This window comes from Cajanus cajan, chromosome 1 (genome assembly GCF_000230855.2).
Source record: "Cajanus cajan strain Asha chromosome 1, NIPB_CcT2T_4, whole genome shotgun sequence".
Lineage (NCBI taxonomy): Eukaryota > Viridiplantae > Streptophyta > Magnoliopsida > Fabales > Fabaceae > Cajanus > Cajanus cajan.
This window is the reverse complement of record NC_138517.1, coordinates 31,028,948-31,083,250: the sequence shown is the minus strand read 5'-3', so window position 1 is coordinate 31,083,250 and position 54,303 is coordinate 31,028,948. Positions and strand designations below refer to the sequence as shown.

The 54,303-nt window shown below is 32.3% G+C and overlaps 2 protein-coding genes and 2 long non-coding RNA genes across 5 annotated transcripts; 3 read left to right on the top strand and 1 right to left on the bottom strand.

Moving 5' to 3' along the window:
- The first annotated feature begins 11,932 nt into the window (after nt 1–11,932).
- On the top strand, nt 11,933–15,173 carry LOC145954205 (uncharacterized). Its single transcript, XM_083068021.1, has 5 exons — nt 11,933–11,959; nt 13,306–13,331; nt 13,781–13,991; nt 14,103–14,808; nt 14,911–15,173. Exons 1-5 carry the CDS (start codon nt 11,933–11,935, stop codon nt 15,171–15,173), a joined length of 1,233 nt encoding a protein of 410 aa, XP_082924147.1.
- Nucleotides 15,174–17,170: 1,997 nt separating this feature from the next.
- On the top strand, nt 17,171–18,463 carry LOC145953934 (uncharacterized). Its single transcript, XM_083067691.1, has one exon. The coding sequence runs from the start codon at nt 17,526–17,528 to the stop codon at nt 18,189–18,191; it is 666 nt and encodes a 221-aa protein (XP_082923817.1). The 5' UTR covers nt 17,171–17,525; the 3' UTR covers nt 18,192–18,463.
- A 327-nt stretch (nt 18,464–18,790) lies between these two features.
- Nucleotides 18,791–24,545, bottom strand: LOC114916314 (uncharacterized). Its single transcript, XR_014434916.1, has 4 exons — nt 22,300–24,545; nt 21,829–22,053; nt 20,036–20,229; nt 18,791–19,814 (listed from the first exon to the last, which is right to left on the bottom strand). It is a non-coding gene; the product is annotated as an uncharacterized LOC114916314 (long non-coding RNA).
- A 3,144-nt stretch (nt 24,546–27,689) lies between these two features.
- LOC114915657 (uncharacterized) lies at nt 27,690–30,093 on the top strand. 2 transcript variants are annotated; one of them, XR_014431151.1, is made up of 4 exons: nt 27,700–28,709; nt 28,779–28,906; nt 29,371–29,427; nt 29,782–30,093. It is a non-coding gene; the product is annotated as an uncharacterized LOC114915657 (long non-coding RNA). The 2 variants fall into 2 exon arrangements; XR_003803746.2 differs by having other exon boundaries at nt 27,690–28,906.
- The last annotated feature ends 24,210 nt before the right edge of the window (nt 30,094–54,303 follow it).

The following is a 54,303-nucleotide window of genomic DNA, read 5'->3' as shown; positions in this document are numbered from 1 at the left end:
TTTCATATATTATAAATTAAAGTAATTCTTCGATGATTGTATGTATCCATTTTTTGTAGTAAAAAATTTGCCACAACAAGCCAACAACCCTTACTTTATTCAAGTAAAGATGAATCTGTGAACTAAAAGTCAAAATCAAATTAATACGAAATCCATGTGTTTCTCATTAAAATTTCATTAATACCTTCAATTTAACATCTTAAAGAGAAAATAAATGATATAATTACCATTTGATTACAAACTATCATTTATCATAAGTCGTTGATTTTTATAATAAATATGTAAAAAGTCATACCAACAGTGATATGTAACTAATTAATTCATAATGTAATCTATTTCATTAATTCAAATAAATGTGTAATGACTTGATAAATCGCTACATTATTTTACTCTACTCAATAACTTTTAGTCTAAATCTATTTAGACTTATCTCACTCAATAACTTATTTTCTTTTTATCAAATTTTAAAAATCTAACTATTACATTAAAAGTTCATAATGTATAGATTAAGTTGCAAATTTTAAAAAATTGAAAACTATTTGATACTTTGTTTCATTAATTAAGATCAATATATAAAATATTTTTATGATTATCCATCAACTTGAATTGATGAAATAGAGTACCAAATAGTTTTCAATTTTTTTAAAATAATTTGCAGACTCAATCTATGCATTAAATTTTTTTAATTTAATGGTTCGATTGTTAAAATTTAATGTAAAACATAAGTTATTAAGTAGAATATAAGTCTAAGTAGATTTATTCTTAGAGTAAGTGAATCCCTTCTTGTACACACACATACAATAATCTTGTTTTGAAAGTATAAACCTAGGTTGTCGATCAAGCAACACTACAAATACTAGTACAAAAGAGGTAATTTATGTCAGTTATTTTAAGCTTTTTACGTCAGAAAAAAGTCCAACGTTAAAGCGGGAGACGTAAATTTACGTCGGTTGTGAAATCTAACGTAAATTTACGTTGGACATTGCTAAGATCCAACGTAAAAAAGTTGTAAACAAAAAAAAAACATAACGAGTACAAGCAGAATAGGCCGTTCTGCTTGGAGAACGGGTCGTTCTGTTTGATAGAATAACCTAGAAGAAAAGGCCAACAACACAAACAAATAGAACAACATAAAGACTGAATAGAACAAATAGCCACAATAGCAATGTGAAGCAAAAAGGTGTTAGCGATTCATACTTGAGCTGCAACAATGTGCGAACGAGTAACGAAGAATTCACCCCACTCTGCAGAAGATAGAAAAAATGATTTAGCAACAAAGGAGAGGGAGAAGGTTTATACAGAGAAGAATCTAGAAAAGTGATGAGATCCGAGTGAGTGCGTGCGTGCGTGTGCCTCCCATGCACTCTTTTTATTTGCTTTCGCTACTTTTTTTACGTCGGACCTGGTAGGGTCCGACGTAAAATTTAAAATCTATGTCGATTGTATATTGTGTCTGACATAGATTTTACATTTTATGTCAGTCCCTGTCAGGTCCGACGTAAAAAATTCGCAAAAATAACAAAAATGTCACCGCATCTTTTTTACGTCGGGTTTTGTTAAGTCCGATGAGAAAGAGGTGACGTAAAAGCCTTGTTTTCCACTAGTGAAAATAAGCATTACACCAAGGGTAGCTGAAAAAACATTGTCATCCACAAGCATGGGTCTCAAAAGAACTCTTCCTCCAACCTTTCCTTGTTTGCTCTCATATCAAGTATGATCATCTAGTCCAACCATAAGGAAACATGCAAGGGTAAACTTACTGAAAATAACATCAAGTATAAAAGCAAAATGCAACTATACTATCAACATCAACATATAAACCACACAACATAACTCCTCATAGTTTCACTACAAAAAAAAAAGTCAATTTAGCAACCGAATTTAGCAATCGATTTTTTTTGTCGCTAATAGTGACATAATTGGTTGCAATTTTATTTAGCAACCGAATATTTTCAGTAGTAATTTTGGGTCGCTAATTTCGTCTCTATTCATTTTGTAAATTACATATCCTTTAGCGACCGAATAACAACTGAATTGTATGTAAATTTGTGACCGAATTGGTTTCGGTGGCTAAATTAGCTACGATAAAATTTTGGTCGCTAAAAACAAAACAAAATTATTATTTATAATAATGGTAGTGACCAAATAAAAATCGGTCGCTAAATGTAAATTTTTAAAAAAAATTTAAGAATATATTTTTTAAAAAGAAAGCAAATATAAAAATATATAATATTATTTTTTATAATAATAAAAAATTAGTAATAAGAAATAAAAATCATGACTCTTCCAATAAAATTATTTAATTTTTTAAAATAATACATATTATATAATTTAAGATAGACAACATATCATAATGAATTAAAAAATAAGAAACATAATGCTATAAAAGACATTTAAATATAAAAAAAATTAATTGAATCTTTTAAAAAATTTGGACTAATTTGAATAATAATTTATTTATCAAATTTATTTATTTTTCTCTTGAGAAATTTATTTCTCTTTTATCATACTTAATATTTTATTTTATTAGATAATATGAAAACACACAATTTATTGTGCTTTTCAATTTTGTTATGGTAAAAAAAACTTCTTTTTAATTTGTAAATCTTATTTTATTTCAATTATTGTTTTAAAAATTAGACTTAAACATCTAGTTCAGTGAATTTTTTTTGGATTAAATACAGGGCTAAAAAACAGCCAAACTAAACTAAAATCCACGAGGGAAAATTACATTAGAAGAATCAGCAAATAAAGGAGCCATCACCCAAGGGGGGGGTGAGCTAAAAATTTGAATCCCATCCAAAATATCTATACCCCTCTTAGCTAAACAATCTGCTACCTGATTGGCCTCACAAAAAATATGGTTGCAATCCACAGCTAGATTATCGCCTGTCATATTAACTATGAGATTGACCAGAGAATAACATGGATTTTCTCTTGAACAACCTTCATTGAGGAACTTCACTGCTAGAGCGGAGTCCGATTCAATTATAATCGGGTCAAAAATTCCTTTCTCATTAATGATCTGCAATCCATGAAAAATTGCCCATAACTCAGCTTGGACCACAGAACATGTCCCCAACATACCTACGAAGGCAAAAACAAAATTACCCGAACTATCCTGTAACACTCCTCCGCAAGCTGCTATAGAGTTTACATTAACTGCACCATCACAATTCAGCTTCAATATGCCTTCTGGAGGAAACTTCCAACCAACCGAAACAAGAGCACTTTGCCTTCTATCACATATACAACCTCTTTTAGAAAAACTTTTGTCATTTCATCAACCCTTCCTTTAATCTCACCCACTAGTCGAGTTCTGTGAAAATTTCCTTGTTGGAAAACAATAGAATTTCGTGCTCGCCATAAAGAATCCATCACAATCACTAACATAAGACACCATCAGGGATCTACATGGGTTAAATTTTCCTGAAGCCAAGTCACTAGTGGAAGATTAAAAAACTCGTTGAGAAAGCCTTCCGTACCCACTGCACGCCATATTTCTTTTGACTCATTACAATCACGTAATATGTGCATAATGGTTTCACTATGATTGTTGCACACAGGACAATTTCCATTTAGAGTGAGACATTTATGCGCTCGCCATTCATTTGTACATAAACTTGAATGTGCCACCCTCCAAAGAAAGCATCGAAGTTGTTCTGGCCCCTTCTACTTCCAGATAACCTGGAAGAGAGGAACAGGACTCGTAGCAGCCCGGAGAGAGTGGAAGGCCGACTTTAAGGAGAACCGACCATTTGATACTACACCCCAAACCAATATATCTTCATCGGGAACCAGAGAAGGCGGAGCATACGCTAACAATTTGTTCCACACTAAGATAGGAAGCAAGCCTCTGATTTGATCCATATCCCACTGTCCTTCAAGAGTAACATAATGTGCAACAGACTTATTGAGTTCGTCTGGTGGATAAATTGGAAAAAGCTATGCAGCTTTATCCACCAGTTTGGTACGTGAAGGGAGCCAAGAATCTTTCCAAAATGATACCATTGTTCCATCATCTATATTCCAAGCCATGCTTCTCTGGATATCATCCCATGCATCACAAATCCCGCTCCAGAAGTTTGAGCTGTTTGGCCTTTTAACGACCATAGGTATATTCGCTGGTCCACATTTATATTTCCCGCGAATAACTTGAACCCAAAGCATATTTTGATCAGTACATAGAGACCACCCATTCTTCATCATAAGTGCTTTGTTAACATTTCGGAAATCCCGCAGCCCCAGGCCTCCTTCTGCTTTCGGTTTGCAAATTAAGGGCCATGCCACAACATGGATACGATGTTGTTCTCCCTTGTGGCCCCATAGAAAAGAACGACACTCTTTGTCTATATCATCACAAATTTTGTGGGGGAGAAAAGCCGTCTACATCGTGTACATTGGGAGAGTAGCCAACAGTTGATATAAATGTGTTAGTTCCATCAACTTAAAAATAATTGGTTTATATAAGGATTAATATTAACTTATCAAACAAATCTTAAATCGATCAAAAAGTTAGATGTTTTTTAAAAACAATTATTGTGTTAACCTAACAATGACCATCATAAAATTTTAAATGTAGTATTCATTTAATTATTCATAAAAAATACTTTTAAATTAAGCATTCACCAAAAAAGATACTTTTAATTAAAATATATTTTTTAATTTTATTAATTCATTCTCATCCTCTCAATTGATTAAAAAGTGGTAGAATATAATTAATGTTAAATTAGTTTAATAAATAAAAGTTATAAAATAAATCATATATATAAATATGCACACCAATAACACGTGAGTTATATTACTGATGAAATATTTCTAACAAATTTATATTTGTCGAAAATGTAAGAATTTTTGACAAAAATTGGCAATCATATATTAAAAAAGATCATTAATAAAACTTTAAATATATATATATATATATATAGAGAGAGAGAGAGAGGAGAAGAGGAGGAGGAATCAAATGATTGTAATAAATAATTTAAAGTGTATCATAATATTAATTTTAAATAAAAATAAGTAGATTGTTAATTATAAAAGTAAGTATATATATAAATAAAGATTAATTAAATATAATATAATTATTATTATTGATAATATAATTATTATATATATTTTTATATTTCTATAGCAATCCAGACATCTGGAACTGCCCGTTCTAAAACCAGAACGGTCCGTTCCGGAGATGAGTTTTAACTCAGAACGACCATGTTTGGAACGACCCGTACTTAAAACAAAACGGTCCGTTCCCAACTAGGGTTATATTTTTTAGTAGTTTGAAACGACTCGTTCTAGTTGAGAATGACCCATTCTGGGATACAAAAATGTCTTTTTAGTAGTCTGGAACGACCCGTTCTGGACTACTAAATTATCCATAATAAATTTTATAAAAATTACTAAATTACCCTCCATAAAAAGTATGAAAACTTGGATGTTACATAAAACGTTATAAAATGTTAAGATTAAACAACAATAAAAAAATATTACAAGAATCAAAAGTAAAAAAATGATAAATTATAGAAACAAAAATTATATTTAAACCAAAATTAATATAATACACATTTAAATAAATTTTTATTAAAGACTCTTTTGCAGCCATTAATACGTAATTTAAAAGTTATTATTTGTGAATACGTAATATCCATAAACTACTAGCACATCTATTATTTTAGGCTACCTATTATTTCTGAATGATTCCATTAATAATAGTAGCCACTATTATTGAATTGAAAATTAAAATAACATTCAAGTACAAATTAATGTCACTTCCTTTATGCCCTCGTCAGAAATTCCGAAAACTACGAGACTTTATCAACGGAATTTTGACTGAAGTAATAATCCAAATTTTCAACGGATATTTTATTAATGGAATTATTCCGTCGAAAACTTTAAAATTTTAGATAGATTTTACAGATAAATTATTCGTGGAAAACAACTGTTATTAATAAAAATTCAAAATCTTTCAATAACTTAAAAAAATTCAATATGTTCGGGAACTATTGCAAAACAATTTAAAAAATGAACTAAACTTCTTAAATACCTAAATTGATAAATATGTATTGATGTATAAAATATATAATTATTTTTTATTTTTACTTTTAACTATCAATATATAAATTACTATAAAAAATTATCTTTTATAATGAAATAGACATTAATTAATTGAAAAAAATAATAAGATGAAATATATACTTATTTATATTAATATATATATATATATGAGTTAATCATTCATACACTGCCAATGTATAGTTTTTTACATTGACAACCAATCATATCTTTTAAAATTGCTTATTTTATTATTATTTCATTAAGTAAGCAACTAACATGTTACTATTAAAAGATATATATGATTAGTTGTCAGTATAAAAATACTTTATACTAGCAGTGTATAAGTGATTAACTATATATATATATATATATATATATATATATATATATATATATATATATTTAATTAGCTTATTTAACATCTCTTTGATCCATTCATTAATTAAATCTACTATAATTAATTCATGTGTCAAAACTTACATCCAATGAATGATATATGTTAATTAAGTTTTATTAAGTTAAAAGATGATCTTAAATCTCTCAAGCCTTCAAAATGTCAATGATAACAAACGGAATATTTTTCTAATAGAAAATATTTTTGAGATATACAAATTAGACAACTACATTTTGTATGTCTAACTAATTCACCAAGCCTTCACAGAGCACTTTAATTTATATCAAAACTCGTTTATTTATAAAATTAAATACATATTTTTACATCTCATCAACCAAGAAATATAACAGAGCAATCAGAAATCAAAACAGAAAATATTTATATTTTTCCTATTTCTTATAGGGTTTCCCGCAGGAACCCATAGAGCACTCTAAATCATATCAAAACATATTTATTCTCAAAATTAATCACATAGTTACACATTACATTTAACAAGGAATACAATAGAGCAATCAGAAATCAAAACAGAAAATATTTATATTTTGCCTATTTCTCATAGGGTTTCCCATAGGAACCCATAGAGCACTCTAAATCATACAATTAATTGCATATAAGAAAAATAATAAGTAAAACAGATACGATTGGGAGAAACCCCTCATACATGAGCATACAAAAAAAAATACAGCAAACACAGGATTGGGGGCCAATCCCACTACCCAGCATATATTCCCACACCCAGCAAGATTTCTCACTCCCCCTTACCTCGATAAGCAGGAGTCGAATCTTGATGGTCGCCCCCTCTAGGTTCCCCTTCGTCTTCAGAGAGAAAGGAGGGAAAAGATTAGAAAATGAGGAAATGAATTTTAAAGAGTGCAAAACGCTCTATTTATAGGCACCAGGCCGCGGCCAGAACGGCCTGTTCCAAATCCGGAACGGCCCGTTCTGGATTCCTTCGTCACCTAAAAAATATGCCACCGGAACGGCCCGTTCTGGACTTATTAATGTTATGTAAAAAATGTAACTGGAACGTCCCGTTCTTCATTCAGAACGGCCCGTTCTGGATTCGAAATTTTCTTATAAAATCGTGTACCGAAACGGCCTGTTCTTAAACCGGAACGGCCCGTTCTAGTTTCAAATTTTTCTCATAAAAACATGTCTTGGAACGGCCCGTTTCGATGCAAGATTTATATGCTATTCTAGTAGTTTGGAACGGCCCGTTCCAATTTCAGAACGGCCCGTTCTGGGCTACTAAAATATAAAATATTTTTTCGTAAATAATTATTATTAAAATATTCATATTCATTAAAAATATCTAAAATACTTTATAAAACCCATTTAATTGGTTAAAATAATCATAAGAATTAATCTCCATATATAAAAATAATAATAACAATTAATTATTACATTAGTAAAAATTTTCATGATGTTACAGTAGTTATGTATATCGATGGGATCAGGATTGCTTGCATTTGAAAAATAATTGGCTTATATTTTAATAATTTCAGACGGATTTAAATCTGTCGGAAATTCTGTCAGAAATTTTAGACGGATTTAAATCCGTCGAAAATTCCATCAGTTAAAATTCCGTCGAAAATTTCCGACGGATCTAAATCCATGGGAAATTTCCGACGGATTTTTGTCCGTGGGAAATTATCCGTCAGAAATTTAACTTTTTCTTGTAGTGAGTAAGCCCCTATTTGGTTTCTGCATTTTCTGTTTTCAAAGTTGTACAGATAATATAAGCACAATCAATATAACTATTATAGTCAATCAGATTTAAAAGCAGGAGTAGAAAAAATTATTAGTTTCACAACACAGATTTTAAATGAATACAAATTTAAGGAACTGATAATTGAACATGTTCTACAAAACCAAACACACCATAAACCTGCATAGTTATTAATAAATTGAAGATTTGAAGGGAAAATAATATGCATAATCCCATCTATACATGTTTGTCAACAATGATAATCATGTGTTCAAAAAGCAAAATGTGCATGCCAGTGGGATACTTACCAATGAATTAAAAAATAAAAGAAGACACACATAGCTATTAACCAAATTTAAAGGTAATAAAACATTTTATTGATTTTTTACCAAAGTTTAATATAAACACTCTCTTAAACTGTCTTGCATGGGAAATCTTCTTTAGGCATAACATTTTTAAATAACAAAAAAAAAGAAGATAGTTTTATTTACCTTCAAGTTTGCTTACATCCTTGATATCATTGCTAGCTCCACCTGCCATGTGACCAAACAAATCAAAGTCCATATCAGTATCAATGGAATTTTATAACAAGTGCAAGTTCACAAACAGAATGTCTTCATTGATAGTTTATGCAGTGATGTATGCCACATTCCTTTGTATTTTACATAAATAAATATTTTCTGGATAAAGTTGACAAATTGAGAATGATTAAATGATCAATGATAGGTTGACTATGATCTATGAGGCTAGGACAATATGTATTGATCAAGCTGCTGATGACTAGTAGTTTTTTGGTTTACCATGAAGAATAACTTACATTAAAGATCTTTACTGCATTTTACAAGGTGACAGAGGAATCAACACAGTTTCCTGAATGAATCTGGCTAATTTACCAAATCTGGTGGATATAAATTAAAGAGAGAAATTAGCCAAGCTCCAAAGAGGATTTTTGTTCACTCTTCTAAACTGGACTACTATGTGCCTTTCTTATGGGCAGTGTATAGTTAAAACAGAGCGACTTTAGCCACCTCAAAATGCTAAAGTTTACCAAGAATCTTTAAATCTTTTCTTTTAAAGTACGGCCTCCACAAAAACTCTAGAATTTTCTGCCTCTAGCTCTGCTACTGCTTATGAGCATGTTATTTTATCACTCTTAATGGTATAGCCTGAGGCCACAGTTGCTATACATATACATACATTTGTATTCCTGATTTTTCTTCAGTTAAAATGTTACATTGACCATATTCATTTTGGGTACTCCACTGTGCTGTTCGGCTGTTCCCTGCCCATAGGATTCTTCTCTTAATGAACAAAAGTCTAGATTCAAACTTTAAAAACTCATGGGAAGTTGTAAAGTATTTAGCCATTTAAGATCGTATCCAAAGTCAAAAGTTCACTCTGGTTGGTATTTGAAACAACATTTGGAGGGTGACAAATTCAAAATCCTTTTTTGCTTTGATTGAAGATTCTTTCTTTATGAGGATTCCAGAATTCAAGTGAAGAGATTAGTTACAAAATACGAACCTGAACTGCTGTAACAATAACCAATGAGGAGGATTGCACCCTGAAAATTTGTAAATTTCAATTTATTAAACACAATATTAGCAACAAGCAGTGACGTATATACTGGACAAAGTAAATTGAGAAAACATTAGCGGTTTGATCATGTCATCTTCCTGAAAAACTATTTAGCATAGTAGCTTCTAATACAAACACCAGCTTATAAATTTGACTTAGTTGAGGCATCAATCAATACAGTAATAAGAGGAGTTTACACAACATACTCTTCAACAGTCTCCTTTTAATATATTAAATTGAGTTTCCTATTTCATTCCCCTTTTTATCCTTTTATACATACACCACCATAGTTACTATCAGGTCCGTATCTCTAGATAAATGGAAATTAGGATCCTAAAATCTGAGATAGCAATTCTTAAACAGAATCGATCACAATAACTACTGTTAATCTTGAAAAACATGTTATAAATTTCATCGTTGTGTTTATGCATGTGTTTGTATGTGTTTATAGCAGAAGCTATTAAATGGTTACATTACCTGAAATAAAAACTGATTAGCCTTTTAATAGAATATCATGTTACAATAAACATATTTAAATTCCCACCTTTCCACCAGTCCATGAAAATAAATAATATTAATTCAGAGAACATTTGCCTCACAAGGAAAGAAAGTAAGACTACAAGACTGAAAAGTAATTAGGAAGAACATTAGTCTCAGACTGATTGCCAGAAGATAATAACAATTGGGTGGAAATCATACCTGAAGAGTATCTTTATCCTCCTCGGAAAACTTATTATTGACCACAACACTCTCTTCAGTGGGACTAACACTGCAAGATATCCCAATTTAAACTGTACCCAAAACTAAAGGAAAATTAAATGAACATGATGTGGGAAGATATGAATAGCGTTCATAATCAATAGCAGCACAGAGCATAAGCATGACTGTGGTTATTAAATGTGCATCACGCATACCTTCCTGATGGAAGAAAATCTCCAAAAGCAAAAACCAGACCGAAGACTACTACCGCTGCCCCTATTCCAATATGTATCACAATGGTTACATTTCATGCATGGAGTTTTAATATAATAAAAATAAATAAATAAATAAATAAACAAGAGAGAGAGGCATTTGCCAACCAGGTTCGATCGCCGTCGTTGCTCGCAGTGGAGGGCAAAGCGAAAACGAAGGTCAGTCAATGGTGATGAACAAGAAGGGAGAAGAGTGCGCCAAAGAAGGGAAAAGAGGGCTCAGAACTTTCTCAATGGAGTTCTCTCTCCATTGTTGCTCGCGGGGGCTAGGAACGTTGCTGAGTGAAAGGGTTTAGTGCCACAAGTGTTCGTGGGCCGCGCATATTAGGGTCAGTCGATGGTGATCAACAAGAAGGAGAAGAGTGCGCGAAAGAAGGGAGAAGAGGGCTCAAAACTTTCTCAACGGAGTTCGCTCTCCGTCGTTGCTCGCGGCGGCTACCAATGTTGCTAAGTGAAAGGGTTTAGTGGCACGGGTGTCCGTGGGCCATACATATAGGGTCTATTTCTACATCGGTCATAAGAAAAACCGATGTAGAATAATTCCTTATTCTATTTCTACATCGGTCATAAGCAAAACCGATGTAGAATATGTTTGTATTTTTCATTTATTTACAAGTATGTCACCGCATTTATAATTTACATCGGTTCTACTACAACTGATGTAAATATAGCGATGTTAAACAGTGTTTTTGTAGCAGTGACTCCCAAATTTTTTGAAGAATATCCAAGATGTTGAGATTATTTTGAACTTTAGAAAACTTAGTTCTTAGGGGTTTTAACCCATTTAGAATTCTTTAGAATCTTTTAAATATTTCATCAATGATTTCATTCTCTTTCATGGAGAATAACTTATAGTGTCTTGGTAGAAGCCCATTTGAGATTGACATCCTCAGTACCATCATGAGTTACCCTAATAGATTCTTACATTTCCTTAGCCAATGAGCAGTTGTAGAACTTGTTGTATTCAATTACGGACAAAGAGCCTGCCAAAATATATTTGACTTTTTCGTAAGTTGTAGAATGTTATAGTCATCCTAAGTATATTAGCTCTCAAGCTTTGTAACAACTACATCACCTTGAGTGATGATCTTCCAGAGTGGTATTGGGTGGATTTAATGAACATCTCCATTCTATCCTTTCAATATGGGTAGTCTTCTCCATTAAAGGCTAGAGACTTTGTAAGAAAAGCTCCTTCAAATAGGTACGTACTAACCTTCACTAGTTTCCATAATGGATCTTTTTCCTTTAATTAGCATGGTTAGATGCTTAACCCTATCAAGGGTTGAACTCTGATAGCAAACAATGGAGCAAAAATAGACACTAGAAAGTGGAGTTGAATAATGCCAATAAAAAATTTGCATTTTTTCAAGTAGTAAAGTACAGTAATGCTAACAATAAAAGAGGGTTGAAGAGAATGCAAATGAAACACACGATATTGTTATATTAGTTCATCTCAACCACCGAGACTACGTCTAGTTCTCAATCCAACCAAATTGAGTTCCACTATATCTTAAACAAGATATAAGTATTCTTTCAACAAGTCCCTTTTGGCTCAAACCTAAGTGTTCTTTGAATTTTCTCATAAACAATCTACCCAAGTAATCTTTTCACACAAGCCTCTCAGGCTTCAATACTAAGTATTCTTTTATGTTAAGCCTTTCCAGGCTCGTACGAAAATTGTGACGTATTTTTTAAAGACAATTTAATCCGTCACAAAATCCATCACTAATTTTATTTTTTTATTCAGTGACGAAAATTGTGACGGATCTTTTAGAGACAAAATTTAATTCGTCACAAAATTCGTCACAAACTTCAATAAATGGTAGTTCATCACAAAAATTAAAACTCCCTCACAAAATTCATCACTATTAGTGACGATATTTTTTCCGTCACAAAAATTCGTCACAAATATTAATTTTTCTAGTAGTGGAATATGATGAGATAATGTGATAATGTGAAATGTGATTGAGACATGAGATATGAAATGTGATAATGAAATATGATGAGATAATGTGATGATGTGATATGACCATGGGAAATGATAATGTGATATGAGAATGCATAGAGTCTTGATTGACATGCATCATTTGCATAAGTGTTTTAAGGGTACGATATGGAATACACCGCCAAAGAAGGCCCCCTAGTGTAAAAGCTTTGGGGATTAGTCCTTGGGGATAGCTCGGTTTGGAAGTCCCAGTCTCGCCCATTGTGTGCATGGGATGTATCTTGCGCGGCTTAGCCATCCCGACGAGACTCTGGTAGTATATCCTTCTAGTGAGAGTGCGCAGAGGGTGTGACTCGGCATGTACTCCTAGACTACTCTTCGTGTATTGCTAGCGGCAATATGCCATGTGATGTTTTACTGGCGCCACATGCATGATAACATGTAGTCCGTGTCCATACACGTGCATTTTCAATGTTATATAATTAATTGATATTTTTATGTCTTGGATGAGTGAGATGTAATATTGTTATTAATAAATCTATGTTATATCTGTCTTGTTTGTATTTGGCTATTCGGTGTGTATTTCTACACTGTGAGCTAGAGTGAGATGTTTCTCACTCCCTTTTCTTTTTGTTATTCTCCTTTGACTGTTGTACAGGTGATTATCAGCGTGAGGCTGGAAATGTAGGTGATGAAGCTTAGGCTTCAGAGTTTGGCTTTGCTCTGATAGGACATGTGACATCGGGGCGTAGATAGGATTAGATTAGGATGTTCACTTATTAAATTATTTTTGGAGACTTTACTTTTATTTTATTTTTTTAAAATTTTGCTGATTTTGTTAAGTTATGCATGTGGTACTCTCTATCTGAACACGTTGGATTTTTTTTTAATTATAAAATGTTTTATTATTCAAATTTTATTATTATGTGTTATGATATGCGGGGTAGAGGGTGTCACATTTAGTGGTATCAGAGCAGGTCGATCCAATCGGCCGTTAGTTATGAGTCTACTGTGCTTGTTTAATAGATGAATGATAAAATGAATTGATTGTGAAATTTATGCTAGCGTGATGATTGATTATGTTTGTTGTTTATTTGATTGTGTGTACTATTTTCTTAGACTATGGCTGGTAGAAATGATCGTGCGATTGCTGATGCCCTCCAAGCGTTGGCACAAGCTGTGAGTAACAATAATAGGGCTGAAGTCGCTCCTAACTGGTTGGAGCAATTTCAACGAAATAATCCACCTACTTTCAAAGGAGGATATGACCCAGATGTTGCGATGAATTGGCTAATGGAGATCGAGAAGATTTTCAATGCCATGGAGTGTCCTCTCGCTCAGAAGGTGAGGTTGGCTACCTTCATGTTGACTGTTGATGCCCATTTTTGGTGGGAAGGAGCACTTTAAAGGATGATTGATGGAGGAGTGCAATTGAATTGGGACAACTTCAAAAAGGTCTTCCTTGAGAAGTATTTCCTGGATGATGTGAGGAGTCAGAAGGAAGTTGAATTTCTCGAGCTGAAGCAACGGAATGATACAGTGGCAGAGTATGCTGCGAAATTTGATGCTCTGGTTCGCTATTGTACTCATTATCATGGTGAGGGTGGTGAAAGGGTTAAGTGCATTAAGTTCGTGAATGGCCTTCGTCTTGAGATAAAGACAGCGATCAATTATCAAGAGATTTATCACTACCCGACGCTCGTGAACAAGAGTAGAATCTACGACCGTGACAACCGTGCACGTGCTGTTTTTTACAAGGGAGCTGGAGGTCCTATGCGTGCTGCAAGTTCTAGTGCTCTGGGTAAGAGTAAGCCTTACTCCGCTCCTGCCAAGATTCAAGGAAATCATGCTAAGAGTAGATCTGTTGCTGGAAATTCTTTCGTAAGTGGTGCTGCTAGTGTAGGAGGCTCTGTTTCTACACCTACTAGTCGATGCAAGAAATGTGGGCTACGTGGGCATGAGCACTATAACTGTCCTGACAAGGAAATAACATGTTTCAACTGTAATGGCAAGGGTCATATTAGTACTCAGTGTCCACAACCGCCAAGGCAACGCATGATGGGAACAGGAGCTAGTTCTCAACCTAAGCGTCCAAAGACTACTGGAAGAGTATTTGCTCTTAGTGGTGCTGAAGCTGCTCAGTCTGACAATTTAATACAAGGTATTTGTTTCATAGCTGAGAATCCTTTTGTTGTACTGTTCGACTCTGGTGCAACTCATTCTTTCATTTCTTTTGCCTGTGTCCAAAAATTGAAATTGCCAGAGTCTTATTTGAGCTATGATCTAGTTGTAGAAACCCCCACAGATGGTCCCATAACTACTTCTAGTATTTGTCTTAAATGTCCAATTGTTATTTCTGAAAGACAATTTCTGGTTGACCTTATCTGTTTGCCTCTTAGTCAACTAGATATCATTCTTGGAATGGACTGGTTATCTTCTAATCATGTCCTACTAAATTGCTTTGAAAAATCCATATCTTTTGGTGAGAGTAAGTGTGCGGAGTTTTTAAGTGCTAATAAAATATAAACTTATTTAAAGGAAAATGAAAAGGTTTACATGATTCTTGCCTGTTTGACACTTGAGAAAGACCATGAGCTTAGTGAGATTCCCTTAGTGAGTGAGTTTCCTGAAGTTTTCCCTAAGGACATGTCTAGCTTACCACCTGAGAGAGAGATTGAGTTTTCCATAGACTTAGTACCTGGCACTGCACCCATATCTATAGCACCTTATAGAATGTCCCCTAAGGAGTTAGCTGAACTCAAGAAACAAATAGAAGAGCTTCAAGAGAAACAATTCATTAGACCTAGTGTCTCACCTTGGGGAGCGCCTGTTTTATTGGTTAAGAAGAAAGACGGAAGCATGAGGTTGTGTGTAGACTATAGGCAACTGAATAAAGTGACCATTAAGAATAAGTATCCTTTGCCTAAAATAGATGATCTTATGGACCAACTAGTTGGGGCTTGTGTGTTTAGTAAGATAGATTTGAGATCAGGTTACCACCAAATTCGAGTGAAATCTGAGGATATCCCAAAGACTGCTTTTAGGACTCGCTATGGGCACTATGAATATTTAGTTATGCCTTTTGGTGTGACCAATGCACCTAGAGTATTCATGGATTATATGAATAGGATCTTTCACCCTTACTTGGATAGATTTGTAGTGGTCTTCATAGATGACATCCTTGTATATTCTAAGACTAGGGAGGAACATGCTGAGCACCTTAGGATTGTCCTTCAAACCCTTAAGGAGAAGCAATTATATGCTAAATTGTCTAAGTGTGAGTTTTGGCTTAATAGTGTCAGCTTTTTAGGACATGTGATCTTTGAGGGAGGAATAGCTGTAGATCCTTCTAAGGTGGAAGTGGTACTTGAGTGGAAAACACCTAAGTCAGTTTTTGAGATTAGGAGTTTTCTAGGACTAGCTGGGTATTATAGGAGGTTTATAGAGGGTTTTTCTAAATTAGCCTTACCTTTGACCAAATTGACTAGGAAGAACCAACCTTTTGTGTGGGACTCTAAGTGTGAAGAGAACTTTCAGGAGCTTAAAAGGAGGTTAACTAGTGCCCCTATTTTAGTGTTACCTGACCCTAGTGAAACCTTTGTAGTGTATTGTGATGCCTCTAAGATGGGTTTAGGATGGGTGCTTATGCAGAAGGGAAAGGTAATAGCTTATGCATCTAGGCAATTGAAAACCCATGAACAGAACTACCCTACCCATGACCTTGAATTAGCTGCAGTAGTATTTGTTCTTAAGTTGTGGAGACATTACTTGTTTGGATCTAGATTTGAGGTTTTTAGTGACCATAAAAGCCTTAAGTACTTGTTTGACCAAAAAGAATTGAATATGAGGCAGAGGAGATGGTTAGAGTTCCTTAAGGATTATGATTTTCAATTGAATTACCACCCTGGCAAGGCTAATGTTGTAGCTGACGCTTTAAGTAGGAAATCTTTGAGAATGTCCTCTTTGATGATTAAGGAGTTGCGTATGATTGAGGAGTTTAGAGATATGAGCTTAGTGTGTGAGCTGACCCCTAAGAGTATTAAGTTGGGAGCCTTGAGAGTGACTAATAGCTTGATAGATGAAATTAGAGAAGGTCAAAAGGTAGATCCTTTCTTATTGAGTCAAGTAGAGAAGTTGAATCAAGGTGTGGAGAGTGAGTTTAGAGTTGGAGTGGATGGAGTATTGAGATTTAAGGACAGGTTATGCATTCCTAGTGTGCCTGAGCTTAAGAGAGCAATCCTAGAAGAAGGTCATAGGAGTAGCCTTAGTATCCATCCAGGAGCCACTAAGATGTACCAAGACCTTAGGAAAATGTTTTGGTGGCCTAAGATGAAGAAGGAAGTAGAGGAATTTGTGTATGCCTGCCTAATATGTCAGAAAGCTAAGGTAGAACACCAAAGACCTTCAGGTTTGTTACAACCTTTAGATGTGCCTGTGTGGAAGTGGGATAACATCTCTATGGATTTTGTAGTTGGGTTACCCAGGACAGTGAAGAACTTGGATGCTATATGGGTCATTGTGGATAGATTGACTAAGTCTGCCCATTTTATTCCTATTAACATTAGATACCCTTTGGAGAGGTTAACCAAGTTGTACATAGGTGAGATTGTGAGGTTGCATGGAGTTCCTACTAGTATAGTTTCTGATAGAGATCCTAGGTTCACCTCTAGATTTTGGGAGAGCTTGCATAAGGCTTTAGGCACTAAGCTTAGATTGAGTTCAGCCTATCATCCCCAAACAGATGGCCAAACTGAGAGAACCATACAATCTTTGGAAGACTTGCTGAGGGCTTGCATTTTAGAGCATGGGGGTAGTTGGGATAGTTTCTTACCTTTGATAGAGTTTACTTACAATAATAGCTACCATTCTAGTATTGGGATGGCCCCTTATGAGGCTTTGTATGGTAGAAGATGTAGGACCCCCCTATGTTGGGTAGAGCCTGGAGAGAATGCTATATTAGGACCTGAGATAGTTCAACAGACTACTGAAAAGGTTAGGATGATCCAGGATAAAATGAGAGCATCCCAGAGTAGGCAGAAGAGCTACCATGATAAAAGAAGGAAAGACCTTGAGTTTAAAGAGGGAGATCATGTATTCCTTAAAGTAACTCCTTGGACTGGAGTTGGTAGAGCACTTAAATCTCGCAAGCTTACTCCACGATTCATTGGTCCCTACCAGGTCCTTAAGAGAATTGGTGATGTAGCTTACCAAATTGCGTTACCTCCATCCCTATCAAATCTTCATAATGTCTTTCATGTTTCCCAACTTAGAAAATACATTCATGACCCATCTCATATTGTTGAATCCGACAACATTCAGTTAAAGGATAACCTCACCTATGAAACTATACCTTTGAGGATTGAGGATAAGAGGGTAAAGCAACTAAGAGGTAAGGAAATTCCTTTAGTCAAGGTTGTTTGGGGAGGAAATGTTGAAGAAAGTGCTACGTGGGAATTAGAAAGTCAGATGCAAGAAACATATCCGTTTTTATTTGCTTCAGGTAATTTCGGGGACGAAATTTCTAAAAGGAGGGGAGAATTGTAACATCCTGAAAATTTTTACTAATGTAATAATTAATTGTTATTATTATTTTTATATATGGAGATTAATTCTTATGATTATTTTAACCAATTAAATGGGTTTTATAAAGTATTTTAGATATTTTTAATGAATATGAATATTTTAATAATAATTATTTACGAAAAAATATTTTATATTTTAGTAGCCCAGAACGGGCCGTTCCAAACTACTAGAATAGCATATAAATCTTGCATCAAAACGGGCCGTTCCAAGACATGTTTTTATGAGAAAAATTTGAAACCAGAACGGGTCGTTCCGGTTTAAGAACGGGCCGTTCCGATACACGATTTTATAAGAAAATTTCGAATCCAGAACGGGCCGTTCTGAATGAAGAACGGGCCGTTCCGGTTACATTTTTTACATAGCATTAATAAGTCCAGAACGGGCCGTTCCGGTGGCATATTTTTGAGGTGACGAAGGAATCCAGAACGGGCCGTTCCGGATTTGGAACAGGCTGTTCTGGCCGCGGCCTGGTGCCTATAAATAGAGCGTTTTGCACTCTTTAAAATTCATTTCTTCATTTTATAATCTTTTTCCTCCTTTCTCTCTGAAGACGAAGGGGAACCTAGAGGGGGCGACCATCAAGATTCGACTCCTGCTTATCGAGGTAAGGGGGGAGTGAGAAATCTTGCTCTGGGTGTGGGAATATATGCTGGGTAGTGGGATTGGCCCCCAATCCTGTGTTTGCTGTATTTTTTTTTGTATGCTCATGTATGAGGGGTTTCTCCCAATCGTATCTGTTTTACTTATTATTTTTCTTATATGCAATTAACACTACAACATTTGTTATCTATGGCAACAATAAAAAAACGTTGTTGAAAGCCAAAAAAACCGTTCCTAAAAGTTTAGGGAACGGTTTGGCAACGGTTTTTCAAGCGTGGATTTATCAACCGTTGCCTATTTCAATATGCAACGGTTTTTTGGCCTGTGCCCACGATGTCAAAAAAACCGTTACCTAAACTTTCAAGAACGGTTTTCATGATCTTCAGTGGCAACGATTTTTTTTTAATTTAAGGCAACACTATTAATTTTTAAAGAACGGTTTTAGAAATGTAGTCTGTTTTTATAGGCAACACTTTTATGACCGTTGCTAGTGACATTAGGGAACATTTTTTTAAGGTTGTCAATGAGATAATATAGGTAACAATTTAGACTAAATTTAACCGATGTAGATTGTCTTTAAAAAAAATAAAAAAATTCATGCTTATTTTTGGATTATTTCTGATTACCTTAAATGAACATATATATAGCTTTAGAAATTTCATATTTCATATTTAATCCCCAAGGAGCTGGTTAGGAGCAGTAACCAAACTGAAGAAAGAATATGAAATAAATACAATAATATGAACTTCTAACGGGGGAACCAAAAAAACCCTCTGAGCAGATTTTCCTTAATCTTTCCAATATATATAATTCTCAGCCAGGAATTTACAGCTACCACAAAAGTATAAACAATCAAATAAACCAAATATACACAAGTATAAATACAATAAATAAGGAATTTCCAATATATACACCATGTAAAGCTTTTCAGGGACCTTGAATGCTTGATTTTCATCCCGCAAGTGATGTCAGAAATTCCATCACCTGCAGATACAATACAACATTGGTTAAATTATGACATCAAAAAGCAATATCAATATAAACAATCAAAAAGTAAACTAAACTTAGATTCTTAAAATAAAAAAAGTAAGGCCAGGGAGTGCTTTATTTTCTTAAATGGACTAGTTCATCTAATTAGATTCAGATTCAGTTCAAAAAATAAGAAAACATACAACTTACAAATTAATTAAAATCAAGAGAATTACCTGAAGCAGCCTTAACCAGTTATCTGCAGCCTGCAAGAGAGAATTTGATAGTTGACTCTCACTAACTCCATTTTGCATCCAAATAGATCCCTTTAACTTATAAGAAGCCATTGCGAAAGTTCGTAAGGAAATCTTTGGTACACCATCCATGTCATTTGGATAAACCAAAATTGGAGCCCGAGTACCTCCATTTCCTGCAAAATGTAATTAAAAACAGTTCAAGAAATAATGAATATTGCTCATAAAGTGTAATCATCTTCACATTTTTGCAATAAACCATTGCTTATACATTAGAAACCGAGATAAAATCAATCAGCAAGCGATCTATGACTAGAATCAATTTTCCTGTTCTTATTTGACAATTCAAATTATGTCTTTCAGAGTGCCATGCTTCTAACAAATTGTTCCTTACGAGTTTGTCTTTAATTTTGATTTTTTTTAGCATTTATATATGTGTAGCACAAATTATTTAATCTACATAAAAAATTTCAATATATGACCATCCTTCTATGTGCTATGCCACTACAACATTTTTAAGATTGGCTTACCATTCTTCAGCAAATTAAAATTCATAATTAAAATGTTAAAATTATTTTAAAAATCAAATTATTTTTAAGATTGGCTTACCATTTTTAACATTTTAAAAATGTTAAAAATCAAATTATTTTGATTTTTAACATTTTTAAACATTCTTCAGCAAAATTAAAATTCATAATGGCATAGAAGCAGCAATGGATTAACATACTATGAAAATTGTAATAGTAAGTTCACTTATACTAAATCATAGACACTATACAGGAAATTAGTGGCCAGAACATGGGAAGAATAAAGAAAGAATACAATGTTTAAAAGGTTTTCAATAACTGAGATTAAAAATAGTCATGGTTTACCAAAAGCCAAACCAATTGGTAGTATCTAAAGACCAATTCAACATAGCACAAAAGAGATCCATGAAGCACCTCACGGAAAAAAATTATATGTTCAAATATAAGAGAAATTTCAATAGTCCCTCAAATGTTGCCTGCCTTCAAGACTACACCAACAGTAAGTGAGACCTAAAGCAAATTTTGAGATCATTTTTTTTTTCTTTAAATGAAAGAGATATATATTAGGTCTTTTATCCAACATAGGAGACATTTTGTCAACATGTGTAACCTTTTATTTTATAAAATCTAATAGCAAATAATTTTTTGTTGGTAGGCCTAATTCCTAAAGCTTAAGCTTTTATTGCCTTACTACTCTTGGGCCGGAATTTTCGTATAAAGAGATATAGTGGTAACTGCAAAAGGATTTGTTATCTCTTACAATGCAAGGATAACCAATTTTCCATGGTAAAGAAAAATCAGAATTAAATCCATCTTACTCACTATAATAACCAGTTCCTATCCTAATTCTTCCTGATTTTCGAACGTAGACTATTTTCAAGTCTTTAACTTTTGATATCCACAACACACATTAATATCAAGCTCCTGGTAAAAAAAGTAGTAACAAATAATATTACCTGCAAACAACTTAAATTTCATAATTTAGCTTGAATCCAGCACAGCAGCTACTACTACACATATATTTCCCAGGAGCGAGTTAAGTGACAATTTGCTAATTATTCATTAACGTGAGTTAAGCTTAACACATAATGATAGAAAATTTTCAATCAGCCATCAACATTTTTCTCTTGAAAGAAGAAAATTAAACAAATACATCCGATCTCAAAACCTTCATCTCTCAACATTTGTTCCTCACAGAAGACCAGGTGCCTTCCTTAACAATCACAGATATATCAATCAAGGAATTACCTCAACCGGAATCGTGCAGTCACCAGTAACACTTAGCAAGTAGTCTTCATTATTCCATCTCATCTTGGCCGGCCAGTGAGCCATACAATCATTGATAATAACCGGGGAGCCAGACAGGTAATGATCCTTCAGGAATTTCTCCAACGACAACTCTAATTTCTTCACCACAAGCTTAGAAGAAAGTGACTTCATAGGTAAAAGTTGGAGCACCTACAGTGTAAAAAGCTATAACATAAATGTTAGAACACAAGAACCGGCAATACATATAACAAACGCAGCCATAACACATAAATAATCAAATTCCAATATTAATGAATAATCAATCAATGACGCTAACACTACATGTTCTATTCAAAAAATAGTTTCGATTAACATGAATATTTAGCTATTTAAATAAACTTCATGATTGAGATTTGGAAAATGCTGATTAAAACTGAACGATGAAAGAGAACAAAGAGGAACGGACCTAACCTCTGCTACATTAAACTCGCGATCCACGAGTCAGTGCTCGGAGTTCCCCAAATCGGAAACCCTAGCACCGCTCCTCCGTGTTTCGTCGCCGAGTTCCGCCTCCCCCGCTCTCTGTCTAAGTCCAAGAAAAAAGCCCGCGTCCACACCCTCATAGACCAGCTCGGCCTCCACTCCGCCGCCTCCACCGTCATCGGCGACGAAACCCACTGCGTCGTCTCCAGCGTTGAACGGCGCCGCGTCTCCATCGGCATCGACATCATCCACGACCCCATCGTCCTCCTCATAGAGGCGGCCTGCAAGCTCAGCTCCTGCTCCGTAGAAAGCACCTTAGTGAGCAGCTTGAGAAAGGAGGAGAACGGCTGCCTGGTGTCGCGCGCTGACAGTGCAACGACGGAGTCAGCGCACGCAGCTCACACTATAAAGTCTGGCCAGGGGGAGCGCCAGCTGAAGAGGAGAGAGGCGGCGGCGTGGAGTGGCGGAGGCAGCGGAAGAGGGCTAGGGAGGGGGCGGAAGAGGGCGAGGGAGGGGGCGGAGAGGGCGATGATGAAGAGAGAAGGGGTGTGGGGTTGGGAGATGAGGAAGGGTATGTGAAGAGGTGGGAAAGGGGGGTGAAGGTATCTTTCTTAGTAGTGCAAGAATAGTTTTGTTAATATTGAAAAGAGAATAGTGCACGCTTTGTTCAATTGTTGCCTATATGTGTTTTTGGGAACGATTTTATGATTGTTGTCAAACAAAATGCCAACAGTTTACAAAATTGTTGCCTATATGTGCTTTTGGGAATGATTTTATGATTGTTGTCAAACAAAATGCCAACAGTTTATAAAATTGTTGCTTATATGTACTTTTGGGAACGGTTTTATGATTGTTGTCAAACAAAAAACCAACAGTTTACAAAATTGTTGCTTATTCCATATTTCGAGAACATTTTTTTAGGGGTTGCCTAAAAACTCGTTGCCTAATATAAAAAATGTTGTAGTGTAATTGTATGATTTAGAGTGCTCTATGGGTTCCTATGAGAAACCCTATGAGAAATAGGAAAAATATAAATATTTTCTGTTTTGATTTCTGATTGCTCTATTGTATTCCTTGTTAAATGTAATGTGTAACTATGTGATTAATTTTGAGAATAAATATGTTTTGATATGATTTAGAGTGCTCTATGGGTTCCTGCGGGAAACCCTATGAGAAATAGGGAAAATATAAATATTTTCTGTTTTGATTTCTGATTGCTCTGTTATATTTCTTGGTTGATGAGATGTAAAAATATGTATTTAATTTTATAAATAAACGAGTTTTGATATAAATTAAAGTGCTCTGTGAAGGCTTGGTGAATATGATGAGATAATGTGATAATGTGAAATGTGATTGAGACATGAGATATGAAATGTGATAATGAAATATGATGAGATAATGTGATGATGTGATATTACCATGGGAAATGATAATGTGATATGAGAATGCATAGAGTCTTGATTGACATGCATCATTTGCATAAGTGTTTTAAGGGTACCATATGGAATACATCGCCAGAGAAGGCCCCCTAGTGTAAAAGCTTTGGGGATTAGTCCTTGGGGATAGCTCGGTTTGGAAGTCCCAGTCTCGCCCATTGTGTGCATGGGATGTATCTTGTGCGGCTTAGCCATCCCGACGAGACTCTGGTAGTATATCCTTCTAGTGAGAGTGCGCAGAGGGTGTGACTCGACATGTACTCCTAGACTACTCTTCGTGTATTGCTAGCGGCAATATGCCATGTGATGTTTTACTGGCGCCACATGCATGATAACATGTAGTCCGTGTTCATACACGTGCATTTTCAATGTTATATAATTAATTGATATTTTTATGTCTTGGATGAGTGAGATGTAATATTGTTATTAATAAATCTATGTTATATCTGTCTTGTTTGTATTTGGCTATTCGGTGTGTATTTCTACACTGTGAGCTAGAGTGAGATGTTTCTCACTCCCTTTTCTTTTTGTTGTTCTCCTTTGACTGTTGTACAGGTGATTATCAGCGTGAAGCTGGAAATGTAGGTGATGAAGCTTAGGCTTCAGAGTTTGGCTTTGCTCTGATAGGACATGTGACATCGGGGCGTAGATAGGATTAGATTAGGATGTTCACTTATTAAATTATTTTTGGAGACTTTACTTTTATTTTATTTTTTTTAAATTTTGCTGATTTTGTTAAGTTATGCATGTGGTACTCTCTATCTGAACACGTTGGATTTTTTTTTTAATTATAAAATGTTTTATTATTCAAATTTTATTATTATGTGTTATGATATGCGGGATAGAAGGTGTCACAATAACAATGCACTATATAATATTTTCATTATTATATGGGTGTTTTCAAAATATAAATATATTATAATGAATAAGATAAATATAAATCAGAGTGAGTGAGGTATGACTTACCTATATATAATTATATGTTTAGGTTATTATAAATTATAAATTAATTAGCATAAATGTGTTTTTTTTACTTATCTTGAAAAATACCAACACATGACGTCCAAATTTAAGAATAACATATCTTTTCTTTAATTTTTGAAAATCACTCATCTCTTTAAAAATAACGTTATTAATTAAATAAGGGGGGAAAAGTTAAATTATGTTCTGCAAATCATATATATGTATCTATCATTTATTTCTAAATTACACCTAATATTATGTCATTTTCATGAAAACTTTCATTGATCTTCAATTTTGAAAATAAGATTTTTTTCAATTCATTTTTAAAATTATTACTTAAATTTAATATATTTTTTAAATCATAGTATGCATGATATTTAAAATAAATTTAAAAAAAGTTGAAATAATAACCTGGCTTGCAACCTCACACCCTCCCCTTCAATACACCCATTTATATGCTTCTTCTCAGATCACAAGGTTCCTCAACAATAAAATTATCAGCATGCACACCATGAAGCCATAAAATAATATAGCATTTTCACATCAATTTTTTTTTTTAGAAAAACGCATAAGCAACATAAATTTGCAGTAATATTGCTGAAATAAAATGGAGGAATTTGGAAGGCTTACCAGCGGTAAGGGAAGAAGCCAAAGAGAAAGAGCCAAGAAGCATAGAAGCCATTATCCACGCTAACTTTTCACCGAACTTGTGTGTCACTCAGTTTCACCAAATATATATATATATATATATATATATATATATATATATATATATATATATATATATATATATATATATATATATATGAGGAGGGTTCAAACGATACCGGTGTAACTTTAACTAAGTGTTACACCGCTCAATAACTTTATATTAATTATGAATTTTGTAAATCCAACCATTATATTGAAAGTTCATATCACTTTATATGTGTATATCAAATTTTGTTAAAATTGAACAACAACTTGAGGGTAATCAAAATGTTCATATTTTAGTATATTTTGAAATAAATATATTACGTCAATTTTGTTTTATAAGAATGAAGTATCAAATCATCTTGGATTTATATAAAATTTTGTATATATGATCTAAGAGATATGAACTTTCAATCTAACGGTTGGATTTACAAAATTCATAATTAATATAAAGTTATTAAGCGGTGTAACACTTAGTTAAAGTTACACCGGTGTCGTTTGAATCCTCCTCTATATATATATATATGAGGAGGGTTCAAACGACACCGGTGTAACTTTTACTAAGTGTTACACCGCTCAATAATTTTATATTAAATGTCAATTTTGAAAATTCAACCGTTAGATTGAAAGTTCATATCTCTTAGATCATATATATCAAACTTTATATTAATCTAAGATGATTTGATACTTCATTCTCATAAAATAAAATTGACGTAATATATACATTTCAAAATATACCAAAATATGAACACTTTGATTACCTTCAAGTTGTTGTTCAATTTTAACAAAATTTGACATATATGATCTAAGAGATATGAACTTTCAATCTAACGGTTAGATTTTCAAAATTCATATTTAATATAAAGTTATTAAACGATGTAACATTTAGTAAAAGTTACACCGGTGTCGTTTGAACCCTCTTCATATATATATATATATATATATATATATATATATATATATATATATATATATATATATATATATATATATATAAAGAAACTCTGACACGTGAACCTTTTAAATATCTGAATTTGAAAGTCAAATGCTAATTAATATTATAGTTGTAGACAGTCACCAAAACACAATTATACCTTCTATTTAATTACAACCTACATTTCTATATAATAGTCATGTAAATTTATGATAAATAATTTTCATTGTAGTATAAAATTATTTATTTTATTAATAATTGATTTTAAAATATTAATATTTAATTTATAAATAATTACGATAAACAAAAATCAAATTAGATAAGTTGTTGAAAGAATATCAACATATTAAAGGAAAATCTTTAGAATTACTTTCTGCTAAGATAGTAATTCTTGTTTAGTATATGAGTTGATTAATTTAAAATTTAATCGTATTTTTTAATATGTAATTGAAAACATAAAAGATCATTCAAACACAATAATCATCCAATTCACAATCAACCTATCTATGTAAAAATATGAACTATTATTTTGCGCGAGAAAGTTTTTAAGAAATTTTTAACTTTCAATTTTTTTTTATCATCATTATTTATGAAATAAAATTTAATATTTTAAAATAATGATCAAAATTCAAAATAAACCCTAAAAATAAATTTGTGTTACAATATAATTTATTTATCATAAATATAAATATTATTTATATATTTAAAATATTTATTTATTTAAATCTAATTATAATTTATATATTTATATATAGTATTTATTTATATACATAATTTAATTTAAATTTTAGTTATGTATAATAAACATTTAATTTGTGTATTGCACTTACTAAAATACTAGTGTAATATAAACTACTATCAAGACTAATCATTAAATTATATATATATATATATATATATATATATATATATATATATATATATATATATATATTAATCGTTAATACGTAACTAAAACAATAAGTACAATCAAATACAAATTAATATCATTTTCTTTTATTTTAACACGTTCTCTTGTAATTCTACAAAAGTTTTGGTTATTCCTTTTGAATATATACATAAATAAAAAAAAGTATGTAATTAGTTAAGCTTTGTTTAGGAGGGGGGAGGAATAGAAGGAATGAGAATAGATGAGAATTAATTTAATAAAAAATATGTAAGAAATAAAATAGAATAAAGTAAAATTTGTAATTGTTTGGTAAAGTTGAATTATGTGAGGAGAAATAGAGTGAAAATATTTTTTAAATTAATTTATATTAAATAAAATAAAATACTAAATTAATAAATTTTAATATATTTAATATTTTTATTATTATTTTATTTATTCATTATTATTATATTTACGTTGTTTAGCTTTATATTTAAATTATTTATTTTAAATTGATAAAAATCATATAAATATTAGGTAGTTATAGATTAATGTTATATATATAATAAATAAAAATTATATTCATTATTTATTATTGATATCATTATTTTATTTATTATTATTATACATAAAAAAAATAATAAAAAGTTCCAAATACAACTAAAAATAATAAATTAAAATTTTCAACAAAAAATAAAAATAAAATCTGAAAAACATCGAGAAAAAGTATAAAATTTAAAACTATGAAAGAAAAAGAAATGGAAAAAAGGCATAAATCATATCAACACTCGTTGCTGCGTACTTGAAAAAATGCAAATACATAAATATTTTGTGCAATTTCCATGCACTTTCCCTGACATAAAAGGGGAAGTTTAATTTTGATTGTTCCCATTTTAATTATTATGTTTACTTTTTCTTTTACCAAACATTTTATCATAATTCATTTTCACACATTTTCTTTTGTCTCCCTTAGTTCCCTTTTTCTTCTCATTTATCATATTGTTAGATATATATAGGTCTGGCAAGTGGGGGCGGGTACGGAGATGAGACGGGTATTAATATTCTCGTTTCCAATCGAAGAAAATCTGAACTCGAATTCGAACTGAGTCAATATAGATTTTTTCTACCCAAATCGAGGTGGTTGGAATGTAGGGGTGTTTAAAAAAATCAAAAGAACCGAACTGAATTTCAAAACCAGATTGAACCACTTTAAAAAAATCAGAACTAATTATAATAAAACCGAACCAGATTTAATTTTTAAAATAAAATTTAAAAACAGAACCTGTTCTTTTTAAAAGGTTTGGTTTAGTGGTTCACTGAAAAATATATTTGGATTATGCCTCGCTCAGAGACGGAACAGGCGTAATTGCTATCTTGCTGAGCACTCTCACACTCACTCTGTCTCTCGCACTCTCTCTGTCTTTCAGACTCTCGATCTCTCACGCACGACAAAGTATCTTTCTCTGTGGCTCGCAATTCAACATTCAGTGGTTCAAGGCAAATGGTAGAAAATATCATAACTAATATTACTAATAGAACATTGCGACAAGCTCATATTTGTAAACTGTTGCAGGAGAATGTGCCATGGCAATCTGAGACAGTTTCTTCCATAGCTGAGGCCTTGGTTGATTCCAAATCTGCAAAGCAAAGTGTTATTACTTGGTTGTTGTTGCAAGGAACTAACTCTATTGGGAAAACAAGGTTGGCACGCACTATTGCTGAATCGGTGTTTGGCAACATATTAACAATTTATTTAAAATTGGTTTATTTCTTAAAACTGGTTCAAAAATTAGTTTAGTTATAAAACTAGTTTTAAACCTATTATAAACTTGTTTATTAAAGTAATTAAATTTTAAAATGATTTATTAAAGTGGTTTACATAATTTATAAACTAGTTCATTTTATTAAAATGGTAGGTGCAGTTCGGTGTGGTTTTTTTAAAAAACCAAACCATGCACACCCCTATTAGAACGGGTATTTACGAGACTAAATTAGAATGCCATACCTAGTTAGATAGACTCACCTACCCATTATTTTCACCCTTTTTGACTTATGAATTGAATGAGTTTTTGTTTACTAATTTAATATATCTCTTTCTTCATTAATAATAAAAAATACATTGAATAGCCTACAAATTTTAATGACTCACCTACCCTTATTTTCAGTCGGCCGGAAATCAGCTTAGATACCGACGACCAATGGTTGAGGTTGGCAACATTAAAGTATGTATATTTCTTTTCCTCCTAGTTTTCTTATCTATTAATAATTAATAATACAAAGAGAAGAAATTATGTAACAATTTTCTTCCCTTCAAAACTCTCACCTCCTTTTCCTTTGAAATTTCTTCCAACAAAACTATATCAAAAATATTATATTATATAACTTCTAATTCAAATTACAGAAGTTAGAGAAGATTAGTGTTTATTTGTCATTAAAAAATGCTTGTAGGTTAGTATATTGTGCTATAGCATTTTTAGGTCATGCCACTTTTCTTTTATGCTATTTTTTTAATTTTTATACATTTTCTTTTATATTCTATGTAGTTGGTGACTTATAATTTTTCTTTTTTTTTGCAGAACCAATGGGCTGTGGAATATTCTAAGAGCGAGAACTACATGATATTGGACAAACATTGATTATATGTTACAATCGAGTTAATATCAAATAACTAAATATAATATGTTAGGTCTATATACATTTTCTTTTTATTTTTTATTTTTTATTTGAGTCTAAGTCTAGGAGTTGCATGGTAATGGATAAGCATTGATTGTGTTTAGATATATGTAACTATTATTGCAACAAACTAAATGTAATACATGTTAGGTTTATATAAACTAATCTTTTAATTTTAATGTATACATTATACATTATATTTTTGAATCAAATTTGGCTACATTCTTGATTGATTGGTATAGTTCTATGCCTTGGGATTTATTTTTGCATGCATAGCAAAATCAACAAGTGTCAGTGATGTAAAAAAATTATTAAAAAAAAATTAAACATATAGATAGCGTTATATAAGGAAGCGCTTTCTATTGCTAGAATATCAAAAGCGCTTTTGCTACAGGCACTTTCTATAAGATAAATCAAAGACAACGCTTTAACATAAAGTGTTGTCTATACATTCAAAAATTGAGAACACTTCTTTGAAAAAGCGTCATGTAGGTACCTAGACATAGATAGCGCACTTAAAAGGAAGTGATTTCTATTTACATATACATAGATAGCACTTTTTAGAAACGCTATCTATTAATAGACATTGTTCAAATATAGTGTTTTTTAATATAATATACATTTAAACTAATTTTCATTAAAGAATCTTCTGCAGCCATTAATACGTAATTGAAAAGCAATTATTTTTGAATACGTAATTTCTATAAAGTACTAGGGTGTTTATTATTTTAGGCTGGCAACATATTATTTGTGAATGATTCCATAAATTACGTATTAATAGTAGCCACTATTATTTAATAGAAAAGCTAAAAGAAAATTCCAGCACAATTCCATTTTTATGTTTGGATAAATAATTTTAGAAATTAAAAATTTTATAATTTAAATTATATTAATTTTATTTTTCATTATTTTTAAAATATTTTATTTGAATAAGTCAAGTAAAAATTTTAAAATATTAAATTTTAAGTTTGGATAGAATAATTTAATTTTCATTATGAATAAAACTAAATCCTTAAAATTAAATTTTATAAAACTAAGTATTAGTAAATTTTTATAAACATTAATTTTATAAAGCTAATAATTTTAAAAATTACTATTAGATAATAATTATTATTTTAAAAAATAATAAATATTTTTATGTCGATTTTGAATGAGTGAAGATGAATATAGGAGAATAAAAGAGAAAGAAGAATTTCAAATTTTTACGTTTTTTTTGGAGAATTTTAAATTATGCATATGTACCATGTGTTTGGATGAAAAATTTTAAAAATTCAAAGAACATGAAATTCTTAGAATTTGAATTATTTTGATTTTAATTTTCATTTTTTAAATGTCTTATTTGAACTAGTCAATTCAAATGTTTTAAAGTTTAAATTCTTAGCTTGGATAAGCCAATTTAATTTTCACAATGAGTAAAATTGAATTTAAACAATGTGTGTATTGAAATTTTAAGATTTAATTTTATAAAATTAAATATTAGACAACTTATAAATATTTACTATTATTTTTAAAAATAATATTACATAATTTAAAAAATAATTTTGAATATTCAATAATTTAAAAATTTTTTCTATTTTTTATGTCAATTTTTAAAGAGAGAATAGGGATGTAGGGGAGAAAGAAGAATTTAAAAAATTTTACTTTTTTGGAAGAAATTAAAACTCTTTAATTTAAAGAAATTTCTCAAATGTTTGAATTTCAAATTCTTTGTATATTTTTCCTCCAAACAAAACATTTTACATCAAAGCATTTGAAATTCGTCAAAAAATTGAATTACACCATTAAAATCCTCCATCCAAACACACTTTTAGGAATTTTACAAAAGTTTAAATTTTAATTTATTTTTTTTGTAAATTCTTCATCAAAATAAAACATTTTACACCAAAGCATTTGGGTTTCTTTAAAAAAGTTTGAATACTACAAGAAAAATAAAAATTATCAACGGATAATTTTTTACGGATACAAATTTGTCAAAAAATTTATATTTCCGATGGATAAATTCCAATGGATACAAATCTGTCAAAAAATATTTATTTTTGACAGATATCCTGTAATTTCTGACAGATATAAATCTATCAAAAAATTTATATTTTCGACGGATATAAATCTGTCAGAAAATTTATATTTTTGATAGAAAAAAATCATAGGAAAAGTTATATTATCAACGGAATATTTTTTACAAATTTATATTTGTCGAAAATGTAAGAATTTATGACAAAATTTTTTAGTAGATGCTTAAGTAAAAAATTTTCGATGGGATGTTACTAATGGATAATGGTTTGTCAAAAATTTAACCTGTCAAAAAATGTTTAATATTCTATCGGATATTACATTCATCAGAATAGTTTAATATTCCGTTTGGTAATAATATAAAGATGATTAAAATTGACAGTCATATATTAAAAAAATCAATAAAATTTTAAATATCTATATATATATATATATATTCTGATAAATTCTTATCTAAAAAAGACTAGTAAATTATATATATATATATATATACATATATATATATAGAGAGAGAGAGAGAGAGAGAGAGAGAAAGAGAGAGAGAGAGAGAGAGAAGAAATCAATTGACTCACAAAGTAAATTTTGCTAAAGTTACTTCGCTCAATAACTCATGACGTATGTTGAATTTTATCAATCCAACTGTTAAATTAAAAGTTATTAAATTTTACTGATAATTAATATAGAGAAAAATTGATTAGTTTTGGAATAAATTATTTTCTAACAATATAGTTGAAAAATTAATTATTTTAAATTATTTAACTAGAATCTTATTGACAATTTACTATATGATCTAGATATTTTTGTATAACTAATATCTAGTTTTAAATTTGATATGAAAATATTATGATATAATTAGATAAGATTTTAAATTAGTATTTTATTAGTAGTTGATAATTAAAAAATAAAATAAAGATAAATACACTTTATGGTTTAATATGTTAGATTTAAGATAAATAAATATATTAAGTTAATTAATAATTTATTTAAAATATTAAAATTTAATTTATAAATATGCAATAAATAAATAGTTATATTTTTATAAATTATATTATCATTATAAATTATAAAATAATATTTTAAAATATATAAATTATCATTTAAACTTTAAAATTTATAATAAATAATTTAAATTGTATCATAATATTAATTTTAAATAGAAATAAGTAGATTGTTAATTGTAAAAGTAAGTATATATACAAATAAGGATTAATTAAATATAATATAATTATTATTATTGGTTAATATAATTAAATATAATATAATTATTATATTTTTATAACAGTCCGGACACATCGAAGTGAGAGGGATCCAGAAATAGTACAAGTATGAGATTGTATAGTTGAGGATGACCTTCTAGGAAGTTTCCCAGAAAGTGTGCTAGTAAGGACAAAGCACACTGAAAAGTAAAGTGTCGTGAAATGAAGTCCTAGAGAGGTCAAATACGAGAGGTGTTATATTAATAAATTTATTAAAATTAAATAGAAAATTTCCAATGGGTTTTTATTCCAACACCTTTTTTTATAGATTTGCAACCGTCGAAAATCTGTCGAAAATTATTTTATTTCGATGGATATTCCTTTTTACCGACAAATTATGTTTGTCAGAAATTTGCATTTTTCTTGTAGTCCATTAAAATTTCTCATCCAAATATACTCTTATTTAAGTTCATTTTTCAAATTTTAGTCATTAGTGTATAAAATCATGTATTTAATTGATATGTCATTTAATATTCCATTTAATGTTATTAAATTGTTAATATTTTAATTAAGTCCTTAACACCTATTAATTACTCTTTTAATTTTTATCTATACTTTTCCGTTTTTATTCAAATATTATGTGATATCCTTTACCCCACATACCAACATAAACATGTAAAATAACAAAATGGAATAAGAGTTCAAAAATAAAATTTACTCAATAAACAAGGTTCACAAATCCCACTGAATAGGAGTATCACATAAAGAACATAACCAAAAACCAATAAACAACTAAACATGGCTTCAACAAAGTTATTACAACTAGAACTAACATCAATCACACTTATGGTGGAAACTAAGGAAATCAAGAAACCCTAACTGTAACAGCCCAATTTTCACTCGGCCAAGAGCCCAATTAAGGTGGTTTAGTAGCCTAGAATAGGCCATTCTAATTTTGAAACAGGCCGTTCCAAATTACTAAAGACACCTACTTTTGGTAGCCTAGAACGGGCCGTTCCGGATTTCAGAAATGGCCTTTGAACCTTATTGAGAACGGGCCATTCTGGTTTCAGAACGGGTCGTTCCAAAATATGACTGTTGAGAGTCTTTAATGCAAACCCCAGAACGGGCCGTTCTGGTTTGAGAACGGCCGTTCTGGATGTGAATTTTACACATGACGTGAGATTTCAGAAGGGGCCGTTCCGGATTTGAAACGGGTCGTTCCGTGAATCTTGATGCCTATAAATTGAGTGCTCTAGCACTCCCAAAATCATATTTTTCAGTTCTAACTTCTTTCTTCTACACTCTCTTCTTTCCCTTCTACACTCTCTGAAGACCGAGGGACACTTAGAGGAGGAAACGACCAAGAGATCTCTGTTTTAGTTTCAACTGTTGTTTATCCAAGTACGGGAGAAAAGAGGATTATTTATATGTAGAGTTACATGAGGGAATTGGGTAGAGGAAGAGTCCCTTAAGATTATGAGTAATTTTATAATTATTTCTGTTTGGAGAATTATTGGTCTTATGTGATTCTGTATGAATTTAGGATTATGAATATATATTTAATTTGTAAGAATGATGATTTGGGAGAGAACGAAATTATAGAAAAGTGCCTGTAAGTTAGGTTATGGAAAATTGGATTATTTCTATTTGAGGAATTGATGATCCCATTAGATTCTGTATGTGTTGAGGATTAGAAATATATATTTAATTTGTAAGAATGATGATCTGGGAGAGAGAACAAAATTGTAAAAAAGTGCTTGTGTGAGTTAGGTTTTGGAATAATTGGGGGTTTTATCGTTTATGTTAAGATTATATTAAATTGGTAATTCCATTGATTATTATATTAATTTATGAATATTATTGTTATATTACTTGATAAGAATTGATGATCTAGATGTGAATTGCTCGAAGGGTACGGTGTGTAAACCCTTATTTTGTTGGACTTATCTGTTGTGTATGTGATATGGAATTATGTACGTAATATGGACTTGAGATATGAGATGAGATGTTGTGTGGATATGATTATGATTGTGATTGTGGTTCCTCACACTAATGACCAGGGATGAGACGAACCTTGAGTAGTGATGTTTCAAGGACAAGCGTGCCCCTAGCATGGTGTGGGATGAGTAAGGCAATTAACACGTATCACTTATGTCAAATATGGCAGCCCTGACATAGGGTTAATTGCAAGAGATTGTGTGGATTGTAATGTGATTGTGGTTCCTCACACTAATGACCAGGGATGAGACAAACCTTGAGTAAGTGATGCTACAAGGACGAGCGTGCCCTTGGCATGGTGTGGGATGAGTGAGGCAATTAACCCGTATCACTTGTGTCAGATGTGGCGTGGCCTTGGCATAATGTTAATTGTAAGATTTGTGTGGATTGTGATGGATTGGTGTAATCACTACAAGAAAATGACGATTTTGCGACGGTTATATGACCTACATTGCGACGGTTATAACTGCCGCAAAGACAACATTGCGACGATTTGGGAACCGTCGCAGAGTCGTCCGTCACCAGGCAATTTTGCGACGGTTATCAGAACCGTTGCACAAACCGTCGCAAAATTGGAATTGCGACCGTTTCATTAACTGTCGCACCAAATGCCTCTATATTAACATTGCGACCCTTTCATCAACTGTCGCACCAACTGCCTCTAAATTAATATTACAATCCTTTTTTTACCAGTCAAAAATTATAATTTTTTTTTATTTTAATAAATTTATTAATGTAACAATCCTCATATTTGGCCTTTCAAGGATTTTATTTCACGATATTTCACTGTTTAGCATGTTTTATCCTTACTTGTGCAATTTCTGGGAAACTTCCCAGAAGGTCACCCATCCTTGTACTACTCCATGTCAAGCACGCTTAACTGTGAAGTTCTGATGAGTAAGCTACCGAAATGTATATGTATGTTGTCAGTATAACTTGTACAGATTAATTCATTTAAGTCATCCTCAAATATACAATGTCATATCTGTATTATAATAATAATATATAATAATTTTATATTACAAATAATAATAATAATAATAATAATATATTTAGTTATTCTTTATTTATATGTACTTACTTTTATAATTAACATCTACTTATTTCGATTTAAAATTATACTTTAAATTATTTAAATTTTTTAATTTATAATGATAATATAATTTATAAAATTATAAATATTTATTTATTACATACTTATAAATTATTTTAATATTTTAAATAAATTATTAATTAATTTAATATATTTATTTACCTTAAATCAAACATATAAAATTCAAAAAAAATGTATTTATCCTTGTTTTATTTTCTAATTATCAACTATTAATAAAATACTAACTTAAAATCTTATCTAATTATATATAATATTCTCATATCAAATTTAAATCCAAGTATTAGTTATACAAAAATATTAAGATCATATAGTAAATTGTCAATAAGATTTTAGTTAAATAATTTAAAATAATTAATGTTTTAATTATATTGTTAATTAGAAAATAATTTATTCCAAAACTAATTAATTTTTTTATATTAATTATTAGTAAAATTTAATAATTTTTAAATTAACAATTAATTGGATCAATGAAATTCAACACACACGATGAGTTATTGAGCAGAATAACTTTACCAAGAGTTATTTTGTAAGTTATCTTAAATCAAACATATAAAATTCAAAAAATATATTTATCCTTGTTTTATTTTTTAATTATCAACCATTAATAAAATACTAACTTAAAATCTTATCTAATTATATCATAATATTTTCATATCAAATTTAAAACCAGTTCTTACATTTTCGACAAATATAAATTTTTCTAAAATATTTCATCAATAATATAGTTTTTCCTACAAAAATTTTCTCATCAAAAATATAAATTTTCTGACAGATTTAATTTTGTTTTTATAAGAAATCATCTTTGATTAATTTAACATTTTGTATATATGATTTAACAGTAAAAGATTTTCAATTTAACGGTTAAATTTACAAAATTCACATTTAATATAAAGTTATTGAGTTGTGTAACACTTAGTAAAATTTACACTGATGTAATTATAAACCCCCTCATATATATATATATATATATATATATATATATATATATTAAATGTGACTTTTACTAAGTATTACACCGCTCAATAACTTTATATTAAATGTGAATTTGGTAAATCCAACTGTTAGATTGAAAGTTCATATCTCTCAAAGATTATATATACAAAACTTTATATTAATCCAAGATGGTTTGATACTTCATTTTTATAAAACAAAATTGATGTCATATATTCATTTTAAAATACACTAAAATATAAAAAATTTGATTACCTTCCAGTTGTTGTTCAATTTTAACAAAATTTGATATACACTTATAAAGTGATATGAACTTTCAATTTAACGGTTGGATTTACAAAATACACATTTAATATAAAGTTATTGAACAACATAATACTTAATAAAAGTTACATTGGTATAATTATAACTCCCTATATTATATATATATATATATATATATATATATAAATATATATATATATATATATAGGGACGGATGTACATTTGGAATAGTGGGCACTTGCCCCACTACTATTTGACATATACATAATTTTTTAGCTAAAAAAATAATATATTTTAAAAAATAAAAATTATATTCTAATAAAATAAAAATATAGATTCAGAAAAAATGTTTATTTATTTTATATCTATCAAATTTTTGAAAGAAATTAATTCTCATGTAATAAATTTTTTTTCTTAATAATGAATTAATTTTTTAAAAAAGTTTAATTATAATATATATATATATGTATATATATATATGTCTTAATATTCACATATATAATGTAATATATTAAAATAAAAAGGTTTTTGATAAAATAAAATTTTTACTATGCATGTTTATCTTTTGTGTTTTTTCTTTATTGTATACGTTGATTGAAAAAATCAAAATAGTAAAATTATATATATTGATTAAAAAAATCAAACTAAGAAAAATCAGAAGATTTATGTTCCATTTAGAATTGTTATTATAAGATATATTTTAAAATAAATTATCATCTAAAAATATATATTAGATATTAAAAACATATTTATATCATAAATAAATTAAACTGGATTTTTATAAATTTTAACATATTTATTTTTATATTTTTAAAGAAAGTATATATAAAATTGTTAATAAAATATAAGTTCGTTAAGATAATATACATAATACTTAAAAAAAAACTTTTAAATTCTAATAAAAAAAATGCTGAAAATTTTGCGACGGTTTATGACTAACTGTCGCAATGTTAAATTTGCGACGGTTATGATTAACTGTCGCAATGTTAAACTTGCGACGGTTTATCATAAACCGTCGCAATGTTAAACAAATTTTGCGACAGTTTATGATAAACCGTCGCAATGTTAAACAAATTTTGCGACGGTTTACGATAAACCGTCGCAATGTTGAACAATTTTGCGACGGTTTTGAAAAACCGTCGTATGAAGGGTCGCAATATCAAAGCGACGACGGTTTCTAGATAACCGTCGCAATTTGTCCGTCGCAATTTATCATTTTTCTTGTAGTGAATTGTGAATTGAGATGTGAAGATGAATGATTGACAAATTATGATATATAGAAATACTTGTATGAGTTATGATTATATTGTGTTTTTCCTTGTGTGCTTTTCATATAAATGTTTTCTTTTCTCACCGTACAATTTGTGGATGTTTTAGGTGAGGAAGATCCAGCTTTGGGTGGCATCTAGAATGTCAACCGTTGAGTTGTGGATGTGCTCTGATATTGTGACATCGGGGCAGAGAATTCTAGGATAAATTTTTATATGTATTTAGAGTTATACCTTCTATTTTGAAAGCAATTTGTAGACTATCAAGTTTTACTTTCTAAATTTCATTTTTAATTATTTTGATTATTTATGAAGGTTTTATGTGAACCCTTTTACCAACGTTGAATATTTTATTCTTTAGTTTATTTACAAGATTTATTTATATATGTGTTGGGGTATTAAGGGTGTCACATTTAGTGGTATCAGAGTCAGGTCGATCCAATCGGCCGTGAGTTATGAGTCTTCTATGCTTGTTTGGTAGATGAATGATGAAAAGAATTGTGGAACTGATTGATGTGCTAATGATGAACGACTATGTTTGTTGTTTATTTAATTGTGTGTACTCTAACAATGTTTTGCTTTATGATGAAGATAATGATAATGATGATGATGTTTCCCTTGCGTTGTTAGTGTTGTGCTTGCACTTATATTGTTTTCTCATAGTTTGGCTAAAAGACATGATATAGCTTAGTTGATGCTATTCATGATTGCTTATTTGTTTTGATACTTCTTGCTTACGTAAGAAGTAGTGGTTGAGTGGTATCGCTCGTGTTACGAGCATATGTGCCAGTAGTAGTGGACGAAGCCTTGTGCTAGCCAACTAGTACTGTTAGAACCTTGGATGTGGGTAAGACATTCATTTGTCGAGTGTATTAAGAGTTTTTGATTGGTGGAGTTTCCGAAAGCCATAGTTGTAGTGATTGAATCCAAGAGGTTATGTGTTGAGCATTAGAGCTTTGAGCGTTCTTGATGAAAGGTCAAAGTTTTGGTGATTTCCTTAAGTTTTGATGCTTGCATATTAACCTAGTTAGGGGTTAGGTTGCATGAGGATTTTACTTCAGATATAAGTCTTTTTTGTGGAATATGTGAGTTGTTTTAGTTTAGGATTGTAGTAGAAAGCTTGAATATGAAGTTGAGGTGTGAGTTTGGAAGGGTTGAGGTATTTTTGTGGCCTTAGATATATTGATATACTATTGCTGTTTGGTGTAGAGGATATTTTCACTGCAGTTTTGTTGTGCCAGTATGAGTACAATAATGATAGATTTAGATTTTATGGTCTTCACAAAAGTTGTAGCCTTGGACGTTATCTTTCCAATGGAACTAGAATCAGGTAAAACGGAGGTTTGGAACTTTATTTATAGCTACTTTGGTGATCAAAGGTCTATCTGTAAGCGCTGAATATATCTTCTGCGGTTTTTGAAAATTTTAGCTAAGAAGATGATCTTTTTAGAATCTTATGTCTTCATAGGAGTTCTAGCTTATTCTCTTAGCTTTCTTTTGAGATAGGTTTGAGACCATTTGGATGAGTATAACTCTCTAGGTATCATTTTCTTTGATCGTTGTTGAAGGGATATGTATGGTGTCATGATATTTTTGAATCGTTAGACAATGCAGGGATAAAAATTGATTTTTGTCATGATTTTGAGATGTCATGTAGATTGAGAGGTTGTTTAAGGTTGTATGATAATTGGATTCATTGGGATGTGCTCTGTAAGTTAGGGTTCTTGTAAATTGATGAGCACCCTTAATTATAAGAATTGATTAGTAATTAGAAGATTTTTCCTTGTAGACGTACCTTAGTATTTTTGTGGTGTCTTTTTGGGTGATTAACCAAATCAATTTTCGTTTATTGGGTTAGAAAGTAGATACTTGGGGCTATAATTTAGACTCTAGAATCGTGTAAAAATGTTAAGAATTGTTGGAGTTATGCAAGTTATAAGTTCAGTCTCCATTCTAGTGAGCGAAAGATTAAGTTTCATGTTTTCAGCCATGTGAGGTGATCTTAACGACATTTTTAGGCTTCGTGTTCTTCACAAAGGTTGTATTGTTTTGTGTTACATTTTTAATGGCTTTGGAATCACTCAGAAAGGATGTCTATAACTCTAGATAAGGCTATTTTAGTGAACAAGGGTCAAGCTGTCAGTGTGGATTATATCTGTTGCGGTTTTTGACACTTTAGCTAAGTAGATGATTTTTTTAGAATTTCATGTATTCAAAAGAATTGTAGATGATCCCCTTATATTTATTTTGAGATAGGTTTGAGCTTATTTGGATGAGTATAACTCCTTGTGTGTTGTTTTCTTTGACAATTGTCAAAGGGAGACATATGTTGTTTTTATGTTCAAAGGTGTTATCATGTGAATTGAAAAATTGTTTAAAATAGTATGATACTAGGTTGTAGAGTTAGTTCATATATGTATAATGATGAGATGTGAATTCATGGTGAATTGCTTAAGGGGTATGTGAACCATTGTTTTGTGTGGACTAATTTATATTGTGTATGTGATGTGAAATTGTGTTATGAACTGTGGTGTGATGTCTTGACACAAATGTATACATATTGTATCTACCATTTTAGTATTGAATTGATAGCATGATGTGGCGAATGGTATGTTATGTTTTAATTGTTCAATTAATTATGATGTGAGTATGTTGGCATGAATTGATATGTTGTGTTGAATGTGAATGTGATGTGATTGTGGTTCCTCACACTTATGTCAACGTGGCACGACCTTGGGTAAGAGATGCTACAGGGGTGGCGTGAGCATGGCATAGTGTGGGATGTGTGAGGCAATTAACATGTATGTCAAAGTGGCACGGACTTGGGCAAGAGATGCTACAAGGGTGGCGTGAGCATGACATAGTGTTAATTGCAATATTTGTGATTCTTATGAATGAAATATGATTGTGGTTCCTCACACTTATGTCAGCATGGCACAACCTTGGGAAAGAGATGCTATAGGGGTGGCGTGAGCATGGCATAGTGTGGGATGTGTGAGGCAATTAACACGTATGTCGGCAAGGCATGACCTTGGGCAACAGATGCTACAGGAGTGGCGTGAGCATGACATAATGTTTAATTACAAGAGTTGTGATGATTATGAATGAAATGTGATTGTGGTTCTTCACACTTATGTCGATGTGGCACGACCTTGGGCAAGAGATGCTACAAAGGTGGCGTGAGCATGTCATAGTGTGGGATGTGTGAGGCAATTATCACGTATGTCAGCGTGGCACGATCTTGGGCACAAGATGCTACAGGGGTGTCGTGAGGTTAACATAGTAGAAATTATATTATGTGATGGATTGGTGTGATTGAGAATTGTGATGTAATGATGATGCATGATTGATAAAATTATGATATGTAGAAATGGTTGTAAGTATTTCATTATGTAATGAGTTATGATGAGATTATGTCATGGCGTTTCTTTTTGTTCTTTACATATAGATGTTTTCTTTTCTCACCGTACAATTTGTGGATGTTTTAGGTGAGAAAGATCCGGCTATGAGTGGCATCCATAATGCCAATGGTTGAGTTATGGGTGTGCTCTGATATTGTGACATCCGGGAAAAAGATTTCTAGGACATGGATTTTTATATGTATTTGGAGTTGTACTTATTATTTTGAAAACAATTTGTAAACTCTTAGGTTTTATTTTCCAAGTTTTATTTTCAATTATTTTGGATATTGAAGAATAATTCTGAAGGTTTTATGTGAACCCTTTTACCAACGTTGAAAAATGTATTCTTTAGTTTATTTACATTATTACAATATATGTGTTAGGGTAGTAAGTGTATAACATTTAGTGGTATCAAAGCAGGTCAATCCAATCGGCCATGAGTTATGAGTCCGTTGTGTTTGTTTGATAGATAATTTATGGAATGGATTGTGGATTAAGCATATTGTTTGTACAGTGTGGTATATGACTATGTTGATTGTTTTATTGTTTTACTTTTCAATAAACTAGAAGAGTGATGGCTAGGGGTGGAAATAATCGTGCAATTGCTGATGCTTTGCAAGCGATGGATCAGGCTATTGGTACTATGAAGCAACGGTCAGAGATAGATTAACTAGGGAGATTCCAACAAAAGAATCCTCAAAGCTTCTGTGGGGGCTATAATCCTGGCAAAGCTGTTGACTACATTTTCGAGGTTGAAAATATATTCCAAGCTTTGGGATGTCCTTGGTGCAGAAGGTGACTTTGGCCGCCTTCATGCTTTCTAGGAGGTTGGAATTTGGTGGCAGGGTGCCTTGTAGAGGATGATAGTTGAGGGCAGTCATGTTAATTGTGGAGACGTCAACTAGTGGGCTAGTTTCTGCTTCTGATGTTTGTTTGAAGTGTCCTTTGCATAGTGATGGCAGAAATTTCATAGTTGACTTAATTTGTTTGCCTTTGATTCAGCTACATGTGGGGTATGTATTGTTATCTTTCAATCATGTCCTTCTTAGTTGTCCTAATAAATCTGTTTTTTTTAGTGAATCTATTGAGAAGGTGAGTAAGGATTATTTGACTGCCAACCAAGTTAAGGTGTCTCCACAAGGGGATGCCCAAGTTTACATGTTGTTAGCTTCTTTAAATTCTGAGAGTAATGTTTTAGTGAATGAGCTACCTATAGTATGTGACTTTTCTGATGCCTTCTCTGATGATATGTCTAGTTTACCATCTAAAAGAAAGGTAGAGTTTTTCATAGACTTAGTACCAAGAACTGGACCTATTTCTGCTACACCTTATAGGATGTACCTATAGAGTTAGTGGAACTTAAAAAGCAAATAGAGGACTTGTTAGAGAAGGGGTTTGTGAGACCTTGGGGAGCACCCGTACTCTTAGTTAAGAAGAAGGATGGTAGCATGAGATTGTGTGTAGATTACCGCCAATTGCATAAGGTAACCATTAAGAATAAGTATCCATTGCTTAAGATAGATGACCTTATGGACTAGTTAGTGGTTGCTTGTGTGTCTAGTAAAATTGAACTTATATCGGGGTTCCATCAAATTAGAGTTAAGGATGAGGATGTACCTAAGACAACATTTAGGACTCGATATGGATATTATGAGTATCTAGTAATGCCTTTTGGTGTGACGAATGCTCCAACAATTTTTATGGATTACATGAACCATATTTTTCATCCGTACTTGGATAAATTTGTAGTTGTCTTCATAGATGACATACTAGTTTATTCCAAGACTAGAGAGGAGCATGAGGGAACACTTAAATGTAGTACTTCAAACTCTTAGGGAGAGATAACTTTATGCTAAGTTGTCTAAGTGTGATTTTTGTTGGATGAGGTGAGTTTTCTAGGTAATTAGATTTCTGGTGGAGGTGTAGCAATAGATCCATTTAAGGTAAAAGTTATACTCAAGTGGGAGACACCTAAGTGAATTATTATGGTTAGAAGTTTCCTTGGGTTAGCCAGTTATTTTAGGAGATTTATAGAGGGAATTTCCAAGATAGCCTTACGTTTGACTAGATTGACTAGGAAATAAGTTTCCTTTGTGCGGGATAGTAAATGTGAGAGTAGTTTCCAAACTTTTAAGGAAAGATTGACTAGTGCATCAATGTTAGTAGTTCTTGATCTTAGTAAATCTTTTATGGTATATTGTGATGCTTCTAAGATGGGTTTGGGTAGAATTTTAATGCAAGAAGGTAAAGTAGTAGCTTATGCTTCTAGGCAATTGAAAATCCATGAGAGGAATTACCCTACCCATGATCTTGAATTAGCAGCTGTAGTGTTTACACTTAAGATTTGGAGACAATATTTGTATGATTTTAAGCTTGAGGTGTTTAATGATCATAAGAGGCTTAAATACCTTTTTGATCAGTAGAAATTGAATGAGACAGAGGAGGTGGTTATAATTTTGTTAAGGACAATAATTTTGATTTTAGTTATCACCCGAGCAAAGCCAATATGGTGACCAATGGCTTGAGTAGGAAATCTTTACATATATCTTCCTTTCTAATTAAAGAGATGGATCTTTTGGGTCTATTTAGAGACTTAAGTTTGACTTGTGAGGTTACCCCTAGTAGTGTGAAACTAGGTATGAATCAAGTGACTAATGGTTTGTCGAATGAGATTGAGAAAGCATAATTAGTTAATTCATTTTCTGTGACAAGACGTGAGACCATAGGATTGGTAGTGGAGGGGAGTTTATGTTGGGTGTAGATGAAGTAGTGAAATTTATAGATTGAGTATGTGTAGCTAGTGGACCTATGCTTAGGTGCTCAATCGTAGAGGAAGACCTATCATCTATTATCTTTGAGGAATAAAGAGTTTGATTTGATTAAGGAATTTAGAGATTTAAGCTTGGTGTGTGAGCTTACCTCTAAGAGCTTAAGTTGGGTATGTTGAAGGTAACTAGTAAAATTGATTGATGAAGTTAGAGAAATCCAAAAGTTAGATCATTTCTTAGTGAACCAAGTGGAGAGGATTGGTGGGGATATAAATAACCCTTTTCGAGTAGAAATTGATGGTGTTTTGAGGCTCAAGGATAAAATTTGTGTGCCTAGTAATCCTGAATTTAAGAAGATGATCTTAGAAGAAGGATATAGAAGTAATCTTAATATTCACACAAGAGTCACGATGATGTATCAGGACCTTAGGAAGATGTTTTGGTGGCCTAAGATGAAGAGAGAGGTAGAAAATTTTGTGTACTCATGTTTAGTATGGTATAAATCTAAGGCAGAACATCATAAGCTTTTAGGACTTTTGTAGCCTTTAGATGTCCCTGTTTGGAAGTGAGATAATGCATCTATGGACTTTGTTATCGATTTGCCTAGGGCGTTTAGGAAGAATCTTGAGTTTAAGGAAGGAGTCACAGCGAAACCTTTCATTCGGGAAATTCGAGGACGAATTTCTTAAAAAGGGGGAGGAGAGTATTGTAACATCCCATTTTTCAAAAAAGGTTATTATTATTATTATTATATGGTATTTGGTCAGAGTTATTTTTATAATTATAGAGGAATATTATTTTGTACGTTTTAAATAATTTTTATTTTAGATAATTATTTTATACGTATTAAATAAGTATTTTTTATTAACATTTTAAATAATTATTTATATGTTTTAAAGGATAATTTCGGAGTTTATAAATTATATATATTTTATTATAAGATCTAAATAGTTGATTTTATATGATATTTTAATATTGAAATTATATTATTATGTTTTGGGTCAGAAATATATTATTATTATTATTATAGAGAAAAATATTTTATAATATACATGTATTTATTTTATTTTGTTATTTTGGGAAAAAGAGAAGCAAGTTAGAAGAAAAGGAAAATGAGTTGGGTTAACACAACCCAATGAATTAATTTTAAGAAAGGGGTTCGGTAGAGTTAACCCTATCTGCCTCATTTGCGTTCTGAAGGGTTAGGAAAGAAAGAGAGGAGAAATAAAAAGCTTTGAGGAAGAGTGCTTGGGAGGTGCTCAAGAAGAATCTCAAATTGCATCAAGAGTATTCTGATTAACACAATCAAGTACGAGGAAAAATGAATTATTTGTATGCAAAGTTACATGAGGGAATTGGGTAAAGGAGGAATCCAGTAGGATTATGGGCAATTTTATTATTATTTCTATTTGAGGAATTGATGATCCCATTAAATTTTGCATGTATTGAGGATAAGGAATATGCAAACAATTTGTTAAAATGATGATCTAGGAGAGAGAACGAAATTGTAGAAAAGTGCCTATGAGTTAGGTTTTGAACAAATTGGGGGGTTTTACAGATTGAGTTAAGATTCTATTAAATTGATTATTCAATAGGGTTTCATATTGATTTATAAATTTGGTTGTGATATTATTTAGTAAAATTGATGATTTAGATGATAATTGGATTCATTGGGATGTGCTCTGTAAGTTAGGGATCTTGTAAATTAATGAGCACCCTTAATTATATGAATTGATTAGTAATCGGAAGATTTTTCCTTGTAGACGTACCTTAGTATTTTTGTGGTATCTTTTTGGGTGATTAACCAAATCAATTTTCGTTTGTTGGGTTAGAAAGTAGACACTTGGGACTATAATTTATATTTTAGAATGGTGTAAAAATGTTAGGAATTGCTGGAGTTATGCGAGTTATAAGTTCACTCTCCATTCTAGTGCACGAAAGATTAAGTTTCATGTTGTCAGCCACGCGAGGTTAGTTCATATATGTATAATGATGAGATGTGGATTCATGGTGAATTGCTTAAGGGGTACGTGAACCATTGTTTTGTGTGGACTTATCTATATTGTGTATGTAATGTGGAATTGAGTTATGGACCGTGGTCTGATGTCTTGCCACAAATGTATACATATTGTATCTACCATTTTATGATTGAATTGATAGCATGATGTGGAGAATGGTACGTTATGGCTTAATTGTTCAATTAATTATGACGTCAGTATGTTGGCATGAAATGAGATGTTGTGTTGAATGTGAATGTGATGTGATTGTGGTTCCTCACACTTATGTTGGTGTACGACCTTGGGCAAGAGATGTTATAGGGGTGGCGTGAGAATGGCATAGGATGGGATGTGTGAGGCAATTAACATGTATGTCGGCATGACACGACCTTGGGCAAGAGATGCTACAAGGGTGGCGTGAGCACGACATAGTGTTAATTGCAATATTTGCGATGATTATGAATGAAATATGATTGTGGTTCCTCACATTTATGTTGGCGTGACACGACCTTGGGCAAGAGATGCTACAGGGGTGACATGAGCATGTCATAGTGTGAGATATGTGAGACAATTAACACGTATGTCGGTGTGGCACGACCTTGGGCAAGAGATGTTACAAGGGTGGCGTGAGCATGACATGTTGTTAATTGCAAGATTTGTGATGATTATGAATGAAATGTGATTGTGGTTCCTCACACTTATGTCAGTGTGGCACATTCTTGGGCAAGAGATGCTACAGGGGTGGCGTGAGCATGGCATAGTGTGGGATGTGTGAGGCAATTATCACGTATGTCAGCGTGGAACGACCTTGGGCAAGAGATGCTACAGGGGTGGCATGACCATGACATAGTGTTAATTGCATGATTTGTGTGTGGCAATTAGTTCTTATGTTGGAATGGCACGACCTTGGGCACGAGATGCTACAAGGGTGGCGTGAGCTTAACATAGTACAAATTATATGATGTGATGGATTTGTGTGATTGAGAATTGTGATGTAATGATGATGCATGATTGATAAAATTATGATATGTAGAAATGGTTGTAAATATTTCATTATGTAATGAGTTATGATGAGATTATGTCGTGGCGTTTCGTTTTGTGCTTCACATATAGATGTTTTCTTTTCTCATTGTACAATTTGTGGATGTTTTATATGAGAAATATCCGACAATGAGTGACATCTAGAATGCCAATAGTTGAGTTTTGGGTGTGCTCTGATATTGTGACATCGGGGCAGAGGATTTCTACGACATGGATTTTTATATGTATTTGGAGTTGTACTTATTATTTTGAAAACAATTTGTAAACTCTTAGATTTTATTTTCCAAGTTTTATTTTCAATTATTTTGGATATTGAAGAATAATTATGAAGGTTTTATGTGAACCCTTTTACCAATATTGAAAATTTTATTCTTTAGTTTATTTACATTATTACAATATATGCGTTAAGGGTAGTAAGGGTGTCACATTTCGTGATTTTGATGCATCGGGTGAATGCATGTTGAATCTGAGATTGTTTTCAAATTGTATGGAGTCAATGTACTATGTTTCTTGGATTGCATGTGGTTAGATATTTTAATTTTCAGGTTTTGATGGAGTTTTTGAAGTTTTTGAGGCTCCTATTTGAATTTGTGCCGGGCATGCATTCATCTGAGGCAACCATTTCCAAATCATGTCGAATGCAAGGTTTGTCGCGTCGGGCGCGATTTGAGATGGGAGACTTTAGATGAATCACGTCGGGCGTGAGGAGAGCCATGCCGAGCGTGATATCAGATAATGGCTCTGTATGACATTTTACTGATATGGTGTCGGGCACAGGGTGGGTGCGCCGAGCGTGGAGACTCCTGTGAGTCTTTGTCTAAATTATGTTGGGCATGGATGAGCCTTAGAGCTCTCAGGTTGGATTTAGCCCGGGCACGAGCTGACTTGCGCCAGACGTGGGTATGCTTGTGGATTTTGAATTAAAAATGATGCTTTTGCATGTCCAAAGTTGGAGATTTGATCATGTATGTATGATATATGATGTATGGTGATGTATTATTCATATGTATGCTTTGTAACAACCCAATTTTCACTAGGCCAAGAGCCCAATTAAGGTGGTTTAGTAGCCCCGAACGGGCCGTTCAAAAATTGGAACGGGCCATTCCAAATTACTAAATAGACCTACATTTGGTAACCCGGAATAGGCCGTTCCAGATTTGGAACGGGCCGTTCCAAACCATTAAGTTTTCCTATGATTCTTAGATGGGAACGGGACGTTCCGATTTTTAGAAATGGCATTTTCACCTAATTGAGAACGGGCCATTCCAGAGTTGAGAACGGGCCGTTCCAAAATATGACCGTTGTAAGTATTAAATGAACCCCAGAACGGGCCGTTCTGGTTTGAGAAAGGGTCATTCTGGATGTGATGTTTTACTCGTGAGTTAAAGGTCCAGAACGGGCTGTTCCGGATTTGGAACGGGCCGTTCCGGAGACATCTGATCCTATAAATAGAGCACTCTAGCACTCCCAAAAGCATACTTTTCACTTCTCTCTTCTTTTCTTCTTTGCTCTCTTCTTTTCCTTCTACACTCTTTGAAGACCGAGAGGCACTCAGAGGAGGAGACCAAGGAGATCTCTGTTTTAGTTTCAACTATTGTTTGTCCAGGTACGGGGGAAAAAAGGGATTATTTTTATGCAAAGTTACATGAGGGAATTGGGTAGAGGAGGATTATGGGTATTTTTATAATTAATTCTGTTTGAGAAATTGATGATCCCTTTAGATTCTGTATGTGTTAAGGATTGTGAATATATGATTAGTTTGTACAAATGATGATCTGGGAGAGAGAACGAAATCGTAGAAAAGTTTCTGTGAGTTAGGTTTTGGAAAAATTAGGGGTTTTATTGTTTGGGTTAAGATTATATTAAATTGGCGATTTAATCTGGTTTTATATTAATTTATAAATGTTATTATTACATGATTTGGTAAAATTGATGATCTAGATGAGGATTCATGGTGAATTACTTGAGGGGTATTTTAACCACTATTTTGGGTGGATTGTGTATGTATTGTGGAATTGAGATGTGGATGTGGATGTGGATGTGAATGTGAATGTGATTGTGGTTTCTCACACCTGTGACCAGGGGTGGCATGACCTTACGCAAGAGATGCTACAGGCGTGACCTTGGCATAGTATGGGATGGGTGATTCCTCATGCTTATGTCGGCGGTGTCACGACCTCGAGCAAGAGATGTTGCAGGCGTTGTAGACCCCTAAAATTGTCCGGGTCGGAAATAAGACTCAAAGACTCTCGAAGACTGAAGGAAAGTCAGCCGGAAGGACTCCTGGAAGACCCTAGGATGATTCTTTGTAGGTCTAGAAGTCTTAGAGTAGCTTAGAATATGGGTGTGCGAGGATTGGAGCTCAATACACCCTCCCAGAGGTTCAGTACGGCCGTACTGAGCCATTTGAACTGCAATACGGCCGTAGTGAACTCAATACGGCCGTACTGAAGTTTTTGAACTTCAGTACGGCCGTACCAAATTCAATACGGCCGTACTGTAGTTCAAAAAACTTCAGTACGGGCCGTACCAAATTCAATACGGCCGTACTGTAGTTCAAAAACCCAGTACGGGCCGTATTGACCTCCCAGGCCGTATTGCGCCTCAATCCTATAAATAGGACATCATTGGCACGTCCTTCCACACTTTTTACACATTCCTCAACCCTCCTACTGAGTATTCTTGGGTCTTTGAGCTATTCTCTGCCCTAGAAATCTCTTCGGGAGCCGATCCGACGAAGTTCTTGAGTCATGAGCCATTAGCTTGAGATTCGAACAAGTCGAAGGGAAATCTCTCTGATTTCCATAGTAAAAATTATCTTTAGGGGAAAGGAGCGAGCGGACGTGTAGTGGGAAGGAGCGCCAAAAAGCCTCCTAAACTTCATTTTGAATATATAAAAGCCCGCTTCGAAGGTTTCTTTCTAAATCCTTTCCTTTACTGCTTTTATTTATTGCTTTTTGATTATTGCATTGCATGTTTAGAGCTTTCATCATGTAAATATTTTATCTATAATCGTTTCTAATAAATAGGGGTAATCTAGTAATTTTACATTGTTATTTATGAAATAATCCGTCATAGGGAACCCGAAAGGGGCGTTGTGGGGTGCTAACACCTTTCTCGCACGTAACTGACTCCCTTACCCGACTCTGGTTGTAATGGCCAAAGTTGATTTATGAAAATCAATTGCCTTATATCTTTTTCCAATGTTTTGAGTAAAATATTGGTGGCGACTCCAAGAACCCTTCTTTTTACGAAAACCACTAATCCATGGAGGGTCCCGCTTGGGATTAACATGGATTGGTGAGAGTCATTTAAACAAAATTGTTAGCTCGATGAGGTCTCAGTTTGAGAATAAGTCGTTCTAACAATCCAACATCTTTCAAAATCTTGAAAAGAGTCCAACCATCGTCGCGAATGCCAGTGTCCGTTTCGGCGGGTGGCGACAGGCGTGACCTTGGCACAGTGTAAGAGTGTGCTTTCTCATGCTTATGTCGGGGGTGGCACGACCTTGGGCAAGAGATGCTACAGGCGTGACCTTGACATAGGGTGGGATGTGTGAGGCAATTAATGCTTATGTCTGGGGTGGCACGACCTCGAGCAAGAGATGCTATAGGCGTGACCTTGGCATAGGGTTAGTTGCAAGATTTGTGTGGATTGTGATGTGATTGTGGTTCCTCACATCATTGACCAGGGATGGCACGACCCCTGGGTAAGTGATGCTACAGGGAGGGTGTGACTCTGACATGGAGTGGGATGAGTGAGACAATTAACACGTATCACTTATGTTAGTTGTGGCATGGCCTTGGCATAGTGTTAATTGTAATATTTTGTGTGGATTATGAGTGTGAAAATGATAATGTTAATTGCAAGATTTGTGATGAATTGGTGTGATTGCGAATTATGACGTGAAGATGATGCATGATTGATAGATTTATGATGAGATTATGTTGTGGCTTTTCCATTATGTGCTTTACATATAGATGTTTTTCTTTTTTCACCGTACAATTTGTGGATGTTTTAGGTGAGGAAGATCTGGCTATGAGTGGCATCTAGAATGCCAACAGTTGAACTACGAGTATGCTCTGATATTGTGACATCGGGGTAGAGGATTTAGAGGACATGAATTTTATTTGCATATGGAGTTGTACTTATTATTTTGAAAACATTTTGTAATCTCTTATGTTTTATTTTTCAAGTTTCATTTTCAAATTATTTTGGATATTGAAGAATGTTTCTAAAGGTTTTTATGTGAACCCTTTTATCGATGTTAAAAAGATTATTTCCTTAGTTCTTTTACATTATTATAATATATGTGTTGGGGTAGTATAGGTGTCACATTTAGTGGTATCAGAGCAGGTTGATCCAATTGGCCGTGAGTTATGAGTCTACTATACTTGTTTGGTAGATGAATGATGGAATAAATTGATTGTGGAACTTATTGATATGCTATTATAATGATTGATTATCTTTGTTGTTATTGTGTACTCTAACAATGTTTTGCTTTAGGATGAGGATAATGATGATGATGATGATGTGTCCCTAGTGTTGTTAGTGTTGTGCTTACACTTTTATTGTTTTCTAAGAATTTGGCCGAAAGACATGATATAGCTTAGTTGATGTCATTCATGATTGCTTATTTGTTTTGATACTTCTTGCTTACTTACGTAAGAAGTAGTGGTTGAGTGGTATTGCTCGTGTTGCGAGCATAGGTGCTAGTAGTTGTGGACGAAGCCTTGTGCTAACCAATTAGAACTATTAGAACCTTGGGTGTGGGTGAGACAGTCATTTGTCGAGTGTATTAAGAGTTTATGATTGGTGGATTTTTTGAAATCTATAGTTGTTAGCGATTGAATCCAAGGAGGTTGTATGTTGAGAATTGGAGTTTTGGTATTCTAAGGAGAGATTGAAGTGTTAATGATTTCTAGAGTTTGATGCTTGCATGTTTACCTTTTACTGTATAGGTAACATGTGAGTTTTATTTTCTAAGTCTTTTGTGATGGATATGTAAGTTGTTTTGGTTTAGGATTGTAGTGAGATGCTTGGATATGAGTTTGAGGTGGAAAGGAGTAGGTTTGGAAAGGATTGAGGTATTTTCGTGGTTTTAGATGTTGATATAATGTTGTTGTCTAGTGTAGAGGATGTTTTTGTTGCAGTTTTGTTGTGCCAATATGAGTATCGTAATGACAAAATTAGATTTTGTAGTCTTCAGGAAAGTTGAAGCCTTGGATGTTATCTTTCTAATGGAACTGGAATCAGATAAAAATGAGGTCTATAACTTTAGTTATAATTGCTTTAGTGATTAGAGAGCTAGCTGTAAGCGTTGAATATATTTGTTGTGATTTTTGAATTTTTAGCTAAGAAGATGATCTTTTTGGAATCTCATGTCTTCATTAGAGTTGTGGCCTATTATCTTAGCTTCCTTTTGAGATAGGTTGAGATCATTTGGATGAGTATAACTCTCTGTGTGTTATTTGCTTCGATAGTTGTTGAAGGGAGGTATATGGTATCATGATGTTTTTGAGTTGTTAGGCATAGCAAGGATAAAAACTGATTTGGATATGATGTTCTGAGGTGTTGTCATTGAGAGGTTGTTTAAGATGGAATGATGCTATATGGTTTAAACGATGATTGATTCGTACATGCTTAAGGATGGTATATATGAAGGTTTAAAGTAGGTATTCTAATATGATTTGATATGTGTGTATGTTAATATGAGGATAGATGACCTTATGGATCAATTAGCGAGTGTTTATGTGTTTAGTAAGATTGACCTTAGGGTGTGATATCATCATATTGGAGATGAGGATGGAGATGTATCTAAGACAACTCTACGCTCATTTATCTAAGTATGATTTTTATTTGTATGAAGTGAGTTTTCTAGGTCCTGTAATTTCTGGCAGAGGTATAACGTAGATCTATCTAAGATAGAAGTTGTGCTTAAGTGAGAGATACTTGAGCCTATTAGTGAGGTTAAGAGTTTCTTGGGTTAGCTCATTACTATTAGAGATTTATTGAGTAAATTTCTAAGATAGCATTACTTTTGACTAGGTCGTCTAAGAAGAGTGTTGTCCTTGTGGGAGATAGTAAGTACGAGAGTAGTTTTCAAATTCTTAACGAAAGATTGACTAGTGTTAATACTACTAGATTTTAGTAAGTCTTTTGTGGTATATAGTTATGCTTCTAAGATAGGTTTGGACAGAGTGTTGATGCAAGAAAGAACAATAGTAGCTTATGCTTCTAGGAAATTGAGAATTCATGAGAGGAATTACCTTACCCATGACCTTGAGTTAACGATTTTAATATTTATACTAAGATTTGGAGACACTACCTATATGATTCTAAGCTTGAGGTATTTAGTGATCATAAGAACCTTAAATATCTTTTGACCAAAGGAGTTGAATATGAGATAAAAGA

What these genes read in the sequence shown, in the direction of transcription:
- LOC145954205 (XM_083068021.1), top strand. Translation starts at nt 11,933, where the DNA reads ATGGATCTTTTTCCTTTAATTAGCATG. An exon ending in ATCAGCGTGAGGCTGGAAAT is followed by an intron (nt 13,332 to 13,780) that starts GTAGGTGATGAA and finishes TATGGCTGGTAG; the next exon opens with AAATGATCGTGCGATTGCTG. An exon ending in AGTGTCCTCTCGCTCAGAAG is followed by an intron (nt 13,992 to 14,102) that starts GTGAGGTTGGCT and finishes AACTTCAAAAAG; the next exon opens with GTCTTCCTTGAGAAGTATTT.
- LOC145953934 (XM_083067691.1), top strand. Translation starts at nt 17,526, where the DNA reads ATGGCCCCTTATGAGGCTTTGTATGGTAGAAGATGTAGGACCCCCCTA.